Source organism: Lutzomyia longipalpis, chromosome 2, assembly GCF_024334085.1.
Source record: "Lutzomyia longipalpis isolate SR_M1_2022 chromosome 2, ASM2433408v1".
NCBI classification, from domain to species: domain Eukaryota; kingdom Metazoa; phylum Arthropoda; class Insecta; order Diptera; family Psychodidae; genus Lutzomyia; species Lutzomyia longipalpis.
Genome location: NC_074708.1, coordinates 38,565,627 through 38,635,228, shown reverse-complemented (window position 1 = coordinate 38,635,228; position 69,602 = coordinate 38,565,627). Strand labels below are relative to the sequence as shown.

Genomic DNA, 69,602 nt, shown 5'->3' with positions numbered 1-69,602 from the left:
TTTGCGCCATTTTACTTATTTATATTTTAAAGAGTTTTTTGAAACTTTGAAATAAGGCATTTAACTATTTTTTTATGATTTATGAGATAGATAGTGACACAAATTATATAAATACATACATAAGAGCAGAAATTAGAAAAAAGAGTAAAAATTGTTGTATCAAAAAAGTACCTCAAATTCAAATAACTACATTATGATTTGTCTCCATTCTCTTGAATATTTTCTTCAAGAATTCTTAACCATACCATTAAGGTTAAATCTCCTTTTCATTTTTTTATGTAAATAAATACATAACACTATGTTCAGTGGTTCAAAGTGATGAAATTATATAGGTACATAACAAATTCTAAGATGATTAACAAAAACTCAGATGACTGATGATGACTTGAAACTTTTTATCGGTAGCTGTGAATCTTTTTCACTTCACATTTCAATATTGTGGTGTTAAGGAAAATTCATGAAAAAATAGGTGAGAGGGGTTGAAGAAATGTGAGATCCCATATTTTGTGCGGGGATCTCTTTAGCACCCTCTTAAGCATTTTTTATTCACCTTTCCCTTAAGCTTTTTTTTTCGGTGTATGTATACCTTTTTTTTATTTTCTCCCTCATAATTTTTCCTATCTTGATAAGCTCCAGAGAGGAGGAGCATGGAGATGTTTTTGTCTGTTATCTAAATGTTCTTGAAATATTCACTCAAGCGGATTTTTATTTTATTTTTATTTTTTTAGTCATTCTTAAGCTACAGAATTTTCTTTACTGTTTGAATTTGTTTTTTTTTTAGTAACTTTATCACCGATATTCTTTTATGTAATTCCGTTAAATATTAAAATTATAAGGTAGGTACTAAATTAAGGGAAGAATATCGGGTGTTGTGATAGTACAGAAAAGGTGAATCATGATGGTTGTGAACACAAAGAGCTAAATATATAATACACCTAATAACAATCCAATGCAAAATTTACACTATACGATGTGTTAAAGCTAAAGGGGTATGAAATTGAAGGTATTTGGAGTACACTATGTACATACATAATGGAGTCCTTTGTGTAAAGGTGAAACTACACTGATAAGGAATGATAAATTACCCAATGAGCTGTTGAAATTTACAATTGAGGAATTTCTCACGTGAATAGAAGAAGTTCAATGTTTTTTATTATTTAAATTTGTAGCCAAATCTTTCTTTTACAAAATTATTAAAAAGCTCAATTCAAGTAAATAGTCAAAAAAAATTCAGGTTTGAATTATGACTAAATATTTCTAATTTGCATATTTTTCTATATAGAGAATGTTTAGAATGTTTCCACACCTCAATCAATTTGGAAATTGATGACGGAAATACCGCGAGAGCTTTCTTTAATGGAAGTTCAACAGTCTTTGCGGTATTAGGCTTGGTGCCCTTGGTGTTTCTCTCATCGTGTAAGGAGTAAGGGTGAGAGAGAGAGAAAGAGAATATTTTTTGCAGAAAGTCTCCTAATTATTTGGACGTATTTCTTGGTTGAGTTATTCACACAATAATAAACACACCTTGCTTACGCCTGAACAGAAGCACGCACAACAAAGCCCAAAAATAATACCTATTTAGAGATTTGGGAAACATAAATTGAGCATAAGAATCCTCCCTTATCGTACAGAGAGAGAGAGAGCGGAGTCTCAGTCTAGTCATTTAGCCAACACTTTCTCAAGCAAGAGCTTCTTGCCTCGCACATAAATTCCAATGTATGTGCTGCATACATACATACATACATGAAAAGCTCAACCACACAGCTTATGGTTTATGCTGAACTTGAAATGTATATAACGTATAGAGAGGGTAAAACCATATATGAGGAGGAGATTAATGACAAAGTACTGGAAGCTTTTTCAACAAAAGTATTTTCAACATATTATACACTTACAGGGATCCAGGCTACCATTTCATTTATTTTGTTTATTCACACTTTATAGGTAGGTTAACTTTGTGGTGCTTTTACTTACCTTCCTAAATTGTATGCTTTTTCACACAGAAATTTCACAGAAAAGCTTTTGGGAGCTTTTGGCGTGTAAAACGGTTGGAGAAGAAATGCAATTTGGTCAAAAAAATATTAATAAATTGCTAAAACCCTTAAAATATGTACCAGCATAACTTTCTCAATGGCTTCAAATCATTTCTTTTTTTGTTGTAAATTACATACCATCCTCCGCTTATCCAATGTTATCAAATTGCCCTCTCGTCCCAAAGTTGCGTGACTGAATCGATTAGTCGACATCAAATCAATTTTATTGTTTGTTATTGTTTCAGCCGTTTCAGCCTATTCTTGCACACATTCTGTATTGAGAGTGGAGCTTTTTGGGTGAGTGGGTGCTTTGGTCGTCGTCCTCCTATGTGTATGAGAGGTTGTTTCCTCCGCATAACACAATGATGTGGGAGAATGGCCTGAATTACGAGGGGGGATACTAAAGGCTTCCGTTGATGGTACTCTCTGGTGTGTTGATCAAAGGCTAAACATTAATTGTTCTTCAGGGCTTCCCACCACCCGTGCTAAACTCACCCACCCCCACCCCTAAACAGTGTAGACAATACTTTACCAAGCAACACATGTGGGGATGGCTATATGTATGTTTTTTTTTGTTGTAGAGAACCCTCATGGGGGTTGGATAGAGACATCCCCTTCGAAAAATCCATGAGTTGAGCTTTGTTTTATTGTTGCTGTTATACATCCAATATTTGGTGTGTAGTAGATTAATAAATAATTATTATTGAGCAACAGTTATCCTTCCTTACACAGCAGGTAGTAGCATATAAGCTACATATGTACAAACCACATCAATAAAATGTAATTATGATTTTTTTCTTAAACATTTAATTAATTAAATTGAAATTGTAAAAGTTGTGTCAATTTATTTGGTATAAAAACATTAAGTGAGTGTTGATCTGTTATATGGAAAAGTGGGAAAAGTTCAATATAATTGCAAATTAAATTAAATGGAGTTTTAGCAAAACTTAGTGGAGCAATTAAACGTGCGGGTGTTTTAATAATTATTGAATTTTTGGAGAAAAGTGCCTCAAGGCAAGTCGTGCTGAAATTCTTGTATGATTTTATTACCCACCTCGCCTCCCCACCACTGTAATAGCAACATTTCAACTTTTGCTCCTGCTGGGAATATGTTGCAAATTAATGTAATTTCCGTCATTTGAGTTTAACCAGAAATTCTCTGTCAATGAGAACAATCTCACAAATATTTTAATTTCCCTATTTATTATGTTGTTGAACAACATGTAGTTGAAATGTTTTATTATTTGTGCCAATTTATGTAATATACGTCCCCTGTTAATTATGTACAATGTATCAAGGTAAAATTAATTATTATTTTCAATTTTCAATTCAAGCAGAGCTTTTTTTTTGCCTATCTATAGAAGTCATTTGACAACAGAAAAGAGAACCAATTATTTTAGGGAGAACTACAACGTCGCTCCTTAAGCAAAACATGCCAAAGACAAATTGAGATGTTATTCCCATCGCAAAACCAACCCCGTAACAATAAAATTGATTATAATCTCCAAATGGGTGTGGGCGATGAAATACAATCGAGGGATGGATGAGAAGCAAAAAAAAAGGAGGAAAGATCTAATGAGGGCAATTTCTTGATATAAATACACATATATCATGAAATAACCACAAGGAGCACCCAATTGATTCTTGACCCCTTAAACCCACCACCAACCAGCAAAAATTAAATGGAAAAGGGAAAAATTGGATAAACATGCTAGATATGTATGTATGATATATATTTTTAGCTCAATGGCCGTGAATTTGCTTTTAAGCTCACTCTCACAACCCTGGACTGGCAAAGCGAAAGCGAAACCTTTAGCGTGTGATTAAGGCATTCCCCATTCCTTTATCAATATCCTCTATAATACATATTACAACACCACCATCATTTTGAGCCACCCCCAAGTTTTCTTTTTTTTTTTTTTGATAATTTCTGCCCATGTGAGCCTTCAAGTACATATGTATATATACATGGGATATTTATAAATAAAGGCCTCGAGAAGCAAATAATTCTCAGCAGGGGGGGGGGAGAAATGCGTGGTGGTGGGATTTTATGTAATATCAGTGTTGGTTTGTATAGTCACCAAACCACCCCACAGTTTGTCTGGTGATTAAATCCACCAAAAGTTACGCTATGATGTGTATTATGTATGAATTTATGTGTATTGTACGCACAAAAATAAATCATTAAATATTTTGCAGCGTAATGCCTCGCGACATTACGCATAAAAAATCGTATATACATAATATTTTCCCAAAAACAGGAATATAAAGTGAGCACGTTGGGAGGATATTTCATCCGTCATGGGGTAGGATTAAAATATACATTCGTGGGTGTATTAAATTGTCAAGCCTATATATCATTACCACCATGTTGTATGGCCTTAATTCGAAGGGTCGGTCGTCGGCGGTATAGGTACTACATTTTATTTTTCCACCTCTTTTTCGTCCCATCAATTTTCTAATCAACCCCTAGCATCACGTAATGATGTTTTAATCCCATTCAGTGAATACATTAAAAAAATATTATGTACCTATCCATCAAAGAATTATATTGTATGAAATTTTATTAAAGTTTAATATTTAAATATATCACTTTATAGAAAATTAAGTAGCTTTTTAATTTTATTTATAAAGAAAAACTTAGCAGGCGTTTACGCACTTTAGTGAGAAGATTTGAATAAAGAGGAAAGCTCAGGTAAATTAATAAAAAAAGAAAAATTGATCGTAAGTTTTTAGAAAATATTTTATAGAAAAGAAATATCTATAAATAAAATAAATAATTAATATACTTACTTAGACAACAAAGGTGAGATTTCGCCGATAAATAGGAGCTTTTCCACGAGTTTCGCTCTAGAGGTTGTTGGTTGATAAAGGCAACGACTAAGAAGGTCATGGGAGGTTTCCATTTTGAGGTAAGAGAAGCTAAAAATATTTACATGAAATAATAGAGAAATCATTTTAATTCTGTTTGAATTGAAGAACAAAAAAATGGGAACAAATTGAAGGAATAAATCGCGAATAATGCTAAAAAGTAAAATCTTATAATTTCGAGATTATAAATTTTATTTTAGACTTCAACTTACCTGTGAAAATCTAGCCTACTTCGTCAATTTGCAACCTTGATTACCAACAATTATTTCCATTGAAAGAAAAATCCTAATTTATGAATCCCAGAGATCACGTGAAGGATTTATGGAGGATTGGACAAAAAAAATCCATCTGTCAGACAGAAAAAGGATTTCTCCCCACCATCATGGGGCAAGCAAAAATGAATGGAAGAAAAGGAGGACTTTCTAACCGATGAGGAGGAATCTCAAGAGACGCAAAACAATCTACTACAGCCGAAAGTTTCTCGTCTAATCTGATGGCGGCCAATGAAGGTTTATTGAACAGACAGCATTACCCATGTCCATGCGAAGTGGGATGGCAGTGTCGGGGCATGGAAAAATATTAGGTTTATCAGTATTCAGCTTTTTCCGTTTCCTTCGCTTTTCTTTTGCAGACGCGCGCGTGATATTTGTGCGCCTTTTCCACCATCAAACATACTGGCTGGCTGGTGTGGAGTTTTTCACTTTCTCGTCCGTCAGGCGCCAAAAAAGTTTTTCACTCTTGCTTCCCACGATGACGAATCTTGGTGTGTTATGAGAGTGGGAAATATTATGTATTATGCTGGGTGAGAGAAATTCAGCCTGTTTAGCAATACCCACCACCACCACCACCACCTTTTACACATAGAGACGCGAAAAGGATTCTCCACGCACATGCTCCACACCCTTTTTCTCGTTGCTCACCACCCCCAACACCCCGTCTCAAAGAAAAGCTCACGTCTCACTAGGCCTTGCGTGGGTGGGTGGTGTTGGAAGGAAAAAAGCTCTCTCAAAAGCTCGCGGCACACGATGTGGACGAGAAGAAAAAAAAAGCATCTACATAAACATGGGGGGAGGAATGAGATAAAATGCGAAATGCGCGCGTTCTGTATGGAGACAGGAATGAAAATCGCAGCTCAGCCACTCTTTGCCATTGCGGAAGTTTCATAACAATGAAAATGGAAATTTTATACCTCCAACCACCAGCCATCATCAACTTGCGCGCCCATCTCCTCTCCGAAAACCCTAAATGAGAATCGCGCTATGCCATTGCCATTGTCTTCCTTTACAATCCATTCACTCCGTTAAATGAGAGACAGACTACACATAATACCGTTCCCTACGTTAAAGTGAAAAGAATCCGGCGAGCTGTGGTATGTGGGTGGAAGAAGAAAAAGGGAGGATGAGAAAAATACTCAACTATCAACTCCCAAAAAAAAAACCCAAATTTTTGCCTCAAATCGACCAATTTCTTTGGGAAATCTTTTTAACACTTGGAGGACCCAACATTTGGCACAACGCGGAGGATCAAATTGGTAATAAGTACCAGTTGATAAAATATGCTCAATAATTAATTATTAATCAGTTTATTGAACAAGGATCGAAAGTTTCACTAATTCTCAATCTCCTTCAAGCATTCCTACACCGAATTACTAAATATTTAATTTAGAAAATCGTCACTGGAAAAAAATTGCGTAGAATCGATGCAAAATTGCCAATTCAAACGACTTTTTTAGCTACAATTTTACATAATTTATTATTGCGCCTAAATCATCACAAACTTTGATTCTTAAAGTAACTTTTTAGTCACTTCCGGCAATAAAATTAGTCCACATTAATGTTTTTCACCGAGGAAAAGTGAACAAGAGCATTTCATTTGGGAAATATGGGGAAACATAACCTCAAAACAATGGCAAAAATGTATGGGATTTTGACTGGTAGTTATTACCAATTTGATCCTCCGCGTTGGATTCTGACTTTGACCTCAATTATCTTCCAAAGAAAAGACTTTTCTCGAGATTTTCTTTCTGTTATCTTAAAGTAATTAAAATTCCCTACACATAGATGCTAAATTCATCGAGATAGGTCCAATAGATTTTATTCTGTGACGATTTTTAGGTTCAAATTGGTAGTAAGTACCAGTAAAGTCCTCCAAGTGTTAAGGGGGGTCTCTTTTGAGAGAATTTCCATTCTAGGGCTGAGAAAAATGGAAAAACGTCAAAAATATCTGAACAAAAGTCACTTTTTTCCACTTTTCTCAACCCCAGATTAGAAATTCAAAATTCTGTTCATCAATTTCTGCATTGGTATTTCCTCTTTCATTTACTTTTTACCCCATCAAAATCCATCCGGTAGATCCTGAGAAAAACTTACTTTTGTGTGTTTAGAGTAGTTCTGTGGAAAAGTTAGAAAATCTCAAGATGGCGTCGCAGTGAAAAGTGTTTTTTGTACTCTTCAAAAATTAGGTTACAAATGTAACCAAAATCGGAAAACCAAGGGCCATATTCAGCGTAAAAAATCGTCAATAAAATCTTTTATAACATAAAAAAATATTTTATGAAGAATACCGATTTTTTTAAAATAAAATTGTTTAAAATTTTTTTATCAGTATGGGTAAAACCTTTGAAATGGTCATTACAAATTATTTCACAAAATTGTGAAGAAATTATCAAATGCATTTTGGGCAGAATTGGTTTTTTTTTTAAATTAATGTTTATATATAATAAATAAATTATTTAGTTAATTATCAGCAAAAACTAAACAAAAACATTATTTTGCATTCATAATTTTATGTAGTTTGAAATCAATTTCTGTCAGATTCATAATTTTTCACATCATCAAACCGAATAAAATATAGCTTAAAACGCTCATAGAAGGGCCTCCAATACTCACTTTTATCATAAAAGAAAAAACTCGATACAAACTTTTACCCTGAATACCAATTCTATTTTTTTGGAGACTTTATAAAAGTTTGGAGACTAGTTTTTTAATGTGAATACCAATTTTTTGTTATCTTTTACGTTGAATACCAAAATGACCTTTTATCATAAAAAAAGAGAATTTTTTTTTCGCTGAATATGGCTCCAAGTTTAAGAAAAATTAAAACATTAAAAATAAAAATTTGTCAATTCCAACAGTTTGCCCAAGAGACCCCCCTTAACCGTCCGTACGCCATGATCAAAATACTCACGTACATTGCTAAAAATGTTGCGCATTTTTCGCAAAATAAGCGAATTCTTTCGGTCAAAAGAGCTTTAATAGACTCCTTGGTACTCCCTAAATTAGTCTTTTGTCTATTTTAGAACACAAACATAATTTTAAAACTGATTTTTTGATGATTTTTGCAAAGATTTTTTGAGGTTAGAATGGCCAAGAAGAACTGAGAAGAAAAAATGGAATCAATTTGACCGTTACGCTAATTTTTGAATTCCCTCTTCTTACATTTTTGTTAATAACTTGTTTTCTGGTGGTCGGATTGACCTGAAATTTTGACACAATCTTCTCAGATAACCAAGGAACTTATTCCCAAAAGCTTGGTTCTATCCCTCTAAGAACTAAGGCGAAATTAATTGAAATATAGCTCTGGGGTCGGTCAACTACCCCTCATGGCAATGCGAGGGTTAAGAAAGAGTTAAAGATGATAAAGAAAAAAATTCAGGTGATTTATCAATTCTTAATTTGTATTGTTCTTTACACGGAATTTAAATAAGAAATATTCTCTCATTTAACATTAAATTAATGCGTTATGTCTGCATGAGTTGTGTTGTAAGTAAAAAAAAAAAGTAATGAAAATGTAGTTTAACAATAATATTCCAACACATTTTGTTACACTACACACCAAATTGCGCCCCCATCATGCTGCCCAGAGCCAGGAGAGATGAGAGAAATAAATCCTTTGTCTTTTCTCATTTAATTCCTCTTTCTTATTCACTTTTAATTGCAAGTCTTTTGTTGTTATTTGTTGTTTTCTTTTTTATCTGCAATCCACACGAGCCTCTCTCTCTCTCTCACTCTCTCAAGTTATAAACTGTCTTAGAACAGCAGTGTACTCATGCCACCCATCTCAGATTGCTCCTTAACAAAAATCTCAAAGTACTGGTAGATGATTGTCACAGCAAGGAGGATACCCGTGCCAGAACCAATTGCCCCCAGGAAGTCAGCAAGTACGGAAAGAGCTCCAATGCAGAGCCCACCGAATGCAGCTGCGGTGGGGATGTAACGATTCAGTTCGTGGATCATTGAATTATCACGATGACCCCTCATCACCATCTGTTGCTCCTTGAGTTGTTTTGCCACCTGTGCAAATTTAAACAAATAAATAAATAATTTTTTTCTTTGTGAATTTTTTTATCAGTGTTAAAACTTACATCTTTAGCCGAACTGCCGGATACATCAATCCATGTTTTGGAGAAGAAAGCACATGAGCCCAGCATGAAGACAATGTAGAGAATTGCATGAATGGGATCCGTAAGGATGTGTCCCACATTTTCCGGTGGTGAAAGGTAGTAACACAGCCCACCAATGGGGTATGATCTAGCTGGACCACCCCCACCAACATCAGCCCATACCCCCAGAAGATTCACAAGGAAATTCCCATGGAACTTAACGGCCAACATCTGTGAGATGACGTAGAGATTGGAAACGAGAGCAGATTGCAGAATAATGGGTATGTTGGACGTGTAGAAGAGTTTAATGGGGTAGCTGCTGTACTGCCCCCTGTAGCGGGCAGATTTAATCGGGAGATCCACCCGGAAGCCCTGGAAGTAGATGACAATGGCGAAAACGAGGACGGTAGCGAGGAGGTTCATGAGATTTGGCAGATTTTGCCTGTAGAATGCCTCCCGGAGTGCACGAACTTTATCCTGACGTGTTGCCAGGAGGTGGAAAAGGGCAATTACAGCTCCCTCGAATTCCGTACCGCGGCCAGTGTTAACTGTGGTGGGTGAGAAGGCCTTCCACACGATTGTCTCGCAGATATTTGTGGCAATAAACAGTGAAATACCCGAACCCAAGCCATAGCCCTTCTGCAGGAGCTCATCGAGGAGGAGCACAATGAGACCCGCCACAAAGAGTTGAATAATAATGAGGAGGCACACACCAGCACCAATCTCTGATGGTTCACCATACATCCCCGTCATGACGTACACAATGGCCTGACCCACAGTAATGACCATTCCGAAGAGTTTCTGTGCCCCATTGAAAAGTGCCCTGTCCTTTGGTGTGTCACCAACTTCGATAATTTTTGCCCCAGCCAGCAGTTGCATAATGAGTCCCGATGTGACAATGGGGGAGATGCCCAACTCCATTAGGGTACCACGATTTGATGCCAAGATAACACGAATCCAGTAGAAGGGATCCGCTGAGTCGGAGCTCATGATACCAAAAAGGGGGATTTGGCAGCACACCAAGAAGATGAAGAGTGTTATGGCTGTCCATAGCACCTTCTCCCGAAATTGAATCTGCACACATGGAAAGAAAGCAGAACATGGTAATTACTTTTTATCTTCCGGATCCACACACACAGAGAGCAATGTGATTGAAATGAGGTTAGGATCTGGCCGGAAATCTCATTCCCATGTCAACACACACACGGGATCTGTTGCTTCCTCAAGAGACACCCAAAGGATGCGGGCAGGAAGGGATGTGAATGAAAATAAAATTACCTTTCTCTCAGGTTTAGCAATCTCAGGCAATATGCTGCAGAAGGGTTTTATCACCTCCAGGAACTTGACTGTGAACAAAAGGAAACATTGGGGGTGTTAGGATTGAGCAAATACACCTCAAGATGTGGCTACTGGGACAGGTGGGGGCACAATTACGGTAAATTTCTTTGAGATTTTGTATACACGTAAGCAAAATTTCGGGGCCATGTCGTTCGCCCCCCACAATTTAAGTCCAAATTCCCGTGATTTTACGCAAAATCCCCTAAATCCCAGTAGCGCCCCCGCAAAGGGGGTACCTGTACTTACTCCCCATGGTGGTAGATGGGTTTAAATTACACTAAAAAACGGAGAAATTTGCTGAAGAAACTGCACCAAAGCACGACTGTTTGTGAACTTTCTTCTTCGTCGGAATCGGAGAGAGCGAGTCTCTTGCTCAAAATTTTTGACACGACGAGCTACGTGGCCCTACTTCACCTTCCATGTCACCAGGCGTCGCTTCAGTCGCGTTTCAAGCGCCACCACGTGGATTGTTTCTCCTTGTATGTGTGTGTGTTGCGTGTTTTTTGTTTACACAGATTTTTATTTTTGAAAAGATTTTTTTTAATGGAAAATCCAAAAATAATTCTTCTCTTCAGTGGTAAAAGGAAGAGTGGAAAGGATTTTCTCACTGAACACCTCTTGAGCATGTAAGGGGGGATATTTTACAGTGAAATAACCTTGATGAAATATTAATATTGAAAAAAATTTATTCAAATTTTCAGATTAGATCGCGATAAATGCGAAATTGCACGTATTTCAGAACCAATAAAGTCATTCTGGGCAAAAGAACACGCGCTGGATCTTCAGGAATTGCTGAGTGATGGTACCTACAAGGAGAATCACCGTAAAAAGATGATTGAATGGAGTGAGAAAGAGCGTGCAAAGGATTATGGGATCTTTTGCAGGAAAGCAATGGAAAATGGTGAGGAAATCCTGGATCTTTTTCATGGGAATCCTTTGCTGAAATGTTGTCTATTTAGTGACGATGCCAATTTGCATTGTGAGTGATATCCGGAGGAAGACAGACCTCCGGTGGTTCACCGAAAACTACCCCCCGCAGAAGATCCGAAAGATTCGTGTGAAATGTTCAGACAACACAAGATCCGCTCGTGGATGGGTGTTCCAAGCAGGTGTGGATGATGCTGAGTCTGAGTGCGACTTGGACGACATCACAGACTGGGATTTTGTGATTGACAACGACCAAGAGGGAGTACCAGCTGAGGAATTGCTTAAACCCCTCCTAGATTTAGTAAAAAATCTCTAAAAAATGAATCTCAGGTATTTTGGTTTTTTTTCTTTTATAATTTTATTATTTTATCTACGGTGAATATATTTTGGTATTATCTATAGAAGCAATAATTCTTTCTTATTTTTTTTTTACACTACAACACACCAAAGAATCCTTCCTCGGGAAAATCTCAAGGAGTTTATTACAAAAGAAAAAAAAAGTTACGCAAATTTTTTGTTTAAGATCGTGAGTAAGATATCCGGGGGTGAGGGGTGGGAGGTTGTCATCAATTAATAACAGCTGACCTCTTGTCCCTGTGCTTGCTCCTGGAAATGGTACGTGCTTTGAATGCAGCTGCATTGATGAGATGCTTCTCCAATTTACTCTGTTTCGTCGTTACTGCGCCAATGGTCATGATCTTTTCGCCCAATTGCAGGACATCGCGGAGGAAGTCATTTTCAGCCAGATGAACAGTCACTCCGGAGCCAATGGCTGAGCACACAGCTGTGTATTGATGATGCATTGACCAGGTATTGAGTACGAGTGTCTCCTTGCCGAATCTCACATTAATTTCCGGCGATATTTCATCCTCAATGTACCGCAAGACATCCCTAAATGTTGCCCTCTGTGTCTTCCGGTCGCGTTTTGCGCGGAATTTCTGCGAATCCGTAGCCAGTTGCTTTGTCATCTCAATCAAATTCCCCAAATGTTCATCCATGAAATCCTCATCGTGCACCCGGCCGCACTCTAGGACAAGGGCAATTGCCTCACCAGCTGTCATACGAACATCCAAATGGGGTGAACGCAGCATCCCCATGAGGTTGGGCAGTGTGGGCAGAAGGGTGCGCTCCTTCATGAATGAGACAAAATCTCCCGGTGGTAGGAGTGTCAGCAGGAGACTCCATGCACCCAGAGCAGCACTGTGGAGGGCAGCTGCTTCAGCTGAGGCTGAACTCGGTGTGTGATCCCCCTTGAGGTAGCTACCGCAGAAGATTGACTCGAAATTCTTCATGTGCCCCAAGATGTCCCCAATATTGTCCTCACTAAGGAAATTAATTAATCCCAACGCAGTACAGCACTGTGAAAAAATAATTTCACAAAATTACTATTAAAGATGGAATATCCCGAATAGCCCTTTTTACGGGAAATTGTAAGGTTTAGGCCTTTCAATAGTTAATCGTAGTAGGCGGTTGTAGAAAAAGAAAAATGAATTTGAAGGGACGCCAAAGTGAATTTTATAAAACAACATAAAATAGTAAGTGTAATTCGTGAATATTTGTATCATAAAATGAAGAGTAGACACTAGTAATTGAAATACTTTTATAGAATTTTATCGAGGAAAAAGGATGATAAATATATTCATAAAAAACAAAGGAGAATCGAGGTTTCTAACCTCAAAAGTTTGACCTTGATTTTCTCTCAAAAAGAAATGTTTTTCCTAGTTTTCTTTCGGCAAACTTGAGGAAACTGAACTTCCCTACATGAAGATGTAGAAATTATCACGAAATGTTAAAAATAGATTTTATTTTTGTAGCAATTGAAAGATGTCGATTTGGCCACTTTGGCCAGCAAAATCCTCCAAGGGTTAAAAGCTGAATGAATAAAAGGTAAAAGAAATGGAAGATAGCAAATTAAAATTAATTTTAAATAGGATTTGCTACAAGAAAACCAAAGGAGTGAAGGGAATAAAAAGCAGCTAACGAATAAACAATAGGTAAAAATAATTTGTACAGTATTTAGAAAGGATTTAATTATATTAACTGATTTTTTTTTATAGATTTCCATTGAATTTATCATCCTTCGACACCCACCCACACCGAAGATCACTTTGAAAATAAATATAGTCCATTGAATAACTTGCGATCTCTAACAATTACAATTTCACAATTCAATACAATACCTAATGTAGGTAATTAATTGGTGTGGTATGATGACTCACCTTTGCTCGAGCATCGTATGAGACGGCATTATCCTGTGCCGTTACATTTAGCGTCTGATTGAGTCCCTTTGGAATAATATCATCCCCAGCTAGTTGGATACTGAGGAGTTGAGCTAGTTTGGCTGCATTAGCCTGTTCGGCACCTTTACCGCGTCTCAGGGACTTGTCGATGATGTCAATTAGGGTCACTTTGCGGTCATCCACGGTATCTGGTATGTAGCGCAGCATGAGAATCTCACATGCCGTCTGGAGGGCAGTCACGCGTGTCTGGATGGATTTCTCCGTGGCATTCTCGAGGGCTTGCATAAATCTCTCCTCATACTTCTCCGTGACACTCCCGAATTCCTCCGCTGCACCCCCATCCTCGAGACTTCCGCCACAGTCGTCTGACTGCAGGGAGATGACACTCGCATTATCATTGACGGATTCATCGTCTGACAATTCCACCAAGCGACCTGTGGACCACATTGTTATGAAATCACATTCAGTCTACATAAGCATAAATCACACAAACACACACACACGCAGACAAACTTCCCACCACCCACAATTCCTCTTGCCCAGGGGCTCTCTAATGTCGCCAAAAGTACCACATCACAAGGTCACATCGTGATCCCAAGGATGATGACGAGGCACAGCTGTTACAGAGAGTCTTCCCCTACTTTGGGAGAAAGGCTCTCCCAAGGGGGATTTTCCTTTGCCAGCATGGCTTTTTTTTCCACGTGTGGCCCCTTCAAAAAGCTAAAGCAAAAAAAGGCAAAAAGAAAGAAAAAACTCACCTTTCCCCCGTTTCACCTTATTCTTCGGCATATTTTTCACTTTTCTCCCAAAATGTACTTTGGAACTATTAAAATCCACTTTGAAAAATTATTTTTTAGCTTTTATTTGTGAATGAAAAAAGAAAAATTGTTGATGTAACAAAAAATTTTCCCAGGAAACTTTTTTTTTGTAATTGAACAAGAAGAAATTTTTCTCGCACAACTCTTTTGTGGCCACAATCAAGAGAATTTCGCTATCAAATGTCTGTTCACATGGGAGAGTAGACTTTTTATATCAGCACAAGGAACAAATTGATCGAGATGGACATGGGTGATTGTATTTTTCACACAAATTACCATTTTTCACGAAATCGCATCCAAAGAAGAAAAATGACTGTGGTGGGAATGATATGTCCCCATAACAAATGTTCCTACATGTGCTGTGACATGAGCTGTGGACATGGCAATGGAAAATCCCATGAGATTCCATAGCTACGGACATGTTTAATGCAGAGGCACATGATTTGTCCTGGGATGATTACCTTGAATACTCCAAATCACGACCCGAACTGACAGTATTCGCTACCGCTACATACGCTAAAGTACATAAAATATCACTATTTTGACATTTCAGTGTAATCTTTTTGGCAATTTTCCGCATTTTTCCACCAATTGAACATTTCCCCGGCATTGCTTTGACCCCACAGAATCCCTCCTTGAGGCTGACGATAAGAATTTTGTGGCATTTTCCCGAGAAAACCTCAATTGCGAAAGGTGAGTTTGTAGGAAAAAGTAAAAAAATATTGGTACGGGAGCTTTTGTGAGTCTTCTTCTTATTTTTTATGTTGTGCTCTAACTTTATGTTTTTAAATTTAAATTTTAAACTACTTTTTAAAAAAAAACATCTAAATCCACAGAACAATTAAAAATAAATCATCATGAGTCTGGCCAAGAAGGTGAAACGTGAAAATTTGAATTATATTGACTTGCTGCAGCAGAGCATTGAGAATACAGAAGAAGCAGGAGGAGGTGATCCGCTGTCAGAACAGATCATTGAAGAGGAGGAGATGGTTGTGGAAGAGGAGCAATACAGCAGTGGTGATCATCATGATAAGAAGGTGGTGGACCTTGTGGATTCCTTTGATGTGAGTGTGGACAATCAGTATGAGATCTCAGCTGGAGCAACAAAAGCAGACGGAGGACGCGATGGGGATTCGGATGATGAGATACGCATTACGGTGAAGAGGAAGAAATCACGAGGTGGTGGACATGCAACGGATACAGCGACCCTCAATGACATTTACATGCTCCTCCTCAGCATGGATAAGCGCATTTCCAACATTGAAAAGTGGATGAAGAACACCACCGGAAATGGATCTCTGTCTATCAACAATACATCAGTAATTACAAAACTCCTCCCCATGAAGACTGTGCAGGAGCTGAAGGAATTCGATGATCTACTGGAGGAGCCAGATTTTGAGAATGCTTACATTTCATTTGTTCAAAATGCAGAACTCAAGGATCTCATGGATGACAATGTCATCATTAATTTTAACTACAGCGGCGTACACAAAAAACTAGCACTAAAGAGTTACAGGTTCATCCAGGTGTGGAAAGGTAAGCTTCCTATTCTCCTCCTGGCCACACCACATTTTATTTTTTTAATCCCAATCTTTCTTATTTATCTTTATCAGACAACTCCAATTTACCAGAAAGTGAATTTGCAAAAAATCTGAAAATTGAAATTGGAGCAGCTCACAACAGGCACCACAGTCGTCGTGCGCGTCTTCGAAAGTCTGCTGGAGGCTCCTCTTAAAAAGACAAATATAGGATGCCCCACCTACCTACCATCCATCCTCGAGCACTAGGTGAAATTGTGAGAGAAAAAGAATTTATTGATGTAAAATATATTTTTTTTTTCCTTTTAATAAAATTCAATAAAATGGATAGAACAAAATAAAACGAACGGTAAGTAGAACTTACGGGCTGTGATTCTTTCTTCGTCAGTGAAATGTGAAATTGGCTGAAAATTGGGGATGGGCAAATTTTGAGAAAAGACTTCGCATGCCGAATCACAGCAAACGCGCAGAAATTTTGTGAAAAGCCTTAATCGTGGGCGTTGGCTGAAAATTTCAGTTTTTTAGCTATTAGTGGGACTGAGATATAGCGAAAATAAAATTTAGGGGTGTTCCAAAATGGCGGATGGGGGGTTGGATTTGCCTTCATAATCAGATGTCTTTCACCCGATATATGAACTTTGCCGTTGACCGCAAGACTATTACCGTTCTCTTGTAATTCAGCGAAAGGTTCCGGACGGCCGGACGGAAAGATTTTCGGCACGGAAAGATGTGGGGACCCTAATTCGTGCTCATCCCAAGTTTGAGCCCAATCGGACGACTTTGTATTTTAGGGTGGACACAGAAAGCATTTTTTTTATTATTATATTTGTCTTTTTTGTAATTTTATCAACTAAAAAATCAGTTTCCTTTTAATTAATTAAAATATTAAATTTCTTTAAGAAAAAAAATGGAACAAATGGGTTAAAAATAACGACGCCCTGACGTCGTTGATTGACAAAAATCTTTAACCTGTATTTGACCTTTTGAACTTATATTTCAGCCGGGTTAGTAAAACAATTTTATTTTTTAAATTTGCTTTATTTTATTAATAAAAAATATATTTAATTTTAGGTTTTAGAACTTTCGTGATATGTCGTCGCGATATTTCAAAAATAAATTCCCAGATTTCGATGGGAATGCCCAGATAGACAAGAACCGCGTCTGTGGTTTGGTGGAGGAGTATGTGAAGGCAATTCTCGCCAATACAGGTGGTTCTGACCATGATTGCCGGGGGGATTTGTACGTGGGTGATGCCGGAATTGCCTACATGTTCTATCGCATTCACAAATCCCCCGTGCTGAGAGATAGAATCCCCGGGGCCCTTGCACATGCTCAGCAGTACATTGAGAGAGCCCGCAACAATGCACGGCACTATGCAAAGAGATCCGATGAGAGGTGCGCCTTTCTCTGTGGCAATGCTGGTATTTATGCTGTTTCAGCTGCCATTGCACAGGAAGTTGGTGATCAGACGCAGTGTCAGAAGGATTTGGAGTGCTTCTCAGCTGGATTTGCAGCATGTCGTCCTGTGAACTTCAACAAGTACGGATCGGATGAGGTGCTGGTGGGACGAGCTGGCTTCCTCAGTGGTGTGTACTGGCTGAAGAGAACCCTCCCAAAGGTGACATTTACAGCAGAACAAATTCTCGAAATTTGCGAATCCACAGTGCAGAGTGGTGTGGAGTACAGTCACAGGAATGCTTCTATGCTACCGTTGATGTATGAGTACCACAACAGTGAGTACCTGGGTGCAGCTCATGGGGTATGCGCAATCTATCATATGCTCCTCAATTCACCGTGGTTCGAATCATCATCTGCTGCACCCAAACATCTGGATGTCATTAAGGGGTCAATTGATGGCTTCCTGGCACTCCAAGATGCCGAAGGAAACTTCCCCATTACACTGGATAATACGCGCGAAAAACGTCTAGTTCACTGGTGCCATGGTGCTCCGGGAGCTATCTACCTTCTGGCTAAATCCTATCTCATCTTCCATGAGGAAAAATATTTGCACGCCTGCAAATTAGCCGCGGAGCTGGTGTGGAAAAAGGGGCTACTCCTCAAAGGTCCGGGAATCTGTCATGGTGTTGCTGGGAATGCTTACGTATTCCTTGTGCTGTATCAACTCACCAAAGATCCCCAATATCTCTACAGAGCTGGGAAATTTATGGAATTCCTCTGTGATGGGGAATTTCGAAGGAATGCCCGTACACCTGATCGTCCCTTTAGTCTCTACGAAGGTGTAGCTGGAACAGTTTGCTTCCTAGCAGATCTTCTGGAACCCGAAAAAGCTGCATTCCCCTTTATGGAAGTTTATTGAGCAAAAAACTAAATATGTATAATGGCATTTTCTTCATCAATTATAATACAAACATTCTATCCCCAAAAAATTAAATTTAAATTATTTTTGTACATCAAATTGTCTTGAATCCATTTCCCACCCACCCCCATTATTAATGCTAAAGAATGTGTGCGCTTCAATAGAATTACATATTTCACAGAGCTTTCTTTTCAGTCTCATTCTTCTCAAGGAAACTTTTGGCAAGAAATTCATCCACATTGGGCCAAATGGCATTACTTGTCTTCCCCCAGAACTCCACGAGTAGATTTTGTGCCTTGTAGTACTCCAGCAATGGTTTTGTGATGCTATCATAGATCTCCAGGCGTTTCTTCACTGCATCCGGATGGTCGTCTGGGCGCTGGACGAGATCTTCTCCCGTGACGTCATCCTTAAATGGGACTTTGGGTTCATTGAAGCCAATGTTGTACACCCTACCACTGGGCAGATGTACCCAGCGACTCTTAACACGCTCAATGATGACGTCGTAGGGAACATTGAGATTCACAACGGCATCCAAGGGCAGAACCGTTGCCAGCTTCTCTGCCTGAGGGCGTGTCCGCGGGAAGCCGTCGAGAAGCACACGAGGAGCCCCCTCACCGTGCAATCGATCCACCACGCACGAGATTACCAGATCATCCGGAACTAGTTGCCCTCTATTCACATACCCCACAGCTTGTGTTCCCAACGGGGTCTTCTTGTCAATATTCCATCTCAGGAGATCCCCACTTGAGATGTGCTGGAAATTGAACTTTTTCACAATTCTCCCCGAAATTGTCCCCTTTCCCGATGCAGGGGCACCCATTATCAGCATCCGGAAGACCTTTGTAGACGACATTCTTCTCGGATTGTGCGCGTGACGAAATCCCTGATGAAACTAAAGTCCAATTTTAATCTGTCTCATAAGCTCTATGCAATTAAACGAACACAGTGATACAAGTTTTATATTGCCCTATTCCTTATATATAAATACATACATATATATAGCAGAACTAAAAGGAAATCTAACCTCAACCTCAAAATAATTGTAGTCCCATTTTTTTTCAGGATCGGCTCAGAATTTGATCCTGATTGATTTTTCGTTGAAATTGGGGTCATACAGGTTGAGTTTTCTGAGCATTTTCCCTTTCATTTTCGCCATATAATTTTCCAACAATTAAAATAAAATTGAACAAGTGACGCCACGGATGGTCAGATAATGGGCTTTATTCAGCGACCAAGAAACCCTTGAAATCTTTGAATTTTGTACTGAATTTATATTTTTTGTGACTTTTTTTTTAAAGAATTTATGCTCTGGTGTTATGTTTTTAGTGCATTTTATGATTTTTTGTTGAAAAAAAAAATAATGTGTAATAAAGTGGCGCCAATTTTCTATTAAAAAAAAGTTAAACTGTCCCATCAGGGAAAAAGACATTCCAGTGTTCCAATCGCGCAGTTGTCAAACAATTTGTCAGTTTGTGTGTGTTTTTCAACATCGGAAAATTCCATTTTTGTGTTGAAAAATCTCATTTTAAACTTTGCTGGCATTGTTTTGGGAAACATAAATAAATAAGGTAATTCTTTTCATTAAAAACTAATCATATTTTTTACAGTAAAGCAGCATAAAAGGCAATTTTAATATTGGCAAGGTCCCGCCATCTTGTCAATTCGGAATTATGTCTGTATGCTCTTATGTTTCCTTTGGGAGCAGCGTGCTTTAATTTTAAAACTTTTCTTTATTTTATCTTGTAACAAGTAATTGCAGTTTAATTAACCACCTGATTTTGCCCGAAAATATTGGAAAATTACTTTTGAACGTATCACTTATGTTTCTAGTGCCGTACAGGATTTTAACGACCACCCGGCAAAAAAAAAGTTTCACGACACCCCCGAAAAAAAATTGTGTTTGCAGAGTTTTGTTAGAAAAAAAATTATAAATTGAAAATATTAGGGCAAAAAGAAGTTAAAAAAAAAGTGCCAGGACAATGGAATAATTAATCAGAAAGTATATATATACTTCCGGAAGAAGGAGCTTAAAGTAAGTAAATTGTTGTTTTTATTGAAATATATCGTCGCTTGCATCAACACTTGTCAAACTAAAGATATTTTTTTAAATGAAAGTTTTGATTAGAGTGTTGATAAATTATCCTTAAAAAGATCAATAATATAAAAAAGGAAAAAATGATATATTTAATTAATCATAATGTTTTTACTACAATTTTAGACGTTTTACGATATTTATATTTAAAAAGTTAAAGAGAAAAAAAATAAATAAAATGAGCGGTGAAGCGTTATCCGCAAAATTAATTGAGAAATCCCTCAACTACCATGGAATGCCACTACTCAAGATTTGGGAGGGTGAGAGGGGTGAGAGTGATTTGACCAAGTTGGGCATCCAAAATCTCGATTTTGCCGTCTATCAGATGCGACAGAAGAATCTCACGTTCCAAGATCGTGCAAAGCGTCTCAAGTTGCATCAATTCATCTCCAAGAATGCCACACAACTGTTCAGTGAGAGTCTCATTGATAATCATTCTGTGACAATCATTGAGGACGATGAATGGGGAAAAGGTGATAATACTTTTACCAGCATCTCTACTTAATTAACGTGAAGACAATCACTATGTGGACATGTTACAGATACCTCCGTACAAATACCCCTACTTGAGGCGCTCTTGCCGGCTGACAAAACAGGGAGAACCAGGCATTTCTTTGATGTGAGTTTTTTTTTTCGCAATTTTCTCACATATTTTTTTTTTACCTTTAATCGTGTTTTGTTTTTTTTTTTTATCTTTTGTCAATAGAACGTCCAGCGTGGAGATGTAATTTTTGGGACTGTTATGAATAAATCTACACCTGGCTATATAATAAAAGTAGCTTGTTCCGCAGGCTCTCAAGATAGATATGTTCAGGATTTGGCGATAAAGGTATAATAGATAATAATATACCTACCTAACTAACACCTTACATACACTACCATAAAAAAGTTTCCCAGGCATGCAAAAATGTCGTATTTTTGAAGGCCAATTTCAAGTGGCTATATCTCTGGCTATGGTCAACCGATTTTCAAAAATTTACCAGTCTTTGGAAGGTACATTTCTCACCTTTCCAAAACTGGTAAATTTTTGAAAATCGGTCAACCCGTTATTTTTTGGCAGCCATTTTGGTAAACCTAGGCGAAAGTGCTTTTTTCACGATTTCACAAATTTTGACTTTGACCTCTTGCATCTCGGCCGCTAGTGCACTGATTTTAATGAAAAGAGTATCGTTGGAAAGGTAATTTAATTTCCTTTTCAGATCTGATAAATTTTTGAAAATCGGTCAAGTGGTTCAGTCGTGGCAGCCTTTATTTTGACTATATCTCAGCCTGTGGTTGACCGATTTGAACAAACTCAGATTCAAATGGTAGCTAATCATGTCTTTTAACTTTAAAAAGAAGAAGTTCAATTATTTGACATTTGCCGTAAAAAATACGCCTTTTTCGCTTTCTCGGAAACTTTTTGACGGTAGTCTTGTACACGTACATACATATATCATGTACTTACATAGAATGTATTATTGTTCCTTTTTACTAGGCCTACGTACCGTATTCAAATACAACTTCATCAGGTGATAAAAAGACTGCAAATCGTTCCCTTGTCCAAGGTAATTTTGTATGCTGTGAAGTGCAGGAAGTCACAGCGGAAACTGAGAAATTGGTGTGTGAAATGAAGGGAAGTGTATGTAGAATTGGTGATAAAGAATATACAACGGGTCTTGTAACTTCTGAACAGTTTCCAGACTTTTACAAGTAAGTTAGTTTATAAAGTTTTGTGTTCTTCAAATGATGCATGCCTTAATTTTTTTGTTGATTAAACTAATTTATTGAAAGAAAAAAAATTATTAATGTACCATTTACAATTGTTCTAAACATGCAAAAAAAAACTTTTTTTTTAACAAAAAATGTGTTGGTGATCACTCAAAAGAAAAAAAAGCAGCTTAAAAAAATAATAAAATATAAAACTATGGTAAAATAAAACAATGTTCTTTTCTTTTTTCAGTTCAATTTATAATATGAGAATATTTTTGTGCAAGAAATATACAAAAATATTCGTATTTATCTACTTAAAAATATAATAATACAGAGAACGAAATAAATGAAAAATTTCGGATAAAATCATCAAAAAGATACGAAGAGGAAAATTTAAAAAAAAAACGATTAAATTGACCTAAAAAATATGTTGTACAAGTTCTCCTTCCAGGTATTCAAAAGGAATATGTAATTGTTTAAGAAAACAATTTAATATTGTTGCTAAATTATCTTAAAAATTAAAAAAAAAAGTCTTGAAAACAATTTTCATAAAAGAATCCGCATAAAGAAATGTTTGTTTTTCTTTTTTTTTTTCATTTACAACAAAAAACAATAAAATTAGGATTACATCAGAGAAGAAGAATTTTACATTTGAGGAGATTTTACAGTCATCACCGAGCTTCAAAAATCCCTACAGTGACGAATATTTGTTTGAAAGTGTTGGACTATCTCCACGTGAGCATTACTCCATTATGTCAAGCCTGCGAGGGAGATTTCCTCAGCAGGAGTACTCCAATGAATTGCGTCAAGTCCAGGCAAGCAAATGGGCTTTCCGGTAAGAATTTTTATTAAAAAAAAAAACTTTAAGAATTTACTTTGATTTGGAATCTCTTCTTTTTTTTTAGTTCCGTTGCTGAGGGCATTGAACATTTCAAAGTTGGGCGTCATTCAGAGGCATTTCAGTGCCTAAATAAAGCCCTAAACATTGATCCGCGCAATGTGGAGGGATTAGTGGCACGTGGGGCACTCTATGCCAATAGTGGGTCATTCAAGAAGGCCGTGGATGATTTTGAAACAGCATTGAAGCTAAATCCAAGTCATGCAAATGCCCGAAAGTACATGGGAGAGACACTAGTGGCCCTCGGAAGGAGCTATGAGGAAGAAAATAAACTTGAGGAAGCACGAAAAGCATACCAGGATTGTTTAGTTATCATTCCACATCACGAGGAGGCTATGAATTCACTGGAGTACCTCAAGAATCGTTCCCAGAAACAACCATCAATGCTGTTTGAACCGGGAGAATTGGAACTTCCAGGTATGAATGAATGAATAATGGTTTATTATATCCAAGAGATACATAATTATCTATAATAGGACTATATGTTCATTTATACCAAACTAGTCAACCCGACCCCCCAATCACGTGTGAGCAAACACTATTTTAAGCTATAAAAGGGGGGAGTATATTAGTTTAAGGGGGATGAATAATACGGTACCCCGAAAAAAATTTTAAAACAAAAAAAAAATCCCGTTATCTGACCCTTCAGCACATTTTAAGACTTATTATTAAAGAGTAAGAAAATCACTTTCCGTCATCTTAGGTGTAACGCCATCTTGAGATTTTACTCAAAAACACAAAGGTAGGTTTTTCTCAGGATATACTGGATGGATTTTTATGGGGTAAAAAGCAAATGAAAGAGGAAGCATTACTGTACAATGTACCGGAATAGATTTTTGATTTTTGACTCAGATGCTGAGAAAAGTCAATAAGAAGATTTTACTACTTTTCTCAGCTTCTGAGTCAAAATTCAGAAATCTTTTCCGGTACATTGTTCAGTAATGCTTCCTCTTTCATTTGCTTTTTAACCCATCAAAATCCATCCAGTAGATCCTGAGAAAAACTTACCTTTCTGTTTTAGGGCAGTTCTGTGGAAAAGTCGTAAAATCTCAAGATGGCGTCACACCTAAGATGGCGAAAAGTGATTTTCTTACACTTCAATAATTAGGCTTCAAATGTAACCAACATCGTAAAATAAGGATTGAGAAAAACCCCAAAAAATGAAAACATTAAAAATGTGTAAATTCTAACAGTTTTCCCAAGAGACCCCCCTTAATCTGAGTTAAAAATTTTAAGTCAGATTTAAAAAAAAAAACTGAATTTAAACCTTAAGACCGACTTAAAAATTTTATTGCGATTTTTTGGAAAATTACGTCGGCTTCTTATACAATTAAAAATTTTAATTCAAACTTAAAAGAACTGACTTTAAACTCTAAGACCGACTGAAAAACCGACTTAAATTTTTAAGCCCGACTAAGTAGTGAATTCCACCCAAGATATAATGTAGGTAATGAAAAAATTAATAACTATTTGTCTTTTTTAGCACTCAACTTCAATACAAAAGAGAGGAAATTGGACGACGTTCTAGGTGGGGGGAGTTCAAAGAAGGATAAAAAGTCAAAGAAGAAGAAACCAAAGGGGAAGAGCAGCAAAAAGTACAGCTCCTCCAGTGGATCAAGTAGCGATTCTAGTGATTCCAGCGACTCGGACAGCGATTCATCCAGTGACACTGACTCCTCATCATCATCAGGTAAGCACCATTACTGCCCTGATTTTGGTGTCTTTTTGTTCCTTTTTGCATTTGTTAAAATATCCCCAAGAGAGAATGGTTGCACTTTGTTTTATTTTCATAAAAAAATAAAAATAAAATTATTATTCGATTTTTAGAAATAAAAAAAAAATATTGTGAAAAAAGTAGAGCTTTGAAACAAAAAAAAAACAAAAAATTCTCACGCCCAAATGAACAGGTTCAGATGAGTCACATGGTGGTAGGAAGAAGAAGGGCTCGAAGAAGAAGCGCGAGAAATCCATGTCACCGCTTAGCAAGAGAATGGCCATAATGAGTGGGAATGTGAGGGATAGCAGTGAATCGGCCAGCTATCAATTCAATCAATCGTACATGAGTACGGATAGCGTACCACAGGCACCACCTCCGCCGTCTGTTGTTGATGACTATGAGCTGAAGGTGCGGCAATTCCTCGAGATAACACGCGATGAGGACAACTATGAGGAGAAAGTGCGCAAATTTGTCGAGGAGGCGTCGAAATATCGCAAAGAGCGAAAACTCATGGAGGAGAAGAATCGCAAGAAGAAGAAGAAGGATGGGAAAAAATCCAAAAAGGAGAGTCGCAAGAGGCGCAAAGAGAAGGAAGAGAAGCACAGGAAGAAGAGCACAAAGAAGGATAAAATTGAACTTGATGATTTGGAGAATAAAAAGCTTCGTGAAGCTCTCAAGTGAGTCCTAAAATAAAAAGTCTTAATTTTTTTTAATAATACCTACCTCTAAAAATAAAAATTTTTCTTTAAAGAATTTTTGAGAAACTACCCGTACTTGATGAACTGGGGTCAAAGCTCTCTTCAATCTATGGCAAATCAACGGATAATGATGGAAAAATCGATGAGGAGTAAGAATTTCTTCTTTGACATTAGGTATTATTGAATTTAAGGAATTTAACATTTTTTTTTTAAATTTTAGTTCAAAAGGAAAAGGAAAACGTCAATCTCCGGAGAAGGATGATTATCCAGAGGGAAAGTGGAAAATGATTTTCACAAAGGATCAGAAGAAAGATGCAAAACCATCAACATCAAAGGGGGGTAGTTCCCTGGCTAAACAACATCCTTTTATGGGTGACAGTGAGGATAGCGATACGGAGGATAACTTGGGGCAACCACAACCGTCGACATCATCAAGTTCCTACTATGACAAGAGACGCGGGGATGATGAGAAAAAACGCCGATCTAGTCCACATGGTGGTCAGAAGAAGTATGATGTCCCTAAATCAGCTGCAAAATCAACTCCGGTTGTTTTGGATAAATTTGGTAGTTTCCGCCTTGCTACGGCTGATCGTACACCCCCAAAGGCTCCAATGCAATTTCAACGGCGCAGCCGAAGTCGCTCAAAAAGCAAGAAACGCAGCAGTTCCAGCCAATCACGTTCACGCACACCCCAACGAAGACGTTCAAGATCATTGAGCTACACCAAGAGACGCTACAGTCGTTCCCGATCGCGATCCTATCGCTCACGTACACGTTCCCGCAGCAAGTCCTACTCACGCAGTCGCTCACGTTCGCGTAGCATGGATCGGCATCGTTTTGAAAAGCGCAGCTTCCGTGGGCATGGATATGATCGCGATCGTGGGACGGGTTTCTACAAGTCGCGCTTCAATCCACGCGGAGGCTATCGCGGTCGCGGTGGGGGTTTCCGGGACAATCGAGATTTTCGTGGACGTGGCAGGGATCGCCCATTTAGGGCACGAGGCCGTGGGAATCCACGGTACATGTCGTCACGCGGACGTGATGATCACCGTGATCGTCGCTATGATCGCGATGGCAGCTACGATCGCAACAGTGATCGTGAATCAAATTACGACGATCGGCGGGATAGGTTCAGCAAGAGATCATCAAAGGAACACCGGAGGAGCATAACACCAACAAAGGCCATGGATAAGGGGAAAGGTGAAATGGATGATGTAACCACCTCAGCAGCTACAGCTGAAAATTAATTAATTTGTCGAAAAGAAAAAAGAGAAAAACTATCATCCTCAACACCCCCACATTCGCTATTTACCTATATAATCTAACTTACATAAAACATGAAATATATATAATACAACAGCATGATTTTATCTAGAAACTCAGCTGTTTGCGATTGAAATAAATATTCTTGAAATTCTTGCAGAGAAAAAGATGTTTTTTTTTCGATGGAGAAATTCCCATTTTATTGAGGAAAAATCTTTACATTTTGTAGTTTACAAAAGAGATGCGAAAGTTTCCTTCATGTAAAATTGTGCTGAGAGGGACAAATAATAATAATAATACATTGTCATCATTGCACATGGATGGGGGGGTGGTGGGTGGTATGAGGGTGTTGCGTGGGGGTGGATGGGAGAAAATTTATAAAATCCCATTGTGTTGTATTGCCAACTCCGGGGGGATAACACAGAGAGTTGATTGTGTGGTGATGGTGGAGGGTATATGTTTTGTTCTCCATGCTACTTTTCATTGCAGACAATGGCCAGAAGACACATAGTCAAAGAGACTCCTCCGACACTTGAGAGAGAGAAGAAAGAGTGCGGTGATGAACAGAAGAATGGACAAAATGACAATTTGCTTTCACAGAATTTATCGATTTCAAAACTACACCAACTAGGGGAGACCGGGGTAAAAAAAATCAATTTGGATAAATTCTTATCTGCAAGATTCAAAATTCCCTGGCCTACAACTTTGTCTCAGACCTTTTTTCTCTATCTCCACGGGAAATATGAGTTTTCGAGCTTTTCCTGAACCCTTCCGCTTCTGGCTTTTTTTTAAAACTCGGCGGGTAAATATAGTCACCAGTGGGGTAAAAAAAGTCGGTGGAATTTTCCGACATTTCCAATGATTTTCCACCTGAGAGATTAATAGTAGTTGATAGCTAAACTTCTTACCTTTTGATCCGCTAAAAGGAATTTCACATTTATACCCACTAAAACAGAGAATTTTGTGATTTTCTCAATCACGTCATTTTGCAACAAATGATATGATTTACATTGGTTGACTATATTTACCCCAAGGGGCATGTTTTAATTCAAATAATTGTGCAGAAAAATCATTAAAAGTTAGTGCAAAATAAACCTTGGCAACGTTTTCTACATTAACCCAGCTAGTGAGAAAAATTATCAGAGTGGAAAATTGCTAAAGGAAAAGTATCAGAAAACGCGTCTCAATACGCAAAACTAACGGATAACCTCCAAATTACATTCAATTATTGGAGGTTGGTAGGGCTTTCCATCCTAATTTTTTTCAGATTTTTCCGAATTATAACTTGGGAGAAATTGGCATTTGAAAATTTTCAACTGACTTTTTTTTTACCCCGGTCTCCCCTACTATATACCTATATAGTGAAATTTGTAATAATTCATATCCTTTGATGTTGCACTCCTCAAGTTTGGTTGTGATCCCTTCCCTTAATGTGTTGGCATTGAGAAAAGGAAGAGGTGAGCGCTCTTACTGACTCCCACCCTGGTACATTTCTTTCTTGTTGAATAATGCTTTGAATTGAAAATGATGATGAAGAGAGAGAATTAACCACTCTTGTGTGTGCGTGGTGTTATTCACTATCAATTTCTGGCGGGAGATTTTTGTAACAATATGTTTTTGCTCTCTTGCAAATTGAAAATTGGAAGTTGGTGCGCGAGCGCAATGGATTTTCGCTCTTCCTTCATTTCCCCAACAAGTCAATGCGTTTTCCCGGGAGGTATCACCACTGCTGGTCACAAAATTCTCATTCAGTCTTCCTCCTGAACTGGTGCAGTGAAGATATCTCCCGAAAAAGATGAAAAAAATAGAAGAGAAACCTTCCGTTGTGAATGTTTCAAGTGGCGCGTGTAGCACGTGGTTTTGCAATTCATCTTCAAGAATGCTTTTCTTCTTTTCTTGAATTAATTCTATACAATTTGCAGTAATTTTGTGCAGTGCATCCAAAATGAGATAAATGAAAGGTTAATAAGTTTGTGATTTACCAAAAAAAAAAAAATCTAAAAGAAAATGGATATGCAGTGTGTTCCAAATAGTGGATTTAACATCATTTCTTGGGAGCAAAGGAATACTAATATTATGCATTATTTTGCAAAGAGAAGACACAGGTATGTTGAGAATTATGTCCACAAAAATATTTTTAGGCATAAAAAAGATTTTTTTTGCTTCCCAAAAACCATTCTAATGAGTGAATTGAATGGGGCACAAAAGCTCATGGAAGAGAGCGAGAGATAATTGTGACTTTTGTATAGAATTTCATTGAGTGAAATGAATTTTATTCATGCCTTTTCGTCCACAATGAGAAAATATATCTATATATAGGGTATTGGGGGTTGGCAGGGGGAAATTCATAGAGGTATGTAGGTATAGGTATATATTTCATCATACACAGTTGTTAATGGTTAAAGAGTGGTAGAGATGGAGGAGGAATTGAGATCTTCCCTGCCACGGTATAGCTCGACAGAGTGATATAGCACAAAAAGCTCTCTCTCACTCCTCTTTTGGGATTCAAAGAAGAAGCTGTGGATGGTAAAGAGGGGCTCTTTTTTGTTTACGGTGCGACAATACCGGGAAAATATTTTTCGCGCGCTTTCAACAATATAAAATGTGTGTGTAGAGAGGTACTGTTGAGTTATATAAAAGTATACAGAATAATAACAAAATGTGTATTATTATGAAAATGTTATCAATTGCTATTCAAAAGTTTGGCGTTGAATAGATTTTTATTGTCCGCCTAGCACTAAAACGTGCAGGTTTTATGTGTTGTTGTTGCCATAATATGTAATAACATGGCAAAAGAGACGCGAGAGAGAGATAACTCCCCAATATATGTACACAACATACAACAGACGGCATTCACTCATTGTGATTGCCATCAACAATGTGGCATTTTATTAATAAATGCTCTTTGAAATATTATTTTTTTTACAAAACTAAATAATATACATAATAGTCATAGAATTTAAAATTAACAAAAAAAAGGTGATTTACATTTAGAGGTATTTCTTCTCAATTATTTTATCTGATTCATTGAACATGACAAAAAAATTAACTTTCAATAACATCTCTGCACGTGAATTTATTTATTCTTTTTCTCTTATGATCTCTCTAATATCCACTTGATGTCACAAAGCTAAACAATAATAAAAAAAATGTAGAAAAAAGGATCCTTAAAAAGCTGAGGGCGTGATTATATTGTAAAGGATAAAATAAGTTGGGGAAAAAAGTGGCAGAAAAGCTCTTGTGCTGTGCAAATACCCGTAAAAAAATTGTTGTAAATTACACAAAAGGATTTGTTTGATTAGCGTCAATTTGATGTCCCCACTTGAGGGTTCTCGCTCTCTTCTGTACTCTGATATGGGGGTGACCAAATCACCGAAAGAGTGGCCTCTTTCAAAATATATGGGTTCTGTGGCGTATGATAAAAAGCAAAAGGATTTCAAGTTGTACCCCATTGAATTGTTTGCTGAATTATTATATTAGAATAATGAGACACCATTCACACACCGGCCGGGCAGAAGAACCTTTTGTAGAATATATCGTTCTGTATTCCAATGCTCAATCAAGGGGTATTTATCTGGCGAAAATTTTAAACTATTTATTGAATATTTCACGTTATTCCCATTATTCTGATTTTTTTGTAGACTATTGTGACCAATAGCGACAAATTCTTAATACTTATTGTTAATTAATTAGTAATAAAAAATATTATTTTTAGCATTTAACACTTTAACCCTTTCGTGTCCACGTGAAACATTGAAACATGCGCTGTTTTTATCACGATACTTATTCTATAATGCTTTTAGAGAACTTTTCTCTGACATAATGGCTGTTGTGACCTCTTTTGCATGATTTTGATGAATTTGTAACTTCGAAAAACAATTAGATTTATAAAAAAAAAATTGAAAAATAATGTTTCACGAAAGGGTTAAATGTATTTTACGAATTGAAATTGCAACATGAATGAATTTTACGCACTTTTGTGACATTTTTTATTCCTCTTCTTTGCATTTTATTTAACCCTTGGAGGATTTTGCTGACCAAAGTGGCCAATTCGACATTTTTAAAATTGTCACAGAATAAAATCTTAATGGTCGTCCAAAGTGCTTAGTTTAGTCTCGATTTTTTTCTAATTGTATTAGTTTTGTACTTGGTTTATGTCGCTCAAAGTTTTCAATGATTTCTTACCATTCTTATCATTTTCTTACATTTTTGATCTTCTTCCTAATTTCTTCGTCATTTTGTTCCTAATGTTAAATTAATTACCAATTTCCCCAAATATTCGGAATATTGGAGATTTTTTTATCCAAATAATTTCAAAAGCTTCCGAATATTTTGTTCTAAAATAGGAATAATGGGATATTTTTTTAAACAGATAAATACCCCTTGTGTTTGATGGTCAATTTAGAGGCAAATAACATCGCATCGTTGGCTACAAGAGAGAATACTCCCTTGTACTACAGTTGGTACTTAAAAGGCTATTTAATTGAATAGTGAAGAAGAAAGAGAAGGAATAAGCAAAAGCATATTATAGTTTCTGTGAATATGGAGCGGCTATTTAATTGAATATAAAGATTCAACGTATATATCACACATTTTCACCCTCCTCTCTGCACCCACCCCCTATAACGGTGAGCCTTGAGAAAAACAGCAGAGTCAGAGATCGGGAGTGAGACTCATTTATGCTCTTGAGAACAAAAGCGGTCGCCTCTTGTTTATAACGAATTCATCTTTGTTAATTGTTTTCTCTGTGATATGTTCTAATTGAATTGACGACAACGACCATCATATCGGGGCTTCATTGTGGTCGCTCGACAGTATATTCCAGCTGATGGGTGAGGGGTTTTTGGGGGTGTACTATATGTATATAGTACATCAGGGGCGATTATTATGAAAGACTCTCTCCCTCTCTCTATTTTCGGTATCTCCTCCCATCCATTCTCCCGGAAAATTTTCCCACCATACCCCCCAGATAATGTAGACGAAGAAAGACAGGGAGTGGGTGGATGGGGGGAGAAAAGTGACTCTCATACAGTCAAACCACGAAAGCGAGAGAGAGGACGGCTTGAGGAATTGGGGATGAATAAATCCTTTTCTAACCGAAAATCCCGCACATTGAAAACTACCATACAAAGGATATAATGGCGCATTATGTGAGATTTTCACTCAAACAACTGCCTGGTTACATGGAAAAGTTTTCCTGTTTAAAATCTATATATATACATATATAATAATTATTCAATGAACGCGTTATCAGACAACTCATTGTTCTGCCGGATTGCTTTGAGCTTTTTGAACCTCCTCATCGATAAACACACCCAAGGAGAATGATGTGCCATCATCACTTGTTCTACACCACCCACTAATTCTCAGGTATACATACATACATATCTATGAGCTTTTTGAAGTTCACCTTTCTTTACAATAATATGTTGAGTTTTAATTTTTTTTTGATTTTTAATCTTAAAACTTACGAATTGGAAACTTTTCCTGTCCAATTGAATCTTCTGCGTGATGGTAAAACAACTCCTGATGACTTTGTGACAAAATGAACAATTCATTTGTGATATTTAATACATGTTTGGAATTAAGTATTTGTGCTTTTCACGCATTTTAGCAAATATTTGTGCAAATTCACTCAAGCGTGGGCAAGGAAATGGAATAAACATACACAAAAATTCAAAGGGGATGGTCCCTTCTTGTATCTTGTATGGACATATCCTCCTGTGTTGTGCAGTGAGAGAGTCATGATGAAAATATTCTCTTATTATATACACTGCCTGTATATGTAGATACATATGTAATATGTAATGTAAAGGGAAATGCTATGAAAAATGAGAAAATATATTCTCTTTGGTTTGAAAAGGAGAGTCTGTCTTGGATTCACAAAAGAAGTGAAAATGTTGAGGAGACACGGTTTGTCATACAACTTTCCATTGCCAAAGTGAGCTCTGGAAGAAGAGAATCTTCTTCTGTGCGGGGTACGGGTGATGGTGGATTTTCAATTGGGATGTGAGTAAGGGTGAGGGATTGGGGGTGGTATAGTGTGTTCTTGATGGTGGAAAAGGAATAGATCGTAATCATTTTCTCATTGTATTGAACTCAAGCGAGCGAATTTCATTGAATTGCGAATTCAAACTTTGTGTGTAGCTCCTCGAGGTCTTTTCCTATTCATTCGACTTCCCTCCGCACCAACCCCATCCAACAATATCGCTCCAAAAAGGCTCCGGGGGTGGCTTTTTTTTCCTACTTCTTCTTCATCACCCGGCCTCTACAATGTGTGACAGAGTCTTTTTCTCGAGTTTTCTTTTTTTTCTTTTACTTCTTAGGGTGGGTTCACCACAGCGAAAAGAATAACCATCACCGCGCGAAACCCCTTAATTGGTAATCACTGCGTGGTTTCTCACATCACCTTCAGCGCAATTTATCTCATCTGTTCTCCTGGCCATCCCCATTCATTCATATATAATTTCCACGCTGGATTGAGCACTTTATTGGCAGTTTGCTATACCCACCACCCCCTGCTGGTTGGTTGATGGCTCCGTGATTTTAAATAGAAATAAATTGGCTCACTTGCTATACCGCAGGAAATGCACGTGGCTCACAGTCACGGAGAGGAAAAGAATATATCACCCAAACCACCCTCTGAATTATATTTCACTTGTGGTATTCCGGAATCGATGAAAATCTTCTCTGGAGCATGCATTGCACACCTCATTCATACCATTCATGGACATAATTTATTCATATATGTGTATGTAGGAAAAGGGGTGATTGTGCCCCGAATCATGGATAAGGAAAAAAAAACACTGCGTCCCTGATCAAATCATAGCTTATTGAGGGATATTTCAGCTGATGAGGGAGTGCAACAAATGCAAAAGGGTGTAAATCATTTAGATACAATATGTTGTATAGTTTATCTCTCTGGCGGTTTGTTTCCTAAAGAAAGTAATGCATTGAAGAGGGGGACTAATAAACTCATTAAATCTAATAGGACTAAAATAAAAGTATTGCAAATTCAATATGCTTTTATTTAACGTTAACATTTTCGTTTTCATCATACAAGAAATCTTTTGAATTAAAGAAATTATGCATTATCTTAAAAAAATGCTTTATAAAAATTACGAAATCGAAGAAAAGCGAAGAAAATTCAATTAATGAAATTTTGACGGAATTTTTGTAGAATTTTCTTTAGGAGTAATTTTGTCCTTCCAAGGGCGTCAATAGGGATGCGGGTTTAAAAGAAAAGAATCCTTTCCCAAAGCCTTCGACGTTTCACCCTTAGTACCATTGAGGAAGGCGTAGTGAAACGCCGAAAGCTTTGGGAAAGGATTCTTTTCTTTTAAACTCGCATCCCCTATTGATGCTCCCGGAAGGAGAAAATTACTCCTAAAGAAAATTCGAAGAAAATTCGTCGGAAAAGCCATTGGAGAAACCTGAAGATGAATATAAATTCTTCGAAACGTCATTGATCATAGAAAAGTTGCATTTTTCTTGCGCCTTCCCGATCGCTTTTCCGACGAAATTTCTTTACACCACAACCGTTAAAATTATTTCTCATTCTTCTTAACGTTTATTAATGATCTTCATTACCGCAAAAGGAATTTAAAAGATTTTCTTCATGTAAACCGAAAGCTTTAGATTTATGTAGTGTGTGCATTTGGTCATTTGAGGATGATCATTGTTGCTGCATGCATATAGAGTATGTGTGTGTATCCTTGCACATCCTCATTTTAAACAATCCCCATTGCACATCTGGTGGATAATGGTATATGAATGGGTGGGTCATTCAATTGTAATCAGTTGAAAAGCGATCTTATCCACTTTCTTGTCGTTTGTGTCGCCCCCTTCCTCTCCCCGCACAGTATGAGTGCTATATAGCAGGAGGAGACAAGGTATATATGGATCCCATGGTTTGGGTTGAAGAGAGTGAGAGATAAAAGGAGAGTTTGGGTCCAGTGTAGCCTCTGCGTACAATAAAGACAATGAAGTCAATTGTCTTTGTAGTGTAATTCCCTCTATTATGTGGTATGCATAATAAAGCTCCAGTGAGCATCTGAAGTGCTTGGTGGGGAAGGTATTTCAATTGTCCATCCACACTGTGTTGGGGCTATGTGTTGTACACGAGGAGACTCCCTCACGCAAGACAATGATGACTTTTCTTAGATATGGAATGGGGGTGGTTTCCTCAAAAGCTAATGTGCATGTGGTGTGGGTGCAATTTTCCCTGTGAGATCTCACTCAAATATACATCCCGTAACCATTGTCTTCGCATAAGGAATTTCATTGCAAATCTCTACCCAAGATCTCTCTCTCTCCCTCTCCCCCTAAGATGCTGCTGGCCTTGGGGATGGATATGGGTCATCAGCATGCCCAAATCTTTCCTTTGGACTCCCTTTATCAACATGAAAAAAAAAGTATCTTCACTTCCGCATGGTGAGTGTGAATTGGTGCTATGATTGTGGGCGTTTGGAGTTTTATTTTCTCTCAATTCTTCATTTCATATATAAAATATTATTATTTGGCCGCGAGGGTGGTGGTAGAAGGAGTAGGTTATATAGCGTGTGTTACTTGATGGTGGTGGCCTGGCAGAGCCAAAAGCACAGGGAAGCCAGCAACTAAAGCGGGAGCTTTGAAAATGTTGTGAATAAGAGCTAAATTGTTGCCACAATACTGTCTTTTGAAAATCTGTATGAATAGCGTTAATTTCGAATGGCAAATATAGGTGGCTTTATGCTGGGAAGCTGGGGAGTTTTCTCTGTCTCTTACCCAGAATATCACTCACTACTACACCCCCCCCCTCTTCCCCTCTGCATACACACCCACTGCTGCCGCAATATTTCTATGCTGAATGTCTTATATGTGTATCATATTATTTGCAATACAAGCTTTGATAAAATTTTGATTTCCAAAAGCTCTCACCTACATATATCTGCTGCTTTATTTTACCTTCTAAAAATTCTCTATCATCAATAGTGATATAGAGAAAAAAAGAGGATTATTTTTTTCTCGAGAAAATTCTTTTATCTCCCAACATAATCTTTCTCAATAAAAACTTTCCATTCAATATATTTCAACATAAAGGGTGGGTAGAGTCTTAAAAAAAAATTATCCCTCAAAAACCATAGAGGAAAAAAAATGTAATTCTGTGGTGTTTGCTATATATAGTTTCTTATCCATTCATATCACATCTCCCATGGTGATGCGCGTCGATCGAATGAAAATGTTTACGGATATATTGGGGAGTTGTGTGTGAAGGTGACAGCGAGGGACATAACATTGTGCGGGATTCAATATGAAGAATTGGTTGGTTGAGAGTACCCATCATATATAGCAAACTTGCGTGGACTGAGAGTAAAATATTTAGGTGGGAGAGAGAGAGAGAGAGGGTGGAGGGTGGTTGTGGATGGGAGTCCGACCACAACATAAAAGTGTATTCAATGGATTTTTCCTCTCGCCCATTGTGTTATCCTTTTACACTAGCAGCAGCAGTGTGTTTGCAGGACGAAAATACCACTCTTCGCACTTCTTTTCATGAATACCACACCATCAAGTTTGGCCTATATATATGATGAGATTGGTGAAAAGATCCCCTAATAAAATAAATAAATTCCACACTCTGGTGGATTTTCTTTTAGAAGATGCACGGAAGCGAACTCAAAAGACTTTTTCACTTCATCGCAAACCTCAAAATGTATTAAAATAAAGAACACCATCTCACCACTCTTATGGTTTTCCACGTGTTGGTTATTGATGTTTTTATGTACATATGTCTTAACTTCAAAAAACTTTCCATTTTCCTTCAGAGAATGAATTATTATATATGTACATTTTTTTGTTCTTCATTGTCCACCACCAGCAGCAATTACAATAGAAAAGTAATGATGGGAAACATTGTATGGTTTTCTCATTGTTGTCCTCTGTGTGTATTTTCGCATATTATACATTGAGCTGGAGAAGGGAAAGGGGATGAATAAAAAGCTCCCGCTCTTCCCAAACATTTATTTGTGTGAATGTGCAGAAAGTGTTGTGTGAGGTAAACAAGAAAAAATACAGTGTGGCAGGACAAAGAAACAAAATCTCAAACGAACAGAAAATCCACTTGGACATTGTTTTGGTGATAGAGCAACATAAAGCACAAAAGGCGGAAAAGAATGGGCAACAGCAAAGTTGCTGAGGATGCTTACTGGCATACATACATACATATTAGTATAAGGAAAGCTCAACAAGAATACGCGCCTTTGCAAATTATTATTATTATTGTTGTTGAAGAAAAACGATGACTTTAGCTGGGGTAAAAGTCCTTTTTCACTGAGCTTTTATCCCATTTGTCTACGGGGAGCTTTTATTATTTCTGCCTTGTACACAATATTTTTGTTGGATAAAAATACCAAAGGATGTCGAGAGCTTTTGCTTTCATGGTAATTGTTGAGCTCAACATTTTCTGCCACTCTAGTAAAAGAAAAGGAGTTTCTCTTTTTCATCATTGTTACTCCTGAAAGCACGTGAAAATGACAATCTTATGAAAATGTAGGTATACTATCGTATAGGTAGTTCGTTTTTGCACCCTTACGTGAGCTTTAACCACTGTACTTTAGCAGGAGGGTTTAAAGATTGAAAAGGAATGATCTTTTTTTTAGTTCCTTCAATTCTATTGTGTGGTTGCAAGCGGGTTGTTTTGAGCTCATACGGATTTAGTTATTGTTGTTCCTCAGTTTTTTTTAAAAACATCTTAATGCATATATGTATACATATGACATTCTTCGGGTTCTTTTGTTGTAGTTACCATTTCTCTATTTTATACATACAATAGGCATGCGGAATGATTGGCGACAGAATCGCGTGTTGATTGTGGTTGGGAAAGCTTTGTTGATACAGAGTAAGGAAAATGCTTTTGGGAGAAGGTGAAAGAGTTTATTCAACAAAGAATGAATATATATGTATGTAGGTTTTTATTGTACGTTACCCTTAAACATTTCTTAGATTTTTCTGCGTTGTACAGAGTTTTAGATTTTACCCCTATACCGAATAGGGCATTGATAAATTTTTAACAAAAATGCGAAAGCTTTCAATGCGAATTAATTTTGTATTTAAATTTAAATAAAAAAAATAACTCCTCAGACTAAGTTTTATTTATTCAATTTTTAACATAAAAAATTCTTTTGCTAAAATTTATTGCTTTTCTGTTTCTTTTATTTTTTGTTAACACCTCTGTGTAGTTTTAGGTGTAGCAACACGACAAGAAAAAAATCGTAGAAAAGCAGGATGCTGGTATGTTACAGGTATGATAGGATTTAGGAAAAGTCCGCGTGTGTTTCGTGTATTTTCCATCGTTCATATTCAACATTCAATGGCGGAGGGAGGCTTCAGTACAGTTTATAATGCTTGTGTGGGTGGGGGGTGAAAAATACAAAGACACCACTCGTTCTTTTCACACTTTTTGAAATATCTGTGTGTGTGTGGAATACGAAAAGTGGTTGGGAATGGTGATGTGGGTGGGTGATGATGGAAAGGTGTGGGCCTGCTCCTCTGTGAGTTTGGTGCTTTTCTTTCCATTGTCTAGTTTCTTCTATTCAAAAAGCAAAGTACTATTGTTGCGTTTTACAAAGAATGAAGGGACTCCCCCCTCGGAGGACTTTAAGGCCCACCACATTCACAATTTCCACCTATACCTCCTCTTTCCTTGAAAATATATATTTTTTTCTTTTGTGGGAATTATTCTGCCACATGGACAATAATCAGTTTCCGTAATATTAAATAATTTTTAGGAATAGCATCTTGATAGTTTTTTTTTTATTTTTTTGGTGAAGAAGTGCTGGGTTCACTCACACACATGTTGATTCATTTGGATACTGTGTCCATGATGAGCCAACCTCCCCTATTTTAACTATGTGGGATAGATACCCAATGGGACTATGCAGGGGAGTAGGGAATGAAGTGGATAAGTGAGAGAGAGAGTGATTGTGGGTGGTGTGAATCTGTGAATTAAGGGGTTGGCTCGTGAATACACAATATTGTACAAAAGAAATGAAACAATAGACAGAACAATTGTTAGACAATAATGCAATGTGGCTCTTTTATTTTATTCCTTTCGGTGAGATGCTCTTCTATCTCTTCAACATTTCATTCAACACCCCATATATACAAAATGCAAATCTCTTCCTTTTTTATGTTAATATTTTTTTGATTTTAAATATCTTTTTCTTTTTAAAAATCGAAATTTTTGTTTAAAAAATATTGCATTGACCAAACGACAATTACTGAGCTAAAATGTGGAGAGGGGAGGGGGTGGAAATGAGGTGCTCAAATGCTCATACACCGCATTTGCATTTTACCAATTGTTCATGCTCAACAACATGAGATAATTTATTAAATTTAATTAAAATTAATTTGATCGACATTATCTTCATTGTTCTATTAAATTTATAAAACATGCAGATAATAGAATGAATATAGTTAATTATTAATTATTGCGCTATATACGATTTACTAAACAATACTTATTTGGTACGTAGGTAATACACATTTTTCGGATAAATCTGTATGTGATGAATAATTATAAATGTACACCGTTGTTCCATGCTACTAAGTGGGGATGTGTGGTATAGGGACATGCATTTGTATGAATAGATTTTAAAACAATGGACGATTGAGTCGAATTGACCAGAAATATCACCAATTACACTACATTGATTAACAATTGTACGATAGACATTATTATGTACATATAGGTATTGCAGTACTGTTTAAATTAAAAAATAAGTAAATAAAAATTGGCATATAAGAAAAATTGCTTTTTTGCATTAAATTAACCACCAATCACCTAAATGGTTAACCCTTTAAGGTTTTTTGGGTCATACGCTGACCCAAACGTAAAACATTTTATTTTTTCAATTATTTATGAATGTAATTGTTTTTCCATGTTACAAATGCATCAAATTCACGCATAAGGGGTCAAAGAAGACGTTCTGAGTGAGAAAAGTCCTCTAAAAAAATTCATAGAATAAAAATCGCGATAAAAGAGCACATGTTTCAATGTTTTTATGTTTCACGTTGGACGTTAAAGGGTTTAACTGCTTGAAAAGGAGTGATTTTCCGACGTGTGACGATAATAATAATTTTTCGGGTTTTTCGTCGGGGTTTCTCCCCTAGAAAAACTCATGTTTTCCAGAGCTTTCGGCTCCGTTCGGTGTCTTCTTCAGTGGCTACAGAGAAAAGGAATTTATTTACAAACAAAATTTATTTCTACAAAAACAAGACAATTTTCCTCACGCTTGATTAAGTGGAAAATTGTCTTGTTTTTGTAGAAAATGTTTGTAAAGAAATTACTTTTCTCTGTAGCCACTTAATAAGGCTCCGAACGGAGCCGAAAACTCTGGAAAACGTGAGTTTTTCTAGATGAGAAACCCCAATTTAACCGACGAAAACCCGGAAAATCATTATTTAACTGCTTGTTTTAAGGATTTTTTTCCGATGATTGTCCCTTAATTCATCAGTAATATAATGAATTTGATGAAGAGAGAGGCCTAGTGAATTACCTTAAAATATTTTTCACTCAATGCATGCAATTCTCACCCAAATATCTCATTCTCTTTTTTTTTTGGGAGTTTTCGCTCCTCAAACTACCCCCTTGTGCTATGTACATGTATGTATGTGGTGGAGCTTTTGTTGCTGCTTGAACGTGTATCACACAAAGGTTTTTAATATCTGTCCAAAGAGACAAAAGAAGTCAAATAATGGAATCACTAAACAATGTAAAACAAAAGCTATTCGCTTTTCAGTTTCAATATTATGAATGAGTGTGTGTGTGTGTGTGTGTGTTCACTATAATAAAGGGGTGGGTGCTGAGAGAGAGGTGGCAAAAGAGAATATTGCGACTGTATTGAATACATTTTGGTGGGATGAGATGTGGTGGGTGGTGGCAAATGAAGGAATGATGAGGGATGAAGTTCCCATTTAGTAATAATGCACATTAAACAATACCCTGTGTGAGAATCTTTCTCTTCTCCACATTCTCTCTGTGATTACAATGAGTTGTGGGTGGGTTGATTGGAAAAGTCGTGTTGTGTGTGTGACTAATAACAAGGACAAAATTGTCCATTGCAATGACAAAAAAAATATACGAGAAATTTTATAAATTCTTACCCAAAATAAAAAAAATAAATTAACGATTTTCTTTAAAAAAATTCTTCCAATGAAGAAAAGTTCATAAAAACCACCCCATTTCTCACAATTACCCCCATTCACCCTATTGATTCAAATATTGAAGAATTTTTATTTATATTGTGAGTGCAAATTGCATTGCGTTGTGATGCAACAACAAAAATTGTTGGAATTTTTCAAAAATATTTATTACATTATACAGTAATTTATCACATTGGAAAAAACAGTCTCAAATTTATATACTTAAAATACATAGATTTCATATTTCATTCAAGACAATTAAATAGTTCCATCATACTGGTATTGAGATAAAAAAAAATCCAATATTAATAGTTCTTTTGTTTTTCGTTAAAGATTGTTTTTTAGTAGAGCTTTATTTTCTTTTAAAGTCATTAATCTGTTGGTTCTTTCATCATTTTTTTTGTTAATTTTGTGATCAACTATAAAATTGTTTTTTTTTCTAGTACTGACAAAAGAGATAGTTCTTTATTCTCTTTTATTTTTTCTCTTTACAACTTAAGGCACACGTTTGTACTATTTTATGCAACATACGGTGATGATTATTCTTCGAATTTTGTTTTAAAATAATAAATTTAACTGAAAACATTTTTTTTTAAAAATATTTCCACTTTTTCATGATTAATTTCTTTTGGAAAACATCAAAGGAATTGCCATTTGTCTTTAACTTTTTTTTTCTTCTTCATCGAAATGATTTTTATACACAATATTTTATGGACGATTTTAAAGTTCTTTTACTTTTCTTTTAGTTTTACCATTAAACATACATTTCATTGGCATAATATTATATTGAAACTTTGCAAGATATTTAAGTGGAAAATTTTATAACATTGAATTTTGTGTTTTTCCATTTTTCAATTTGTGTGTGTAATTTTCTCTCTCTCTCTCTCCTACTCACTTTGAATTTTTTTTAACCTTGGTATGGATAATTTTCTCTACTATTGGAGTGATTTTCCCACATATATAGCTAAAAAACTACATAATCTATAGATTAACTTTTTGCGCACCTTTTCCATTTAAAAAAAATCTATTCCCTATTCAAAAACTTCTCTTTTTTTTCTTCCCACAATTGAAAGTTTAATATGCACAATTTGCAATCTTATATTTTTATTTTATTTTTTAAATTAAAGGCTTTCATTTGCAAAATTGATCTCTTTCATTTTTTCATCAATGCACAAAAAGTGATGTTTTTTTTTACAAAAAATATAGATTTTTTTAAATCTTTTTTTTCATTCTCATTAAATCTGATTTATGCATATCTTTTAGGTGACGGAAGCATTAGTTTCAAAAAATCATTTCTTTAAAAATATTTTATGGTTTCATTGCTATACCATATTTTGTAAAATATTTTATCATTAATTAGATAATAAGCATAAAATTTCACAACAAGTTGAATTTCATTATTTTTTTTCTTTTTGTTTTAGAATAATTATCCATATAATTGCCACGTTTTTCATTATTTCTTTCTTCTTATATATAAAAAAAATATCTAGTAAGTAAATTAATTATTATTTTAGAGGTGTATTCAATTGATAATTCATTAAAATTTAAATACTTTAGTTCAATTGATTTTTTTTTTGTGAATTGTGAAGATTAAGAGAAAAGCAACAAATTAATAAAAAAAAAACTAATGATGGGAATTTATTGAAATTTAAAAATTAAAGAATAAAAACAAATTATAAGCGTGTATTGAGTATATCTAATATATAATATTAAAAAAAATGTTTCTCTTTCCCCCTTTAAAATTCTTGTGAATAAACAAGATAAACTAGAACTTTATTAATTTTTTTTGGTGTAAAAGTGGTTCTTGAGTGTTTTTTTCTTCTTCTTCTCCTAAATTATTCTTTTAGCCTATACCTTGATTGTATTTTTACGCATGATTAATTTGGACATTTTATATTCTCTTTTTTTTTTAGTTTTATAGTGAAACCTTTTTTTTAACTACCACTTTTAACGTAATTATATGTATGTATCCTCTAATGTGTGTGTGTGACTTTAACAACAAAACAGAATATTCAATAATAATAATAATAATAAATGTTGAGCAAGAGATGCAACAGTGAGGCATCTGTGAGGTTTTTTTTTTTAAATTAAAATATACAAATATTTATTTTCTAATAGGAACACAGTATAAGCACAACGGAGGTGGTGGAGACAATCAATCGATAATAATATTACATTATATAAATAATAACCTTTTAACTCTTTTACATCCCTCTAATCCTTTTTCTTTTAAACACAATTTCTTTTTAAAAAAAAATATTTACCCGAGTAAAAGGTGGCACTATCCAATACAATTTATGTGCGTTTAGGGTTTTTGTTTGTTTTCTTTGCAAAATATTAAGTGGTTGTGTTTAATGATCAATAATTAAGGATGATTTTACTCGAGGACGTTAAAGGATTTTTTTGAAGAGAAAAAAGAGGGTACAATATACCTTAATTAAATTGTTATCCAAAGTTCAGTCAAAATAAATTACTTGCGCGCAAGTTGTCTGGACTTAAATGTTTAAAAAAAATCAACATGGGGCTTACATGATTGCCTGGCAATTGTTGTTGTTGCTGTAGTACTTGAAATGGGCATTGCTATTCTGGGTATAAGACTGCCGGTACATGAGAGCATTTTGGACGACAACACCAGCGTTGTTGATGTGCCCATTTGTTGTTGTTGCAAGTCCGCAGCTGTTGCTGTTGTTGGTATTACTGTAAATGCGTGCATCGTTGTTTAGATTAGTATTCGTAGTTTGTGTACCCAAAAGTTTCATTTGGGCGGCAATTATGGCGCGACAGATTGAATTTGGTCCAGGAATTGGCACAAGTTCCGGTTGATCAGGTATCATGAGGCCACAGCAACTGCAGCGTATTAATGTGTACTCTTGAATGTGTCCATGTGCACCCAGACGGTGGTACTGAGAGCGATTCGATAGGAACATTGGAAAGTTATTTTCAGGCAACTCGGTGAAACGGATCTTGAGAGATCCATTTGTCAAATTTGAGCCCATGTCAATTATATTGCGTCCACCGTACATTATTTTGCAGTCTTGATACGTCGTCGTTTGTTGTTTCTCTGGAGATTTCTGCATCAACAACAACAATTGCTATATAGTAATAGTTTTTATGCAAAATTATGCATAAGTTTTCCTCACCTTGATTTCATCAGAAGATCCCATGGAACTAATTCCACTTGATTCACTTGATATGGGGGAAATGAGCAACTTAGCTGGGGGTTCTTCTGGTGAGGATAGAATATCCAGTGAATCCATGAATTCACCCACAACTGACAGAGGCAGTGCAATATTGAGAGCCATGATCTGTAAATATTTTTTTTATACTTTAAAAAAAATCTTTCTCTAAAAGAAGAAAATTTAACAAAATGCTGCGCTTCTTCTCGCAATGTCTCTTTCGTGATCACCACCAAGCGTAAAATGTAATAATCGTAAAAAAAAAATGAAGAATAACTGTGCATGTCGCGTGTATTATATATTTTTTCTCTCTCTCAATACATATTTTTTAATTATACTAATTATTACATTATGAACTTGAACTTGATGGTGTATTATAAAATTTGATTTAGTTTTCATTTATTATTTAATATTATTTTCTATTTGATCAAAAGTGTGTGCTTTGGAATTTTCGGAATATTGATAAAAGAATTTCCTCTCTTGGAAAATAGCAAAACTATACCTAAAATGAATTGTCTCGTCGAAATCAGTACAATATTAGACAAAACAAAGTATGCTAGATTTCCATTTAACACTTGGAGGACAAAATTGGTAATCGCTACCAATTTGACTTTTTTTTTAAACCGCCATTGATTAAAATCTATTCAATTTATCTTGATAAATTCTTCATCAATGTGTAGGCGATTTCAAATACTAAAATTTCCTCAAAAGAAAATCTGAAAAACACGTTTTCTTTATAATAGAAAATTAAGGTAAAATTTCAAAGTTAATAATTCGTTTCCTCCGATGATGTTAAAAAAATCTCAGAAAAGCTTTATTAACGGTAATTTTTAGTAAGATTAACAAAAAAATATCAGACAATTAAATTAAGCAATTAATTAAGGACAATTAAGATTAATTAAATGAGAGTTAAAACAAAGTTGAATTTTGAGCACATTTGCCCGGGGGCCTGGGGTACCACAAAATGGCGTTGTTGTTGCGTGATCGCTAAAAATGATCCCATTTCGCAAATAAATTGCATTTTGGGGATATTTTTTTGCGCGGAAAACCGGAAGGAGTTTAATTTTATTTCCCGTCTCAAAATATTTCAAGTTCTCCGGAGAAATTTTCCGAAGCTCCTTTCAACCGTTACCAAAGATAGCTTTTATGCGTGGTTTCCACATAAATTATGTTTACCTGGAACTTTAATTGTACACTTTTCTGACTTTTCAAGCACTTTTCCAGGAAAATAAAACGCGAATTTTTCACATTTTCTCCGTGCGAAAAAAATTGGAATTGTCAATTCTTTTTTTCGTACTGAACCGGAGAAAAACGGCGGCGGCTATCTCTAAAGATAGTTCACTATGTGGCCGTGTCACAGCGCTGGCTACATATTTCTTCGAAAGCTCCACAGCTTTTCCGGAACTTACAGCAATAGTGAGCTTGAAACACACATAAAATGTTCATACTCACTCTCGAGAAACATGTTGTGAAGCTTTGAGCTTTTAGTTTTAGTACAACATTTAGTCCAAAGTTGGCGGGCTTTTTCAAATATGTACAGTACATACATACATATGTACATAATGAACTTTTAACGGACTTTGTGAAAATTTTATTCAAGATAAATTTTTTTTCAAGAAGTTTTGTCAATAAGTAATTTATCATGAAATTAGCTGTTTTAAAAATGCAAGGAATTAATATACAATTTATAAATTTCAACTACTTGCTGTAGATCCATTGTGGTTGATTTTTGGGTCCACACTGTGCAAGAGAAAAGTTTTATTGGGGTACAGCATGTTTCTTTTAGCTCCCTCTCTTGCTAAAAGCTCACTTTTTGGCGCTATTCGCCGTGGAGCTTTCTCTCGCATCGTGAAAATCGAGGAAAACTCGTAAATTTTATAATTAATTTTCCATATTATACACCATTAATTCCACACAATTAATTTGGTTGCGTTTTCATAGAGAAAGAGCGTGGGAGGGTGAGTTTGCGTGTTCAGGACTAATTTGTAATACCTACATAATATATTTCATAATCATATTTTTACGTGCTCAAAATCAATTTCTCACAAAATCAACGAGTCTTGATTGAATTTCTGCAATTTTGATGAATCCTTCTTTCATCTCATAAGTGTGGGAGAGAGGGTGATTTGGGGAAATAATCATGCGGAAAGGATTTAATAGTAGCTATTGACCCCAATGGAATGCTAACCGGGCTTTACTTCTTCGTCCTCTATCTTCCCTGATGATGGACAGAGACATTTGTTTGGTTTCCCACGCGCCACCACACACAAATCCTCATCAATTTCTATCATTTTATCGCAGATTTAATCGAATTAGGGGCGGAAATTCTGCCACAACCACATGCTTTTCCATTCTTCATTCCCCCAATACGTTGTACATTACCACCACAACATTACAACAATATTATTTGCAATGATCTTTTAATTTGATCAATTCTTTTTTGCAATCCATTTTGATTTTTTGGGAAAAAAAGAAGAGAGAAAAGTTTATTTTTTTCTCCAATCTTTGCTGAAAGTTTTGCGCGTTGAGCTACGAGCATGCGTGCCATGGGGGCCTATCACGGCAGGGCAATGGCAGAATGTCGATGAACGAAGAAGGAATACGAGGCACTTTCTCTCCTTCGCGAGCACACACAGTGAGGGCACGTCCAAGTGAAATGTCCTTCCGGAAAGGATGATGCGCTTTCACCCTCTTCTAAAGCTTCACCACCATAGCGATATGGCAAAATTTTCAGCTTTAAAAGTTGCTCTTTTTTTTAGCGAACTCTCAAAGCTCTTTAATGCGTGTAAAAAAAAAGCTCAAATTACATAATTTTAAAAGGTAAAATTTAGTAAGAATAAGACGAAATACATTACTTAATATTAGAGAGAAAAAATACAAAGATATTATTTGATGTAATTTCCATTAAGTATAAGTATGTAAGTTTTGTGTGGGTGGATGCGCGGAATTTTGAGAAAGAAGCGAGTTGAGATTTGAAGTTGATTGATCGATATTCGGATGGCGTAAAATTAATGTGTAACGATGTTAATGGCACACCAAGAATTTATCCGTCATGAATTTGTAATTCAGCACACACCAAGTGAGGGGGTGGTATATTGGGAAATGTGGGGTGTTCTCTCTAATTTTGCATCATCCACATAGTACATAATGTATTAGTTATGTACTTTGGAATCCACAAAATGTAATTATTAATTAAATTGTAGGTAATATCGTACGCTTAAGTTTTTTTTAAGGAGAAAAGAAAATTTTATACAGTAAAAAGTCATAAAAAATACCCATTTTACTCTTCAGCAAACTAGGCCAGGAAAATTAGCCAAAAATGGCGGAAAAGCTTACACAAATTCGAAGACGGCTAAATTTTGCACCATTCGATAGCAAAAATTAAAAGAAATCATGTTTCTTTGGACGAAAACTGCGCTTATGTGGTTGCTTTTTCCACAAAATGCGATTGAATATTCTCCATACAATTTCTCATAATTTTATATAGAAGCCATTAAATGAACAGGTGGCGCCGCGAGTATTTCAACTAAGAAATTCAATTTAATATTTTAACCTTAAAATAAATGTTTTTGTTTTTATTTTTGCATTCGAACCATACGTCCGGAATACGTGAATTTTTGGTGGTGCCCCACGCTTTGGGCAGGGATGTGACCTTGAGTGTTTGAGCGTGGTGAGAAATTTTTGAAAAGTCACGGAAGGGGTGCGTCCGGCTATCGCTGAATTTCCTCGGGAAGTAATACCTGTAAGTAATTATTGAATCTTTGGAGCTCTCTGTCAAGCACAACATTCATGAAATTATTGAATTCTGCCAGGAAGCTGGGAAAGGCGGAAAAACTTCAGAAAATCCTGTAAATTTTTGTACACGCATCAACACCGTACGTCCGGAATACGTGAGTTTTGGTGGTGCCCCATGGTTTGGGCAGGGATGTGACCTTGAGCGTTTGAGCGTGGTGAGAAATTTTTGAAAAGTCACGGAAGGGGTGCGTCCGGCTATCGCTGAATTTCCTCGGGAAGTAATACCTGTAAGTAATTATTGAATCTTTGGAGCTCTCTGTCAAGCACAACATTCATGAAATTATTGAATTCTGCCAGGAAGCTGGGAAAGGCGGAAAAACTTCAGAAAATCCTGTAAATTTTTGTACACGCATCAACACCGTACGTCCGGAATACGTGAGTTTTGGTGGTGCCCCACAGTTTGGGCAGGGATGTGACCTTGAGCGTTTGAGCGTGGTGAGAAATTTTTGAAAAGTCACGGAAGGGGTGCGTCCGGCTATCGCTGAATTTCCTCGGGAAGTAATACCTGTAAGTAATTATTGAATCTTTGGAGCTCTCTGTCAAGCACAACATTCATGAAATTATTGAATTCTGTTAGGTGAGCACTGCATCCAGAGATTCTTCTCAACCATTGTCTACCTGAGTGTCTTTTTGGCGGTCGAATACGGGATCCTGGCCATCAATAATGGCACCTACATTGCCCAAGTGATGCGCTTCAATCATACCAAATCCCTTCTGGATGCAATGCGGGGTTCCTTCGAGGGTTGCAGCTTCGTGGTGTTGACGCAGCGAAATGCCGTTGTGGCGGAATTGCTGAAGAAGCAGACGAACCTCATAAGCTTCCTCAAGGATCACAATCTCCGTCTGAATCATCGTCTCATGCAGATGAATTCCGAAGTGAGAACAATCACTCTTCCACCCTCGTAAAATTAAATTGTCTTACATTTTCTTTTTTTTTTATTTAACACACACACAACCATATCGATTTTCGTCCTTTATTATTTTTTATACATTTCTTTATTATATTTCTATATTATATACATTATATAAATCTAGACTGATTTTCCATTGTCATGTAAAAAAAAGTTTAATTCCAGGATTCTATTGGATTATCATCTATTTCATGATTTTCTGTTTTATCATGGTAAAAATTCGAACATCCTGTGCTCCGGCAATTCTTACACATATCCGTGCAGTTGAGTTCTGACCTTCGACACTCGCATTTGATATTACACTCTTTTTTACAACTACATCTTATTAGCTTTAGCAAATTCATTGGCGCGAATGGACATTCTGATGGGATGGGTAGCAAATGGTTTCCTTTTTGAGTCCAACCCCACTCCGTGGGATTAAGATTACGTCCCATCCATTGCTGGACCTATAGTGAATTACTATTAATTATATAAAATCACTTACATGCATTCAAAAAATTGCAGGAGAATGAACCTTATATTTCTATTGAACGAATAAATTGAAAATTTTCTTACCTGGTAATAAACACGGAGTGAGTGCTGCTTAGCCGCTCCAGAAGTGGGTGGCAATGAGCGGAAATCAAATTTGTCACTTATATCTTTTTTGTTTCCAATTGATTTTTTGTATAGAATAATCCGCAATTTGCTCAGATCTTTGCACTCTCCGGCGCTAAACAAAGCAAGGAAAAAGCTCTCTCCCGCGTTTGCAATTTCATTTTGAGTGCAATTTGGCTCATTAAAGACTTTAACCTTCTCTACAAGCGAGGGATTTTTTTGGAGAAGCTGGAAAATTATATTTTTTCCCTTTCTAAATATCGCAGAGGTTGTGTCGCAACCGGAAATTGCGTGGGCAAACAAGATTATTTCTTTGAAAGGTCCCAATTGGTTCTGCACATTTGTGATAGAATGGCATCGACTATTATTGTAACTTGGGATCGCCATAAAAAGAGATGTACCCGATGGTGCTAATGCAATAAGCAAAACTAGGATATCCGTATCCGTAGCCACTACTGATATTACATTTCCTTGAATAGCCACATCAATCGCCGTTTTAACAATTAGTACATCAGCATCACCGAAAGATTGTAGCACACATATACCGGCTTTTTGCATATGGGTTGCAAGCATTAAAATCAGAGCTGCTTTATTTTGAATATTTCCCAGAAAGTTCTCTTTTGTCGTGGTAACGAGGTAATCAGACTTCACTGTTATATTGGATGACGACTTTTTCGTGGATCTTCGTTGTTGTTCCACGTATTTTGTTGACTGAGAATCATTGTATCCGTCGAAAATAACAATGGAATCCTCTCCGTAGTGATGCTTTACATATTCAACATAAGCGTTGCAAATGTCATTGTAAGTAGCCGGTCTCTGCCAGTTGACTGCGTGCATCAAATATCCTCCGTCAATTATAAACCTAAAATTAAGGAAAGACAATTTTATGAAATCAAGGCTATTCAAAAAACTTTATTATTAATGGTGCAAATCAGTTAAACAAAAAATCATTAGGATTAAATTTAATTATTCTTGTCATACTATAAGTCTCAAATTTAATTAGAAAATATTTTAGCTTTTGTACTTTCCTAAATTTATTAAAATTTTTCATTAAAATGTCTCAATGAGCAAACAATATGAAGCTCTGAATTATTAATAACTTACCGACAATTTTCAGGAGGATTTGAGGTGCATGGAGCAAATTTTTGAATCAGTTTTTCTATGGCCGATTTATCATTTTTACGCATACAAACTTCATCAAAAAGGGACAGCGGTCGAGGAGAAAGTTCATATTCCAGGAATGTACTTAGGGGTGTATTGAAACGATCTTGAAGGCACATTATTCTACTCATTAGTAGTTCATTGTTGATTTGCACTTCGTCACCTCCGATAAGAGCCACATTGGACATAGCTGACAGAGGCTTGACCTTACTTGACCTCTTTAGTTTAACATCCGTAAACGACTTTCCGATCATTGATTTTATAGAATCTTTTCCTATTTCTAATGCATAGTCACAGTTAACATACTCATCGCCTATTATTCCTGTCGACAATGATGCCAACTCATTTTCGGGTCTATCTGCAAACGGATCGCGTTGTTCGAGCCATGTGGTAAAGCTCAGTACATCTTTAAAGTCTCTTGACTTTCTACTATCACGTAGCTCCACATGCTGTTCTGAAGTTATATTTTTGAGTTGGCAAAATTCCTCCAGAGAATTGCATATAGGTATACAATGGCGAATACCTCCAATCCACTTTGAGAGTGTCCCTTCATTAATGCCTCTGCCGTGGGTGAGACCTCCACTTGTTTTAAATGAACGCATTAGTTCCTGCTCAATAGTAATGTCAACGGACACGCCGCTCCAAAATTTATTGGTACGGCGGATAACGAAATATCCTTTTCTATAAATAATAAAAATATTACATTACGTTAGGGATTTAAAATTAATTTAAAAAAAATTAAATGAATCAAATTACTCCGTAAAATTTTGATATTCTGCAGGTTCCATTTGATTCTGCAAATTTGCCATATCCTGTAGATACAAATGCGCTGATTTGGCGTAATTCAAGTGGCCGGATGAGTGGAAATAAGGCAACATTGCTTCAATACTTTGCAAGTGTAGTTGCCAATTTCCTGTGCGTTCGGCGCGTATAAATTGCCGCATAATATTCACCTAAAATTATAAATTGAATAAATAACTAAATACATTATAAAAATTGATAATACTTACATTGTGAAAATAGTTGATCCACAATTTGGCGGTTCTATTCTTTTTCGACAAACTGTCCGTTGTGCGGGATATAATGTCATGAAGCAGTTGGATACATTCATCATTGGTGGCATCTTCGGCGGACAATTTTTCATCCACCATACGAGTATAGATGTCTTCTGTCGCATTTTGCAAAGAATTAATCTCCAAAGCGGATTCTTTAAATATCAATTTTGCAAGCGCCATTTGTCCCAAAAAATGAGCTCTTAAGGAGCGTGAATATGCATGACCCGTTATCATGTGTGGGATTGTATTAGAAGCGTAAACTTGCGCCCACATATCCTCTATCCCACTTCCCGTCATGACATATCCAACGGCGCCGATGAAGCTCATAAGAAGGTGGAACCCTCCAAGCCGCACTATAAGACCAGGAAGATCATTCGTATGTTCCAACGCGCCTGCAATTTCCCTTGCTTTCAGGTACAAAGGTTGGTCGAAGGTCACAAAACATGTTTTTTGGTGCTGCAATCTACATTGTTCAGTCGCAAATTTCAATGCGGTATAAATGCAACTGAGATCTCCAGGTGGCAAATTAATGAACGGCACAATTTCAATTGAAGAACTCTCGTGTTCTGGAGAAGAGGTTTCCATTACAATCTACATCAAGTGAACAAAAAATATTATCAATTACCTATTAAAATAAATTTTGAAAATTATTTTTACTTACCTGCATGTATCCATTCCATGCTGGCTTGGGATTTAGAGGTTTTGAAATATTATAGGAAAACAACCAAAAGTAGTCCATTGCCTCTCCTTTTTTCCAAAGTCCAAAACCATCATTCAAATTGATTTCCTGGATACTTATGGACTTTAAACCTGAAGACACTGGCTTTTTATAATGCCTTATTGGCATATGCCCTTCATTGAGATCTTTAAATGTAAGAGTGCCCATGACACGCGGAATAATATATGCGTTTTTTAACACAACCTTTGGTGTCACACACCTATATGAAAAATAATAATCAGATATAAAATTATTTTAAAAAAATATCAACTCCTTTATGTATTACACATACTTACTTTATTCCACCCATATTGTGGAACGTTCCATGTCCATCCAACGTTCGTATATTAAAATCTGCATTATCAAACGCGAATTGGACAAACTCTGATAAAGAATTTGGTTCGCTTGCCTCACCACGATTCAATGCAATGGCAGAATAGGTAAACCGTTGGACTTCTTCATAACTTACGGAGAATCCAAGCACATGCAGAAGATCAATGAGGTGCCTGGATTCGAAGTGGCGGTGTATATAGACTCCTAGAGCTAGTAGTAGAGGAGGTATATACGATCTTGGCCGACATACAGATACAATAGCTTGCATGAGTGCTTCTTTGGGTCTTATACGGGAGGAGCTTTTTACATCCAAAATCTCTGAGACAAATTCTCGAAGAGAACTTGGAACCACATTAGTATCATTTAGCACATCGCCGCAGATGTAATTGCTGATGTCAACATTCATAGATCGAATATCCTCCTTTAGAATATTCGCAGCCTTTCTCAATAGTTGTTTGCGCATATCTAAAACTTCATCTTTCGATTTTTGATTTTTCCAAAAATCAAAAACCATGTCATCGGCTTTACCTTTGAAACAAAACACTGAAGATTGTCCAACAACATTAGAGACAAAAATTTTATCTCCGTAATGGACACTCAATTTCTCCTTCAGATAAGAAGCTTTATAAGCTGAATTTTCTCCTGGAAATTTAATTCGGTATTAGTCAATAAAAAAATACAAATTTTTTCAACAAATAAGTGTTTTTACCCCCAATTATTTTCATCCTTTCTACCAACTCTTCAAGTGAAAAAACGCCATCCAAATCTGAATCTAGTTCTTCACACAGCTTAATAAATGTCTTATATTTAAGATCATCTTTTGGCCTTCCAATTCCTGCATCCGAATTTTGAGGTGTTTTCAAGAATGTTGTCTTACATTTGTCGTGGTAATGACAGTTCGCAGCCTCATCATCGGACATATTTAAAATTCTCCTGGCCACTACATTTCCACATTCATCCTTTCTATCCTGAGCATGTTTCAAGATGGCATGAATTGAATCGAGATTTTTTACTTTATGTACGGCCGGCCTTTTCTTTACTGGTATTTTTGAAGAAACAATGGCTATCTTTCCGCAAATGAAACAATCCTTTTCTGAATTAAAAGTTTCCTATAATTAAAAAATAGGTATATATTAAAAATTCTTAATTTCATCTTAGAAAATATCAACTCTAAAAATGCTTCCCGCAATTGTAAAGCGTATTCCATAAATTGACAAACTTTGATCTCTAAATGAAATTAAGGATTAGCTAAGTGTTGAAAAAAAATTATAGAAAAAAAATTTTTAATTGTACAAATTTAAAGATGTTATTTACCGTAGATGATGCTGCAGATGATGTTTGTAGAGAAAATTCAGTAGATATTTCCATAGGATTTTCCTCTAGCTCAAAGGACATCTCATCGTCCTCACCTGACTTATCCATCCTGAGGTGAAGCAATAATATTTTCACAACACGCTGACAGCTTTCTGACAGAATTCAATAATTTCATGAATGTTGTGCTTGACAGAGAACTCCAAAGATTCAATAATTACTTACAGGTATTACTTCCCGAGGAAATTCAGCGATAGCCGGACGCACCCCTTCCGTGACTTTTCAAAAATTTCTCACTACGCTCAAACGCTCAAGGTCACATCCCTGCCCAAACCATGGGGCACCACCAAAACTCACGTATTCCGGACGTACGGTGTTGATGCGTGTACAAAAATTTACAGGATTTTCTGAAGTTTTTCCGCCTTTCCCAGCTTCCTGGCAGAATTCAATAATTTCATGAATGTTGTGCTTGACAGAGAGCTCCAAAGATTCAATAATTACTTACAGGTATTACTTCCCGAGGAAATTCAGCGATAGCCGGACGCACCCCTTCCGTGACTTTTCAAAAATTTCTCACCACGCTCAAACGCTCAAGGTCACATCCCTGCCCAAACCATGGGGCACCACCAAAACTCACGTATTCCGGACGTACGGTGTTGATGCGTGTACAAAAATTTACAGGATTTTCTGAAGTTTTTCCGCCTTTCCCAGCTTCCTGGCAGAATTCAATAATTTCATGAATGTTGTGCTTGACAGAGAGCTCCAAAGATTCAATAATTACTTACAGGTATTACTTCCCGAGGAAATTCAGCGATAGCCGGACGCACCCCTTCCGTGACTTTTCAAAAATTTCTCACCACGCTCAAACGCTCAAGGTCACATCCCTGCCCAAACCATGGGGCACCACCAAAACTCACGTATTCCGGACGTACGGTGTTGATGCGTGTACAAAAATTTACAGGATTTTCTGAAGTTTTTCCGCCTTTCCCAGCTTCCTGGCAGAATTCAATAATTTCATGAATGTTGTGCTTGACAGAGAGCTCCAAAGATTCAATAATTACTTACAGGTATTACTTCCCGAGGAAATTCAGCGATAGCCGGACGCACCCCTTCCGTGACTTTTCAAAAATTTCTCACCACGCTCAAACGCTCAAGGTCACATCCCTGCCCAAACCATGGGGCACCACCAAAACTCACGTATTCCGGACGTACGGTGTTGATGCGTGTACAAAAATTTACAGGATTTTCTGAAGTTTTTCCGCCTTTCCCAGCTTCCTGGCAGAATTCAATAATTTCATGAATGTTGTGCTTGACAGAGAGCTCCAAAGATTCAATAATTACTTACAGGTATTACTTCCCGAGGAAATTCAGCGATAGCCGGACGCACCCCTTCCGTGACTTTTCAAAAATTTCTCACCACGCTCAAACGCTCAAGGTCACATCCCTGCCCAAACCATGGGGCACCACCAAAACTCACGTATTCCGGACGTACGGTGTTGATGCGTGTACAAAAATTTACAGGATTTTCTGAAGTTTTTCCGCCTTTCCCAGCTTCCTGGCAGAATTCAATAATTTCATGAATGTTGTGCTTGACAGAGAGCTCCAAAGATTCAATAATTACTTACAGGTATTACTTCCCGAGGAAATTCAGCGATAGCCGGACGCACCCCTTCCGTGACTTTTCAAAAATTTCTCACCACGCTCAAACGCTCAAGGTCACATCCCTGCCCAAACCATGGGGCACCACCAAAACTCACGTATTCCGGACGTACGGTGTTGATGCGTGTACAAAAATTTACAGGATTTTCTGAAGTTTTTCCGCCTTTCCCAGCTTCCTGGCAGAATTCAATAATTTCATGAATGTTGTGCTTGACAGAGAGCTCCAAAGATTCAATAATTACTTACAGGTATTACTTCCCGAGGAAATTCAGCGATAGCCGGACGCACCCCTTCCGTGACTTTTCAAAAATTTCTCACCACGCTCAAACGCTCAAGGTCACATCCCTGCCCAAACTGTGGGGCACCACCAAAACTCACGTATTCCGGACGTACGGTGTTGATGCGTGTACAAAAATTTACAGGATTTTCTGAAGTTTTTCCGCCTTTCCCAGCTTCCTGGCAGAATTCAATAATTTCATGAATGTTGTGCTTGACAGAGAGCTCCAAAGATTCAATAATTACTTACAGGTATTACTTCCCGAGGAAATTCAGCGATAGCCGGACGCACCCCTTCCGTGACTTTTCAAAAATTTCTCACCACGCTCAAACACTCAAGGTCACATCCCTGCCCAAAGCGTGGGGCACCACCAAAAATTCACGTATTCCGGACGTATGGTTCGAATGCAAAAATAAAAACAAAAACATTTATTTTAAGGTTAAAATATTAAATTGAATTTCTTAGTTGAAATACTCGCGGCGCCACCTGTTCATTTAATGGCTTCTATATAAAATTATGAGAAATTGTATGGAGAATATTCAATCGCATTTTGTGGAAAAAGCAACCACATAAGCGCAGTTTTCGTCCAAAGAAACATGATTTCTTTTAATTTTTGCTATCGAATGGTGCAAAATTTAGCCGTCTTCGAATTTGTGTAACCCCAAAAATTAACTTTCCTGGGCTAAAAATGCATTAGAAAAATTTCGAAAATTAAATCCTGCACATATCCTACGCACAGAAAATTTTCTGGAACGTTGAAAATATAAAAAAAAACGATTTTTTTTCTTAATTTTTCAAGTTCTTTTTGTGTGTGTAAGTGTCATAAAATGCGCAAAATAGGTTGATATAAAAGGCAATGTTGCTGTCCCAAAAATAGCTTCCAAGTGGAAAAAGCAAAAACATGTCTGTGAAAGAAAATATGTTGGTCATATAAAATTAATTGGCTTTTTCCACCCTCACACGCCCACCTCTCTATGGTGAGCTCTGCGAGCATGAAGATTAATTTGCACGAGGAAAATCGAAAAGAAAGTTTCTACCTTTAATTTATTTGAAAGTTTTCCATTTCCAACTTTTCCCCATCATCGACAAAAGTGCAACAGTGCACAAGAATAGGAGAGAGAGAGAGAGAGCACACAGTGGGGATTTATATGGCAAATATATAGGGTGTGGAGAACTTGTACTACCCCGCGTGAGGCAAGCGGCAAGGAAACAAAAGAGCTTTTCAGTGTTATCAGCATTTCACTTTTCCACCAGAGCGGAAGTTTTCCCAGCACGGAGAAATTTATTTTTATTTAAACTATTTATGCTCTGCTTCGCTACCATCTATATGTGTTACCTATACACATTTTAATTTATTGTTGTCCAGATAGAGTTTCGGGGTATAACGCCAAGTTTTCTTCTTCCCCCTTCTACCACCACCTCTACCACACCTCTGTGACGACCTAGAGTCAGAGTTTAATCAAGATGAGTGATCAAGATGTTACCACAATGAGCTCTTGAGCTATTTCTTGTATTTTTTTTGTTAGGAAGACATTATTATACCAACTGTTGAAAAAGGTGTCGACAAAGATCTTTGAAATTGAAAATTTCGTTGTTGCATTCATATTTTGCGCCAAGCAGAAGGACAAAAAATAATAAGAACAAAACCACCATGAGGACTCTCTAAATCAGATAAAAAGTTTCCTGCTGATTTGCTCACAAATTTGGGAATGATGATGAACAAATTGCTAGACCATCTTGGGCAGATTGCAAAAAAAACAAAGGAAGGAAAGTCAAGCAATGCCTATAAAAGGACATTATGCACACTATATGGCAAAAAAATTATAAAATTTTGATTCTTCTTTTTGTTAATAAGAAGGAGCAGATAATTAATTTCCTAAATCATCTCTGTGAGATCTTTCCTTGATCAATATACAAAAAAAAGCATTATTGGTCAACGTTTTTGGAGCTTTCTTCTTATATAAATACTGTAAATGAAAGCTATCTACGCAACGTATATAAAGGGCATGGGTGTTTGTGAAATTTGTACATAGGTGGAAAATTAAATTTACTTTCCACACAATTATATTAAATATATAATCATTTACATATGAAATTTGTCAGTGACAAACATTTCAACGAAACTAGACATACATATAGCAGCAAGTTGTACAAGAGGTGACTTGAGTACAAACAACAGGGATTTCTTATTGGGTACATAAATTCTATTTATTCACCCTTATTATACACTTTCAACCCTGCAGCCATATCCGCTATTTGCGAATTTTAACTCAATTCTCCATGGTGTGGAGGATGCCGCAAAAGGGGGCTGACTAGCTGACTGAAGGGTGCGTGGAATTTTGCATTGAGAAGCCCTGTGTGAAAAAGGGGGTGGTGGTGGTGGTTTTAAATGGGAATTTCTGTATATTATGTGCGTATAAATGTGTGAAGATGATGGAAAGCCGTACAAGTTAGAGGAACTATAAGAGGGTGGATTTTCCAACATATATGTGGATTTATGTACATAACATAGAGAACATACATCATAGTGTCGAAAAGCCGAAAATGTTAGTTTAAGCATATGTAATGTTAATACAATGCGATGAGAGGGAGAGAAAGGTATTCTCCTCCACCCCTGAGATGTGCGAGGTGTATTTTGGAAAATATGCAAAGGGCCAATTAAATTGGGTAAATATTAATTTGCGGAAGAAGTCAACACGGTACCCGTACTTGATGTTTGGTTACTAAAGAAGGAAAGGAAATTAAATTATGTTGTTTTTTTTTTATATAAAGAGAGATTTTAATTAGATTTTGAATATGTATATACATACATAATTAATAACGATGATTGAGATAGTTTAAATTAAGTTAAAAAATAATCTATCAGCAATGAAAACTATGTGCGTATACACTGTGAGTTTCGATTGAGAGAATCGTATGTAGATTTCTAGGAAATAGAAACTGAAGAGAGAGAGAGGCTTTTAGGCATTGATAGGATGTAGCCAACTGAAAGGTAATGCAAAGTGAAATTCACTTCGTGAGTATTCTTTGATGTGTTCCTTATATCTACGAATGGGGGAGACAAAGAGAGGTTCTAGACAGCAATTTTAGCACTTGCACCCGCCACATTTACCTCATCTACATCACTCTGTCTTTAATTTATCCATTGTGCCATTTGTGTACCCGCCCTCCCCCCTCTTCCCCTCAAAGGGTTAGCAGATGATTTTTTTATGCGCCAGTTAATTTACAACATGGATATAGTGACACGTTTGAAGTGTTTCGTACTCACTCTTATCGGCACAAAAAAAAAAGAGTTGATGGGAGCTTGTGCACAAATACTCCACCTTTTGTTTCATTTGAACTTTTTTCGCGAATTTCCCATCCCACCACCCCATCGTGAATGAATTGCTAAAAAAAATATTAGTCTCTCTGCTACTCAAAGTGAGGCAGTTTGTTTGTTCTGCCACTTGGACAGGGGAGGGTTTTCATCATCATCATTTTCCCGCTTACATACACATTTTTTTTGCCACCAAATATGGTGGATGTTACTAATTTGCTCAACGAATGGTAAAGGGCCTATGTGAAAAGGAACAAGAAATGATGACTTTTCAGAGGTGTTAGAGCATAAATTTAGCTTCTGTAGATTTAACAAATTAATTAAAAAGTTCTTTTTTTTGCACAAGCTCTTGCATTTTGTATCTTTTGGTCTACTTTGTATGCTTGTAGGTAACATAAAAAAATTCCTATTTAATGAATTTTTAATTAATTTAATTCATAAAAAAATTATGAAATTATTTCTCTAAGAAATCTTTACGTTAGGGCAAGGTAAATGTGTGAATCTTCAAAATAAAATATTTATGCAAGCAATGGCACGAGTCTAAAATCCACTCAATGTCATAGCGCAAGATTGAGGATGAGAAACCTAAAGTAATATTTTTATTGATGGAGAACACCTTTTTCTTGGCTGACACCGAGATTTCAGATGAAGGAATTTTTCAGAAAGTGAAAAAAAAACGTCCAAACTGCAAATTTATCATCATTTTTTTTACCTTATACTCATACTTCCTCGAAAACAGATGAGATGAAAGAAGAGAAAAAAAATCTGTCCTGGTGAGTTGAATAGAAAGAAATCCACGTGACATGACACCCCCTCGTCATGGGCATTTTTCGGAGGTAGGTATAGCTGCGGAGAGAATCTCTCTTCGACGATGAACGCGCGCTTTTCTTTTCATCTCTTTGAGGGATTTGCACCTGGACGGGATTCTTTTTTTTCCATATATATGTATTTATAACCTTCCTCCTTCGTGTATTTAGCTCTCTTTCGTTGCCGATATGAATGATGGTTCATCTGAAATCGAAACCCAACCACAGCAGCTTCCTTTTGTTTCCTCCCGAACGATCCAAAGCATAGCTCATAAATTTTCTACATAGCTTTTGGGGCAAATTTTCATTCCTTATGGGTTTGATTGGAAATAACACTAATCCATTAAATTCGTATGGACATACTTAATGTTTAGCCTAAAAAGTGTCTTGATGAGGAAATGAGCGGACATTGCATTTTGGTGGTACCACCCACATGTACAAACAGTTGAGAATGTAAAAGAGATAGAAGAGTAACAAATTGATCAATCAACAAAACTTTTTCTAGACGTTATCATTGTAGCAAGATCAGCCATTTCATGCATTTCATCGTGGGTTTTGGGACCCTCGTAAAGATATAATTGAGGTGCAGAGAGAGAGGTAAAAAAAAATTGTAGCGCGGTTCCTTTGGCCATTAAACTTTACATTTGTGTGAATAAATTAACGTTAGGAAACGTGAGCATGATAACTTGTGGAGTATTGTGCGATGAGTATGTATAATTGCCAAATTTACACTGTGCAACAAAATTTAAAAATATTTATCTTATTGTTTTTTTTTTCTTTAAAATATTCTTTATATAGAATTCAAACAAAAATGTACTGGTAAGCTGACCAAGCTTACGGGAGCTGTGTTTCTTTCAGTGTACCAATTTTGTGAGAGCAAACTAGAACGCGAATTAATTTAAATACGCGCAAAGTCGGGAAAAGATGAAAAGTCATACCCTAAGAAATGTTTGGAAGGCCATATCTCGAGAACGGATCCATAGATTTTCATAAATTTTTTTTTGTTTGAAAGGTCTTGAAGTCAGCTATAACATATCGAAAAATGAAAAAAAATTATGTAGCCATTTTCGAAAAATTCGAGTTCGAAATTTTCGAAAACTTTGTTTTTGATTTTAGCGCCTCTTGCGGTCATTTCTCGAAGTTGCAATGTTCTAGACATTTGTAGGGTTTCTCGAAACCTTTCATTTGCGCTTGAGTTGATCAAGATCGGACTTGTAGAACCCGAGATATGACATGCCAACTTTGGAAGGCTATATCTCGAGAACGGATCCATAGATTTTCTTCATTTTTGGCATGAAGCTAGATAATATGGTCAGCTACAACATATAAAAAAATGAAAAAAATTTATGTCGTCGTTTTCGAGATATTCATCGAAAACTCATCGAAAATTTTGTTTTTGATTTTTGGCCCTCTAGCGGTCACTTTTGAAACTTCTGATGTTCTAGAGAGTTGTAGGGTTTGTTGAGATCTTTTATTTGACCCCGGGTTGATCAAAATCGGTCAAGCCGTTTTCGAGTTATGGTCGATTTTCGATAAAAAATTGTGGCGGCCATATTGACTAAACGGCTTGACCGATTTTCGAAAATGAGGTATCGTTGGAAAGGTATTAATGGCCCCTACAACATATCAAAATTTCAGATTTTTAGCTATTACAGGGGCTGAGATATAGCGAAAACAAAATTTTGAGGTTATTCAAAATGGCGGACGCGGGGGTGGGGGGGTGGATTTGACCTCATAATCGGACGTCTTCCAGTCGACTTTTAAACTTTGCCGTTTAGCGCAAGTCTCTATCTATTACCGTTCTCTTGCAATTTAGCTTTGTACTACGGACGGCCGGACGGACGGACGGCCGGCCGGAAAAAAAATTTTTTGGCGCATACGTTTTTTGGAATGTAGGGACCCTAATTCGTGCTCATCCCAAGTTTGAGCCCGATCTGACGACTTTCGATTTTGCTCGGTACACAAAAGCTGTGTCTGAAAGAAACACAGCTAAAATAACGAATTAAAAAAAAACAATATTAAAAAATAAATTTTAGAAAAAGAAATAATAATAATTACCCAAACTTACTTTGTGCTGCCAGGTGTATTACCATGTGAAGCCCACTCCACAATTGCCATTCAAAAGATTAAATGGCTAAAGAATTTTTCTCACTTCTTTTGGGCATGCAAGAAATCTTCAATGTTGGTGTTGATGGGCCTTAAGACAGCCATCTAAAAGAGACGCGCGCGCGCTCGCGTTTCTTCTTTCACCTCAATATAACATGTCAATTGTTCCATTTGAAACTGACAGTGGTTTTATAATTGATTCGAACAATTAGAACGATGCTCTCGTCCATTTATTGCTCATTGTTGTTTGAAGTTGTTATTTAGCTGAAAGACTCATCGACCCTCTCGATGGTTTAATCAATTGGAATGATCAATATCATATTACTTACTATATATCCATTTATAGTTCATACTATATTACATATAAATTCTACTATATACATATATATACATACATACATATATTAACATTTTTGTGCAATTCATCCATGAAGAGTGTTGTCCACAAAAGTTATGTGGGATTATATGCGGAAAAAAATAGGGGGTGATGTGAAAATATCATATATACATATCGTATTGGAATGGCAAAATCTGCAGAAATATTCGCCCAGAGAAAAGGGATTTGCATTTGAGTGAAAAATTTTTCTTCAGTCCATTTTTTTTATTATGTCAATTTTGTTGTGAAATTTCCACTCGATATCCCCAGAAATCGCACCTGGATGGATTTTATGCCATTCTTGGGATACCGTGTGCATAAGAAACGTCTTAGCATTGCATTATTTGGCTTCTTCAACATACATGTGGTGAGATATTTAAAGTGCATTAGGTATATTATGTATAGTACATGCATATACATATGTGTACAGTACATTTCTCTCGGATAAAATCCCTAAAATATACTATGTGCTTCTGGGGGTGATTTCTTTCTTCCAAAGACACTAAGAAGAAGAACAAGTTGCACTATATAATAATTATTATTTTTATTTGAAATATTTACCTAATTATATTGTACCCACAGTCAGGAATTGCAGCATAAGATAAATTCTAAGGGCGTCAAAATGTCTGGAGAATTATTTTTAGAAATGAAATACTTCTTCAGGCATCTCTCTGACTTTTTTTGGTGCAAGTCAGAGAAGTAGAGATGTGAGAGATTGAAGATTTTATATGTACATAGGTATAAAGTAATAATAATAAAAAAAAAGTTAATCACAATTCATTAAAAATGATGAAAATTCATTTTAGATCGTTCGCATTGCCACAACGCGGAGAGATGTGGCCTCAATTATAGTGATTTTATCCACAGTTGGTGCGAGTTCACAACTTCCTGGAATTTCTACATATTAAACATCCCTTTCCAATAATTTTCTTCACCCATGACAGTTTGATGTCAGTCCAGCAAAAGAATCGATTTAATATAATTGACAATAATTACAGGCACTAATTTTAGTGGTAAGGTCATGGTTTTTGCTCAACAACACGACAAGATGAGTTGTAATCAATTTGTTGCTTCTTCCACCTGATTCATACCACGCTGCATTATTTGTATATTATGTACATTTATAACAATTTCGTGGAAGAATAAACAAAATTTAACATAAAAAAAATGTATATGCATCATTTAGATATTTTTCAAGTGGTTACCTCTTGAAAAAAAATATGATAAATCATTTACAAAACGATTAATTCAATTATCACAAGACCCAATTGGAGGCTCATGACAAGATGATAATTGCGCCTCTTGAGCTCGAAGGCGGTACCTGCCTGTAAATGCTTCTTTTTTCAGAATAGTTCATCTCATTCTCTCTCTAAAAAAAATCTTGTTGGAATGATAATGACTTAAAAAAAAAGTAAGTTTGTTGAAAAAGGATCAGAAAGACTGCCGAACAGAATTCTGATTGTAAAACTAATTTCCTGACATCGTCAAGAAGGATATTGCCAATAAAAATCGTTAAAATACCATTTTTGAAAGCAAAAAGGTTAATTTATTGCTTTTTACGCAAATAAATTAATATTCAAAAATACGATGAATCTGTTTATAAAAAAGCTTTTGCTTCATATTGAATCTCAATATAATGAATTGGATATTTTAAAAAACGGATTTTCGGTCTTATTCTCGGATAATTAGATTTTATTCCCGGCCAACGTTTCGGACTGTTTGAGTCCTTCCTCAGGGCCTACAACAATATAAAAGATGATTAAGACTCAAAACGACCTACATGACATTATTTTCTTACAAGTAATAGACAAATTTAACCACGTCAAGAAATAACAAAAAATTCACTACATCCACAACACAATCCTCCTTATCTTGTCTCATTGGTGGCCAATCTGTACTGCGCGCGCATCTCCCTCTTGCATGAGGGATGAGGAAAAGAGGAAAGGAGAGTGAGAGTGAGAGAAGGAGAGAGAATGATGGGGAGAGCTCAGCGGGAGATGGAGCGCTCTGATGGGATGCAAGAGGGAGATGCGCGCGCAGTACAGATTGGCCACCAATGAGACAAGATAAGGAGGATTGTGTTGTGGATGTAGTGAATTTTTTGTTATTTCTTGACGTGGTTAAATTTGTCTATTACTTGTAAGAAAATAATGTCATGTAGGTCGTTTTGAGTCTTAATCATCTTTTATATTGTTGTAGGCCCTGAGGAAGGACTCAAACAGTCCGAAACGTTGGCCGGGAATAAAATCTAATTATCCGAGAATAAGACCGAAAATCCGTTTTTTAAAATATCCAATTCATCACCCACGGTCGCCCCTCTACAAACTCAATATAATGTCATTTTTTTCTATATCTATCAATCTACATAATATATAGGTATAGGTACATATATTTTACTAGACATGAGAGTTATAGTGCGGAGAAAATAGGAATTCGTATATATATGGGAAAATTTACGTTAGTATTTCTTTTGAAATTGGAAACGTAATTCAAACAAAGTTATCCCATTTGTGGGGGGTCCTCGAATGAGATGGTGGGAATTTGGGGCATATGTGTGGGTGGGGGGTAGTTTTTAGGGTGAGAAATGGGCAAAGCTTTCCGTCGTTGTCATGCACACACTCGTATATAAAATCTTCAAGTGAGTGTGGGTTGATTCTTTTCATTATATTGTATATCACCCATCCACCCACCCCGGGGGAGATGGCAAATACAACCAACCAAGGAGATGAGAAAAAAGACGAGAAGCTTTATGGCTGGCGACGACGACGTCATGACTGTGTGGTTCTGCTGATGGTTGGGTATTTAGATTCATTGCGAATTGCTTCCTCTTAATGGTCAGTCCCCGGGATCCTTTAGTATCCAATAAATGAATCTTTTTGATGCCACACAAGACTCAAATATGTTCACGGGCACATAGAATACACATACATACACACATGTCTATATATAATACATACATATTATATATCTTACCCATAGAAGAGATAAGTATAGCCTAGAAATTACATTGAGATAGCGAAAAGCTTTTAAAAGCTTCCATACATAGAGAGCGATGGACATCGAAATTCATTTCGTTGAAATACGAATGATTCCGCAAAGGGGGTTAAAGTGGAAAGTAAATAATTTTCTTTAATTCACTTGATTAAATCCACACCCGAAAAAAATATATCCTCAAAGTTTCCTCAAGTATACATGGGATTTTGTATTGGAATGGTTTTGGTAATTTAATGCAGGATAGATAGATGGGATTCCTTGAGTTCCGCACCCCCATTAGTGTAATGAATCGGAAGTGTGTTCCGATGATTTACTTGAGAGCTTCCTATTTCCAGAGACTCCTAACGGCATTGTGTGTCCCATACGCATTAGGAATCGACAAATTAATGTTCTTATGATTCACATACATAATATAAATCTATATATGTCATGTAGTCTATGTTATATATATGGCATAATATATGTGAATTTTTCTATATAATTTTTCTCTTTCACATTTTGTTGGGAATATTAAATAGGCACCAAAAATGATTGAAATTGAATTTCTAATTCTTCAAAATGACAAACTTTAATAAACTACTAGACTAAATTAATTTTCCACCAATACGACCTCGTTCCCCCACCTTTCAAAACCTCAATAAATCCTCACGATATATTTCCCCAAAAGATTCTTGCAATTTATTTAAGAACTAAATAAGCGTCAATTAATCACTTCCAGCTGCGCGATGATGGTTTTAGGAGCTGGTGACGGAAGTATCGTATAAATTGCATGGTTTGTTTGGTAAATTTGAGGAGGCGCGAAAAGGTATGCTACTGCTCATGAGTGTGAATAATGGGGTTGATTTTCCTTCCCAAAGCAATGATCCTCCGTGCATGGTGTGAGAAGTAAACGCCAAAATACTTAAAGTCATATGTTTTCACCCCCATTGTGAACTTTTGGGAAATTTTGTACACACAAATGCGCGTGGGGAAGACACTTATGTGTGGCGAGAAGGGGGTGGCGGAGTTGCTTTTGTATACACATGTATGTAGGTGTATAGTTTGGTGGTTTGGTGCTAACTGAACATTTTAGGGGTCTCTCGATATGAATCAGAAGGATGAATTTTGCTGCATCATCGCCATCTTTCGCGCGCTCTTAAATGTTCGCCATCCGGTGTATTATAGCTTATGGATGGCACGACATGGGTTTCCTTCAATGGAAAACTCTGTCGTTCGCCCCAGAGATTCACTTTTGCTAACACCCCCCGTTCCCCCGTCCCCCCTCACACCCAAATCCCATTCGTGAATGAGGTGAATCTGTGAATAAACACACGCTTCAGGCAATTGTATGGCTTTTCCTCACCTTTTGCTTCCTTTTTTTTGTGTGCTGAATAGTTTGAAGCAAAGTGCCTGGCTATAGGATATTCTGCGAGTGAAAAAAAACCAATTGAACCATTATCTTGCCATTCAGCTTCCATTTCCACTCTTCTATTTTCACAATTACATCGTGAATCATCAACTTTCGACCCATTTTCTCTCTCTTTTTTTGTCGATGCTACTACATGTATAAAAGAGCCCATTTAGAAAATATTTAATTTTTTTTTAATTATTTTATCTCATTTAAAAATATTTCTTTTACAGTTTCAATTGTATTTTAATTCGCAAAAGAGTTTCCTTGAAAACAAGTGCAAATAAAGATTGAAATTGTAGATCCTTAACTATTAATTTAACTGAAGAATTAAGGATCCGTAAAATTTATTTTTATTTATACTTAAACTGAAGAAATATGGAATTAAAAAAAAAACTGAAAGTTACCGTCATGTGAAATTTGATATTCTTTTTTTTTACTTTATTTTTCACACCTACATATATTTCTATTTTATGCTGCGTAGGCATATGCTATACAGATAATATACGGGGAAGAGATGGAGGAGGGATCTCTTATGCGTGATGACATTTCACCTGGTGACGTTGATTTATTTGGCTCAGGTGAAAAGTGCAAAGATTTGTAAAGGAAAAATTGTATAAATGGGAGAAAGGCGGAAAATATCAATCCCGTAGATGTGCTGGAGAATTCATGGTGGAAGAATTGAGGGTGTCAAATCGACAAATCGATTTGACGATTATTGCACATTTGTGATGGTAAAAGGAGCGATGAGAAAAAAAAAATGTGATTTGAAAGGCAAACTGAGAGGTATGTGTCAGGTAGATGTGCAAAAATATTTATTTTGCGTGAGAAGAAATTGCAAAAGGATGCGGGGGTACCAAAAAGCTTTCCAAAAGAATATAAAAGGGCTTTTTCTCATACATATTTCTCTCAAAAAATTCCCATGAGAGCGTCACACCTCTTGTAAAACTTCCATCACAGCGAGAAACCACAATCATCACTCTCTCTATATTTTTTTAATTAAAAGAGTGGTAAATTACTTAGATTATACTCCTTAATTACGCGACATGGTGAGTGGCAAAAGAAGGGTTGTATGTTGGATGCAATACACAGTGGAGGTGCGCGCCACAGATTCCTAGAATCATATATGAGGACCCAATTAGCAAAAGCCTCCCAGGGCGTCTACTGTGAGCAGGTGTTGTGCCAGAACCAATTAAAGTCTGTGTGACAAGAGGTGAGAACAAGCGTGCTTCAGACGCTTCTGATTTCCCTCAAGAGCATTTTCTTTTTCTATTATTCCATTATTTTGTATTATGTTATATCGTCGAGTTGTATTTTATTGTGCAAAATCACTTTTTTTCCTCATCCACCACCCAAACCTCTCTCTCTCTCTCTCTCTCTCTCTAAAGCATTCCATTCCACTTTGGAAGATGATGGTGTATATATATATTTGCGTGGAGGAAGATTTGAGGGTTGTGTGGTAGGTTGTATTATTATGATTTATTGCAAAATTCATTCCATATTATAATGAATCGCAGCAATATAATTTTTTTTGCATATTACATAATGTGAGTGTACCAATTTTAAAAGAACTTTATGGATGGTTAAAAGAATCCCAAATTTCTAATTTTAGTTTAAAGGTTTTCTTAAGGAAAAATTCTCAGTAATATTCTTGAGAAAATTAAAAGAAAAAAAAAAAGGGTTTACATTATTTTTAACTCACTCTGTACTCTATGAGAATCGCGCAACAAAAATATTTATTCATATTCTCTGTGGATTAAAGCAATAATTTCCTAACAATAATAATAATAAAAATCCAACTGGGTGGGATGAAATGCATTTGAAGGGTGTTGTGGCGTCATCAGCACTCAACTCCAAAGGCCATCATTTTTCGTTTATAAGGAGTATGTTTTTGGGGGTTGGCCGGACAAACAAATAAATACTCACATTCCACCCCGGTATTTTGTGTGTTGAGAGAGAGTGTAATGTATTTATGAAAATGTCGTGTCAAATTCACGTTTTATTATTGTTCCACCCCCTTTTGCGGCTTTTTTCCCTAACCCTGTCCCAATATTTTCTTGCACAAATTTATGTTTGAGTGTGGCTGAGAATGTCTAATGGGGGTTGGGAAAAATATGTGATTTATGCATTGTATTGTTGCACTAAAAGAATTTTTCAAAAAAAAAAGTATGGGAAGGGTGAAATTATACAGAAAAAAATTAAACATCTATCATTCTTCATAAATCTGATGAAAAATCTTTCAATGCCTTATCAAAAGGTTATTCGTAAAATATTCTCCGTAGCACTCACGTCTGATAAAGTCAAATTCCATCCGTGTTATATGATGAAATACATATTGGAAAAGGTATGAGCTTTAACTACTATCATCCTCTTTTGCGGAGGTTTTCTTGCAAATGATTGCTAAAAGAGAAAATTGGATCATAATCTCTCCGCCCCCGTGTGCCCATTTACGAATGTTGAATCACACGAGAATGATTTTGTTGCCTATTGCTGGAAGTTGGCTTAGGTTGGGGGTGTATTGCGGAGATGGCAAAAAAGGAGTGTGTGCATTTGACGCCTTATCTGCGTCTTGACTTGAAACCATTTTGGATTTGGTGGGTTCTATTTTCGCAATAGAACG

The 69,602-nt window shown here is 36.4% G+C and overlaps 10 protein-coding genes and 2 long non-coding RNA genes across 20 annotated transcripts in view; 5 read left to right on the top strand and 7 right to left on the bottom strand.

The window, feature by feature from the left end:
- Positions 1-4,856, bottom strand: part of LOC129791382 (frequenin-1) — a 13,289-nt gene extending 8,433 nt beyond the window's left edge. The window contains exon 1 of the mRNA XM_055829541.1: positions 4,827-4,856. The gene's annotated coding sequence lies outside the window, so the exon portion shown is untranslated. The remainder of the gene's footprint in view (positions 1-4,826) is intronic.
- Positions 4,857-8,559: 3,703 nt separating this feature from the next.
- On the bottom strand, positions 8,560-11,061 carry LOC129791340 (protein transport protein Sec61 subunit alpha). The gene is made up of 4 exons (XM_055829467.1): positions 10,870-11,061; positions 10,564-10,631; positions 9,268-10,359; positions 8,560-9,196 (listed from the first exon to the last, which is right to left on the bottom strand). The coding sequence occupies exons 1-4, from the start codon at positions 10,874-10,876 to the stop codon at positions 8,933-8,935; spliced, it is 1,431 nt and encodes a 476-aa protein (XP_055685442.1). The 5' UTR covers positions 10,877-11,061; the 3' UTR covers positions 8,560-8,932.
- LOC129791381 (phosphomevalonate kinase) lies at positions 11,061-11,961 on the top strand. Its single transcript, XM_055829537.1, has 3 exons — positions 11,061-11,249; positions 11,325-11,524; positions 11,583-11,961. The coding sequence occupies exons 1-3, from the start codon at positions 11,167-11,169 to the stop codon at positions 11,864-11,866; spliced, it is 567 nt and encodes a 188-aa protein (XP_055685512.1). The 5' UTR covers positions 11,061-11,166; the 3' UTR covers positions 11,867-11,961.
- Positions 11,884-14,961, bottom strand: LOC129791347 (interferon-related developmental regulator 1). The gene is made up of 3 exons (XM_055829487.1): positions 14,549-14,961; positions 13,770-14,224; positions 11,884-12,908 (listed from the first exon to the last, which is right to left on the bottom strand). Exons 1-3 carry the CDS (start codon positions 14,577-14,579, stop codon positions 12,117-12,119), a joined length of 1,278 nt encoding a protein of 425 aa, XP_055685462.1. The 5' UTR covers positions 14,580-14,961; the 3' UTR covers positions 11,884-12,116.
- A 137-nt stretch (positions 14,962-15,098) lies between these two features.
- LOC129791370 (uncharacterized) lies at positions 15,099-16,505 on the top strand. Its single transcript, XM_055829522.1, has 3 exons — positions 15,099-15,301; positions 15,445-16,144; positions 16,222-16,505. Exons 2-3 carry the CDS (start codon positions 15,466-15,468, stop codon positions 16,341-16,343), a joined length of 801 nt encoding a protein of 266 aa, XP_055685497.1. The 5' UTR covers positions 15,099-15,301; positions 15,445-15,465; the 3' UTR covers positions 16,344-16,505.
- A 731-nt stretch (positions 16,506-17,236) lies between these two features.
- On the top strand, positions 17,237-18,555 carry LOC129791351 (lanC-like protein 3 homolog). Its single transcript, XM_055829492.1, has one exon. It carries the CDS (start codon positions 17,237-17,239, stop codon positions 18,461-18,463), a length of 1,227 nt encoding a protein of 408 aa, XP_055685467.1. The 3' UTR covers positions 18,464-18,555.
- Positions 18,440-19,319, bottom strand: LOC129791378 (GTP:AMP phosphotransferase AK3, mitochondrial). The gene has a single exon (XM_055829534.1). It carries the CDS (start codon positions 19,317-19,319, stop codon positions 18,639-18,641), a length of 681 nt encoding a protein of 226 aa, XP_055685509.1. The 3' UTR covers positions 18,440-18,638.
- A 587-nt stretch (positions 19,320-19,906) lies between these two features.
- LOC129791316 (tetratricopeptide repeat protein 14 homolog) lies at positions 19,907-26,993 on the top strand. Its single transcript, XM_055829425.1, has 12 exons — positions 19,907-20,034; positions 20,297-20,498; positions 20,685-21,031; positions 21,101-21,177; positions 21,265-21,387; positions 22,036-22,250; positions 22,873-23,085; positions 23,156-23,565; positions 24,632-24,838; positions 25,056-25,542; positions 25,617-25,712; positions 25,784-26,993. Exons 3-12 carry the CDS (start codon positions 20,737-20,739, stop codon positions 26,808-26,810), a joined length of 3,150 nt encoding a protein of 1,049 aa, XP_055685400.1. The 5' UTR covers positions 19,907-20,034; positions 20,297-20,498; positions 20,685-20,736; the 3' UTR covers positions 26,811-26,993.
- Positions 26,994-42,616: 15,623 nt separating this feature from the next.
- Positions 42,617-45,525, bottom strand: LOC129791376 (uncharacterized). Its single transcript, XM_055829531.1, has 3 exons — positions 45,360-45,525; positions 44,148-44,312; positions 42,617-44,078 (listed from the first exon to the last, which is right to left on the bottom strand). The coding sequence occupies exons 2-3, from the start codon at positions 44,307-44,309 to the stop codon at positions 43,533-43,535; spliced, it is 708 nt and encodes a 235-aa protein (XP_055685506.1). The 5' UTR covers positions 44,310-44,312; positions 45,360-45,525; the 3' UTR covers positions 42,617-43,532.
- Positions 45,526-47,792: 2,267 nt separating this feature from the next.
- On the top strand, positions 47,793-48,805 carry LOC129791392 (uncharacterized). The gene is made up of 4 exons (XR_008750690.1): positions 47,793-47,925; positions 47,996-48,205; positions 48,276-48,485; positions 48,556-48,805. It is a non-coding gene; the product is annotated as an uncharacterized LOC129791392 (long non-coding RNA).
- Positions 48,806-48,901: 96 nt separating this feature from the next.
- Positions 48,902-54,304, bottom strand: LOC129791314 (uncharacterized). Its single transcript, XM_055829423.1, has 5 exons — positions 52,361-54,304; positions 51,655-52,290; positions 51,401-51,597; positions 50,588-51,325; positions 48,902-50,345 (listed from the first exon to the last, which is right to left on the bottom strand). The coding sequence occupies exons 1-5, from the start codon at positions 52,583-52,585 to the stop codon at positions 49,370-49,372; spliced, it is 2,772 nt and encodes a 923-aa protein (XP_055685398.1). The 5' UTR covers positions 52,586-54,304; the 3' UTR covers positions 48,902-49,369.
- Positions 54,305-54,385: 81 nt separating this feature from the next.
- Positions 54,386-56,379, bottom strand: LOC129791391 (uncharacterized). 9 transcript variants are annotated; one of them, XR_008750682.1, is made up of 8 exons: positions 56,247-56,379; positions 55,967-56,176; positions 55,687-55,896; positions 55,407-55,616; positions 55,127-55,336; positions 54,847-55,056; positions 54,567-54,776; positions 54,386-54,496 (listed from the first exon to the last, which is right to left on the bottom strand). It is a non-coding gene; the product is annotated as an uncharacterized LOC129791391 (long non-coding RNA). The 9 variants fall into 9 exon arrangements; XR_008750683.1 differs by having other exon boundaries at positions 54,386-54,492; XR_008750681.1 differs by having other exon boundaries at positions 54,386-54,776.
- Positions 56,380-69,602: the final 13,223 nt, after the last annotated feature.

Excerpts from the sequence above, each read along its gene's own strand:
- LOC129791340 (XM_055829467.1), bottom strand. Across the intron at positions 10,360-10,563 it reads TTGCTAAACCTGAGAGAAAG|ATTCAATTTCGGGAGAAGGT; the intron begins GTAATTTTATTT and ends CCATGTGTGCAG. Across the intron at positions 9,197-9,267 it reads CCGGCAGTTCGGCTAAAGAT|GTGGCAAAACAACTCAAGGA; the intron begins GTAAGTTTTAAC and ends AAATTTGCACAG.
- LOC129791381 (XM_055829537.1), top strand. The coding sequence starts at position 11,167 with ATGGAAAATCCAAAAATAATTCTTCTCTTCAGTGGTAAAAGGAAGAGT. Across the intron at positions 11,250-11,324 it reads ACTGAACACCTCTTGAGCAT|ATTAGATCGCGATAAATGCG; the intron begins GTAAGGGGGGAT and ends TCAAATTTTCAG. Across the intron at positions 11,525-11,582 it reads CAGGAAAGCAATGGAAAATG|TGACGATGCCAATTTGCATT; the intron begins GTGAGGAAATCC and ends TTGTCTATTTAG.
- LOC129791347 (XM_055829487.1), bottom strand. The coding sequence starts at position 14,579 with ATGCCGAAGAATAAGGTGAAACGGGGGAAAG. Across the intron at positions 14,225-14,548 it reads TAAGGTGAAACGGGGGAAAG|GTCGCTTGGTGGAATTGTCA; the intron begins GTGAGTTTTTTC and ends TGTGGTCCACAG. Across the intron at positions 12,909-13,769 it reads CATACGATGCTCGAGCAAAG|TGCTGTACTGCGTTGGGATT; the intron begins GTGAGTCATCAT and ends ATTTTTTCACAG.
- LOC129791370 (XM_055829522.1), top strand. The coding sequence starts at position 15,466 with ATGAGTCTGGCCAAGAAGGTGAAACGTGAAAATTTGAATTATATTGAC. Across the intron at positions 16,145-16,221 it reads GTTCATCCAGGTGTGGAAAG|ACAACTCCAATTTACCAGAA; the intron begins GTAAGCTTCCTA and ends TATCTTTATCAG.
- LOC129791351 (XM_055829492.1), top strand. The coding sequence starts at position 17,237 with ATGTCGTCGCGATATTTCAAAAATAAATTCCCAGATTTCGATGGGAAT.
- LOC129791378 (XM_055829534.1), bottom strand. The coding sequence starts at position 19,319 with ATGTCGTCTACAAAGGTCTTCCGGATGCTGATAATGGGTGCCCCTGCA.
- LOC129791316 (XM_055829425.1), top strand. The coding sequence starts at position 20,737 with ATGAGCGGTGAAGCGTTATCCGCAAAATTAATTGAGAAATCCCTCAAC. Across the intron at positions 22,251-22,872 it reads CAGTTTCCAGACTTTTACAA|GATTACATCAGAGAAGAAGA; the intron begins GTAAGTTAGTTT and ends CAATAAAATTAG. Across the intron at positions 23,566-24,631 it reads GGGAGAATTGGAACTTCCAG|CACTCAACTTCAATACAAAA; the intron begins GTATGAATGAAT and ends TGTCTTTTTTAG.
- LOC129791376 (XM_055829531.1), bottom strand. The coding sequence starts at position 44,309 with ATGGCTCTCAATATTGCACTGCCTCTGTCAGTTGTGGGTGAATTCATG. Across the intron at positions 44,079-44,147 it reads GATCTTCTGATGAAATCAAG|AAATCTCCAGAGAAACAACA; the intron begins GTGAGGAAAACT and ends TTGTTGATGCAG.
- LOC129791314 (XM_055829423.1), bottom strand. The coding sequence starts at position 52,585 with ATGGGCACTCTTACATTTAAAGATCTCAATGAAGGGCATATGCCAATA. Across the intron at positions 52,291-52,360 it reads CATGGAATGGATACATGCAG|ATTGTAATGGAAACCTCTTC; the intron begins GTAAGTAAAAAT and ends CACTTGATGTAG. Across the intron at positions 50,346-50,587 it reads AATCCTCCTGAAAATTGTCG|GTTTATAATTGACGGAGGAT; the intron begins GTAAGTTATTAA and ends CCTTAATTTTAG.